Raw genomic sequence first — 70,199 nt, forward strand, 5'->3', positions numbered from 1 at the left:
CATATTTTCTTAACACGATCAAACTACACATACACACATACACACACACACACATACACACATACACACACATACACACATACACACACATACACACACACACACATTCATTCTGGTGTCAGCATCACAGTATGGTGCTCAGTATTGAGTTTTGTCTGACTTTTTCTGATTCCATGGATTATAGCCCACCAGGTTCCTCAGTCCATGCGATCCTTCAGGCAAGAATACTGGAGAGGGTTGCCATTTCCTGCTGCAGGGGCTCTTCCCAACCCAGGGATGAACCCACATCTCTTGCATCTCCTGCACTGGCAAGTGGATTCTTTACCACTAGGGCTACCTGGGAAGCCTATAGTGTTTTGCGGTAAAACCCCAAAAGAGAACTATTTTTATTACAGTTAATACCAGCTCAAGGGTACTTGTTATTACCAATATTATTTAAAATTTTTCCAGAAGCACTTGTCAAAGGAATTAAAATAGCAAAATAAGAGGTGCAAGTAGTGAAAATGAGATAATTTGTTTCTTGCTACTGCTACTACTGCTAAGTCACTTCAGTTGTGTCCGACTCTGTGCGACCCCATCCTTGGGATTCTCCAGGCAAGGACACTGGAGTGGGTTGCCATTTCCTTAATTTGTTTCTTAGCTGCAGATAATCTGATATGACTGTGCACCTGGGAAACCCTATGAGAGTTTTAAAAAATTCGTATTTAAAAGCAAAAGAAATAGGTGGCCACCCAGTAAAGAAAAAATTAACAGCTTTTTTTTTTTTTCTGTACAAACAGAACAGAGAAGGGGGGGAGCAGACTACAGCACTGTGTTCATTCGTCCCACACATTTCCTCAAAAGGCTTTTGTGCCGCGCCCCTGGGACACAGCTGCAAGAAGTCAGAGTCTTGTTCTCCAGTAAGTTGTCCTACAATTAGAGGAGATGAAACATAAACAAGCAAACACAGAAATGAACAAATAAGATGTTCAGAGCGTGGTAAGTGCCGGGAAGGAATTCAGGAGAGTGAGATGGGATCGTGGGATTCGGGAGGCTGGTGTGACACAGGGTCTGGAGGGGCTCCTCCTAAGAGGCAGGAGGAGAGAGGAATAGCTGTTCGGCAGACAGCCGGGGAGGGAAAGAGCCAGGAGAAGGGGAGGCGAGGCGCCTCGGAAGAGAACTCGGTCTTCGGGAGGTGCTGGGGAGGCAGGGGGCCAGGACGCGCGGGAGGCTGGAGCTGGTATTCAGGGCTGTAAACGAACTGCTGAAACAGTTGACACTGGCAGATTCAGAGACACTGACTGTGGGGTGGGTGGGTGGAAGAAGAATGATCTGGTTTTTTAATTTATTTTGGGGACGTCCCTGGTGGTCCAGTGGCTGAGACACTGAGCTCCCTCTGCAGGTGGCCGGAGTTCGATCCCTGGTCAGGGAACTAGATCCCACATGCCACAACTAAGACCAGGTGGAGCCAAATAAATAATAAACATTTAAAAATTTTCTTTTCACATTAAAGGGGGGTTGATTTACAATGTTGTATTAATTTCAGGTACACAGCAGGTAGATGAGGTTAAAGGTGAAGTCACACTCTTCTGGGCAAACACCTGGAGAAAACCATAATTCCAAAAAAAGACCTCAGTGTTCATTGCAGCACTATGTATAATAGTCAAGATATGCAAACAACCTGAGCGTCCACTGACAGAGGAATGGATAAAGAAGATGTGGTACATGTATACAGTGGGATACTTCTCAACCGTAAGACAGAACAAAACAGTGCCATTTGCAGAGGTGTGGATGGACCTAGACAATGTCACACAGAGTGAAGCCAGTCAGAAGAAAAAAACTAACATGTAATCTCATTTATATGTGGAATCTAGAGAAAGGGTACAGATGAACTTATTTGCAAAGGAGAAATAGAGACACAGATGTAGAGAACAAGCATATGGAGATCAAGGTGAAAGGGAGGGGGGATGAACTGGGAGACTGGAATTGACACATAGACACTAATGACATTATGTGTATTAATAAAATAGATAACTAATGGGAACCTACTGTACAGAACAGGGAACTCTACTCAATGCTCTGTGCTGACCTAAATGGGAAAGAAATCCAAAAAGGAGAGATCTATATGTGTGTGTGCATATATATAGTTATATATGTGTGTGTGCATATATATAGTTATGCATATGTGTGTGCATATATATAGTTATGCATATGTGTGTGCATACATATAGTTATGTATATGTGTGTGCATATATGTAGTTATGTATATGTGTGTGCATATATGTAGTCATGTATATGTGTATGTGCATACATATAGTTATGTATATGTGTGTGCATATATGTAGTTATATATGTGTGTGCATATATATAGTTATGCATATGTGTGTGCATATATGTAGTTATGTATATGTGTGCATATATGTAGTCATGTATATGTGTGTGTGCATATATATAGTTATATATGTGTGTGTGCATATATATAGTTATGCATATGTGTGTGCATATATATAGTTATGTATATGCGTGTGTGCATATATATAGTTATATGTGTGTGCATATATATAGTTATGCATATGTGTGTGCACACATATAGTTATGTATATGTGTGTGCATATATGTAGTTATGTATATGTGTGTGCATATATGTAGTCATGTATATGTGTGTGTGCATATATATAGTTATATATGTGTGTGTGTGCATATATATAGTTATATATGTGTGTGTGCATATATATAGTTATGCATATGTGTGTGCATACATATAGTTATGTATATGTGTGTGCATATATATAGTTATGTATATGTGTGTGTGCATACATATAGTTATGTATATGTGTGTGCATATATGTAGTCATGTATATGTGTATGTGCATACATGTAGTTATGTATATGTGTGTGTGCATATATATAGTTATATATGTGTGTGTGCATATATATAGTTATGCATATGTGTGTGCATATATGTAGTTATGTATATGTGTGTGCATATATGTAGTCACGTATATGTGTGTGTGCATATATATAGTTATATATGTGTGTGTGCATATATATAGTTATGTATATGTGTGTGCATGTATGTAGTTATGTATATGTGTGTGCATATATGTAGGCACCCTGAAAGTGGAGAATCCCAGTCGCGGACAACCACTCTTCTTCTGACAGAAACATCACTTTTGTAAAGCTTTGTCCCATCATTACTGCAACTCCCCATCCATCCTATTTCATCCTCCAGGCCCTCAGGAATTGTCCCCACCTCAGGAGGCTTAGGCATTCATGATACTTAATTTTATGGGTCAATTTGACTCAGTCAAAGGACACTGGGGAAGACTGAGGGCAGGAGGAGAAGGGGACGACAGAGGATGAGATGCTTGGACTGTACCATTGACTCAATGGATGTGGGTTTGAGCAAACTTCGGGACATGGTGAAAGACACGGAAGCCTGGCGTGCTGCAGTCCATGGGGTCACAAAGAGTAAGACACGACTGAGTGACTGAACAGCAAGGGATGTCCAGAGAGCTGGTAAAATGTTATTTCTTGATGTGTCTCTCTGAGGGTGTTCTTGGATAAGATGAACATTTGGATAATATGAACATTTGAACTGATGGACTGAATGAAGCAACTGGTCCTCCCTGATGTGAGTGGACATCATCTGATCCACTAGGGGCATGAAGACAACACAAGCTGGAGGAAGAGAGAATTCATGCTCTCTGTCTGCCTGACAGCTTGAAGTGGGACATGGGTCTTCTCTGGCCCTCGGATGGGGACTTCTGCCCCTGGCTTCCCTAGATCTCAGGTCTTGGGACTTGGACAGGAAGCAACCCCATTGGCTCTCCAGGTTTGCAGCATCCATATTTGATGAGCCAGTTCCTTATAAAAAATCTTTAGGTGTGTGTGTGTGTCCCCACTGTTTCTGTTTCTCTAGAGAATGCTGAGTCACACACCACTCCATAGCCTTGAGGCCAAATCCTCCCTACAATTTCCAACCATTCCATTCCCCTGCAGCCCTTCTACAAATCCTTGGGCAAGTGGGACCCAGAGGAAGTATTTGGCCACCCACTGGGCCTAGTTGAAAATAGAGCAAAGAACGAGAAGCCCTCCGTGCCCCAGGACCTCTGAGTCCCCCCTGACAACTGGTTTTCCAGCAGAGAGGTTATAGAAAGGAGAGATGGAATTTATTAACCGTCTCCTTGGCCTGTCTCTCCCGATTCTTGTGGGCTCCCCAGACGTCGTTAGGCGCCAGATGCCTATGCAAGCGGCCGTTTGCATGTCTGTGTTAAAGTTGACTTAATTAGGAGAGTTTACCTCGAATCGATGCTTAAATGAATTCTGTTAGTGGCACAACATTTTTGACTACTGTCTATCGCCGTGCCTCATGGCTGGAAAAGGACAGCTCTGAAGTCATGTTTACACGCATTGATGCGCAGTAGGCAAAGAAAATGGGACCGGGGTCGAGTGAACTCCTGTAGGATAAATAGAGATAAATAATTCAGATTCTCATTAGAATAGAGGCACGGGGCTGCGGTGCAGGGGAGCGCCCGCCTTTGTGTGAATTGGAATGCAGTCAGAAGCCAGAGCGTGTAACCTAGCATTAATATTAACATAAATCAGGCGCAGGAATTAGCGATACTTCTTAAGTCTTCTAGGATAACTGGATTCCTACTATATTGTTTCGTCCTCCTGGGCATTTTAGTAATCATGTAATAGAAACGTTGAGGTAGTTGAGATATTCTTTCTCTGGCTCTGTGAAAGGATTTTTTTACACAATGTCTTTGGTAGACAGTTTTGATAGAATGCATAGAACAAAAAGAAATATGCCTATTTTGGTAATATGGGTATGTTTCATTAGCTCAGCCTGGAGCGATATGACATTACATTCTAAAAGGAATACAATTAATAACAATGAGAGATTTTTAGCTCTCAGATCATAGCTGGAGGAAAGGAGCGCAGTGTCAGGGCAATTAAGAGAAGTCACTGTATTACCTTTGTCTGCACACCCTGAACACCACCCTGTCTCAATGTGTTGAATAGTTATTTCTTTAGCGTGGAATTTGTAATTTATTTTGATGTTTCCTATAATTCAGACCACCATTAGAAAAAATGATTTTTTGTCCTCTTTTTTTTTCTAAGCAGGTAAAAAAAAAATCTTTAAAAATAACAGGCTAGTGGAAATGAACATTTCTTTGGCTGGGATTGCTTCTATTTTTCTAGAAGGGAATGAGTGACTGTAAGAGAGACGCACCCAGAAACTGCTGGGGATGAAATTGAATGAGATCATCCCACTGGTGTAGCAGGCACATATTTTAAAAACGTCGGAAGCAACTCTGGTCCATGCTTTACAGAACAGCAACCCAGGAAAAGAAGCTGGACTTGGAGACCATTAGAATGATCAGCCAGGATATTATTTTATTCAGTGTTAACCTTTATGTTTTATGTTAAATGACAGTGAAGGTTCTGGAACACTATGATTCCCCAGAGTCTCCGTAGCGAACGTTTCTTTTATCTCTAAAGAGGTTTCCTTTTACTCTGCAACGTGGAAGTTGCTCCTGGCTCCCTTCACTGGTCAGTTTTAATAGGCATGTTTGTTGTTGCTGTTTAGTTGCTCAGCCGTGTCCAACTCTATGTGACCCCATGGACTGTAACCTGCTAGGCTCCTCTGTCCACGGGATTCTCCAGGTAAGAATACTGGAGTGGGTTGCCATGCCCTTCTCCAGGGGATCTTTCTGATCCAGAGATTGAACCTGAGTCACCTGTATTGGGAGGCGGACTTTTAGCGCTAAGCCACCCAAGAAGCCCTGTCACAGGCACAGCAAAAGATAAAATGGTTTGAAACTTGAAAACTCTGGTTTTTAGAAGCAGAGGATGAAGAGGCTGGTGGGAGACCTCTTGTGTGTGTCCTGTCTGCATCCAGCTTTAGGACTCCTGGGTCTGTCTGGGTGAGAGGGAGCTTGCAGGTGATAGGTGGGATGAGAGGCTGGGGAGAGAGAGACAGGGCATGCCAGAGACCCCCACCCATTAGTCCAGCTGCCCCATAATTGATCCTGATGGACTTTTTTGCCTGGCGACAGTCCACCGCCCGTCAGCAGGCATCTGGGCTCAGAGCTTCAGCCGGCAGGGATTAATGCCTGACTCCGTTTCCACTCATGAGTAATGTATTAAAATTTTGTAGCTAATAAATTCTTCATCCGAGAGGCTCCAGACGACTTCTCACTTCCACGGCGACCTGGTTAATGTAACACCAGCCTGGCCCTGGCTCCTGCCTGCGCCAGGTTCCCAAGGCTTCTGAATGCAGCCGGCAGGCCTGCCACCTCCCTCCTCCTGTGACCCCCGGTTAGCTGCTGCATATATGCAGACGCACAAGCCTCTTCAGACAATTAAATCACACCAAACTGCCCGGGGACTTGGACCTGCGAGGGCTGTGTGAGCGGGGCCCCCTCCCCTGCTAAGTATTATTGACAAATCCATCAAGGGTAGTGATGCATTGGTTTCCACCTCACCTAGAAGGACACTGGGGCAGCGGTGACATGCTGTCACCGTGGTAACTGCGGCTGAAGTGAACAGCCTGTTAGGAGAGGTGACCTCTGTTGGCAGCGAGCCTAGAGACGTCGCACTTGCCCGGCTGCCATGTCACCGGGACCCCAAGGAGCGGCCCGGCATCCCCCGATTGATTCATTAGGTCCTAAATGTATCGATCGCTCCAATTTGCGGGAATTTATTATATTGATATTGGACTGATTAACATTTTGTGCCAGACTGGTTCGATATGTGCTTGTAACAGCTTTTAATGATTAATTGACTTTTATGATTCCATCTCAGGGCTGTCAGCGAGCTGTGAACTGTAGGCAGGCCCGCTTCTGGGCTGTCTCTCAAGTGGCGCGGGGCAGTGATTGAATACCTAGGAAATTAGTGTCCTTGCTGTCTCATTTTATGAAAGATAAATGCTATGACATTTCACGCAGACCTTAATTTAGAACAGAACTAAGCAGATCATTTCGCAATTTGATCCTAAACAGGTAAATATCACAACTTGTTTAGCATTTCCCAAGTTAAGCGCACGGAAAACAAAGTGGAGCGGTCAGCGGGGAGCCAGCAGAAGGTAAAACGCGATCATATGGGCGGGACTGCGCAGCACTTTAATAATCATGTAATTTATGAGGGCTAACATCCGGGCCCATTTTTCAGCCCGGAATATACTCCTCTCATTCACTCGGCGCTCAGCCCGGGGCGTGCCGTTTGGCACTGTTTGAAAAGTTAGCATTTACCTTTCCGGCCACAGGCAGCCCTGCGTTATTGCCTGGTGAGTCGAGGAAAATACATTGACTGATTTGCCACAAAAGTAAATAGCAGAGGAAGGGATGGGCTCTCGCTTAATATGGGGAGCATCGCAAACAGCACGGGTTATGTGGTGCCTACAACAACCGTAAACATTATGAAAAGACAGCACGGGAAGATGAGAGTTTATTGTGTTCTCCAAAGACGGAGGGAGAGGGGCACGTGGGCAAGTGTGCCAGCCCACACCTTCCCGCATTCATATTTAAAGCATATTTCCTTCCTTTCATTTTAATTAAAAGACTTAAGTTAGGGAGAAACTGTCTAAACATCATGTCAAATTATTCATGTTTGTACATATAAGGAATGAAATGAAACGGTTCTCCCGCGCACAGCTCTTTTTTCTTTACCGTTCCGGATTCTTCCGTCACGTTCTGCGCCGAGGAAGGACACCTTTTTTTTTTTTTTTGATGTGCAGTTGTCAGTTGCTAATGTGTAACCCAACGTATGCATATCCATATTTTATGGCTCTCGCCTGAGAGATGCGCAAACCCAGAACGCTTTTATTTTCTCCAGCCCTCCGCTGGTGCAAAGCCTGAGAGTCACAGAGTCAGGGCCCCAGAGCCGCCAGAAACTCCAACGGGTAGGTTCGCTCATCTCTGACAGCGGCCTAGGCTACCTTCTTCCTTGACTTGTGGACCAACGACTTAATATCATTTCCACTTGTGGATGGACCTACAGCTTTGTCTTTGTTTTCGAGATTTATTGATCTGTTTAGGCTGTCCTGGGTCTTTGCTGCTGTGCAGGCTTCTCTGGCTGTGGCGAGCGGGGTCTCCTCTCTTGGGCTTCTCGTGGTGGAACACAGGCCCTAGCCTCCTGGGCTTCAGTAGCTGGGCTCCTGGGCTCAGCATGGGTGGCTCCCCGGCTCTAGAGGACAGGCCCAGTAGCTGTGGTGCACCGGCTTAGCTGCTTCACGGAGTATGGAATCTTCCCAGACTAGGGATTGAACCTGTCTCTCCTTCCTGCATTGACAGGCAGATTCTTATCCATTGCACCACTAGGGAAACTTACATTTTTTTGTTTTTGTGATTCCTTTGTCCCGGGTGGAAAGCAGAGCTTGATTGGCAGCCTGGTGTTTGTGTATCTACCTATACACACCCTCGGGCGGTCTCTGAATGGAGGTAGGTCCCCTGCGTGGTTTGAAGCATGGTCACCTCACTGTCCCCAATTCTAGGCCCCGCTTGGCACTGGTTGCCGCCGGCTACAACAGCATCTCGACTGTCTCACTCGTGCACCAAGTAGAGATGGGGCGAGAGCCTTGGAAACCCTCAACGTGCCGCTCTCCTGTTTGGAAATCGAGAAAGCAGGAACATAATTGCTTTTGTTGGAGCACAATCCTGAATAGCAAAAGACGCTTTAAACATCTGCCCTTCCTCTGATTGGCTTTACATCGTTTCTCTTTTTGGCTACTGTTCATTATTCTGCATTATATTCATTACCGAGGAGTCACATCCAAGCCAATATTTTCGTACGCTGAAGGCTGACTTGGATTCAGGGTATTTCATCGGATCCAGCCCCACACAAACCCGTAATAGACTGTGACACACCACCCAGAGATAAATTCTATAGAGAGAACTGGGTTTCATGCCCAAGGATTGGATTCTCTCCGTTGTACCAGAGACACCGGATCCCCAGGCCCGGAGGAGGGAAGTGAGTCTCTCTCTGGTTTCTCCCTTTTATTGGGAAGGGGAGAAGGAAGAACCTGACTCTGTCCTGAAGTCTCCCCTGGGTTCATGCATTGGGGTTTCCTCCACATGTGCTAATACACAGGCATACAGGCACACACGTGCGTGCGTGCTAAGTCGCTTCAGTCGTGTCCAACTCTTTTCGAGCCACTGGACTGTAGCCTGCCAAGCTCCTCTGTCTGTGGGATTCTCCAGGCAAGAATACTGGTGTGGGTTGCCATGCCCTCCTCCAGGGGATCTTCCCATCCCGGGGATTGAACCCGAGTCTCTTACATCTCCTGCATTAGTAGGCTTGTTCTTTACCACTAGCACCACCTGGGAAGCCAGGCACACACATCCATACCTCACACTCACCAACGGTGCATTGGTTCTGCCAATTCTCTGCCATCAGGGAGGGGGTGAGGTTCGTTGTTTTGGAGTCTCATTGGCATCCTAAACTCCCTAATTAGAATTCAGACTTCTTAACTTGGTTGAAACCAGTGGGTTCACCTCACCTACATTTGTCCATCAAGGAGAGTTTCCAGGAGTCTCTGAATACTCGATCACCTCTTTCCTTCCAATCACTAATTGAATAACTTTCTGTATTTATTTTATCTTCTGGTTCTGCTGTCGGATACCTGTTGCCCTATTAGCAGGAATTCAGTGAAAAATTTAACGAAAAAAAAGTGTTGATTCCCCCAAATGGATGACTGGAATTCATTCTCTCCTTATCCTGTGGTTATTAGCCTCCAAAATGCTTACCTTTTAGTCTGCATTTTAACTCAGATAGAAGAGGTACAGAAGGTGTGGGAAATAATCTTATTCTAACACTTTAGGAAAACACCCAAAAGTTCAAGTAGAAAAAAGTCAGTTTCTCATTTTCTAAAGATATTTTTTATCTGGACATTTTATTAGTAAGATCAACCTAAAGAACCACTGTGGCATGGTTTATTTAATAGTCATAAAATATGGTAACAATCTGTATTTAGATTACTTATATGTAATAGAAATTCTGGTACTGACTATTTTGCATTTTTTTCTGGCTGCCCCGTGTAATATGCAGGACTTCCCTGACCAGGGATCAAACCCATGTCCCCTGCAGTGGAAGTTCATATTCTTAACCACTAGCCCTCCAGGGAAAGTCCTCTAACTTCTTTACATTTTTGATACTAGAATTTTTATTATAGATTGAAATTTTACTTAACAATTACTGCCTTTAAAATCGGTGGTATCATACTTCACAATTGTATGAGGATTTATTATTTTATGAGTTTATTTGTATGTCTCTAATCTAAACAAGAGGAGAGAGAAGAAGACTCTTGAGAGTCCCTTTGACTGCAAGGAGATCAAACCAGAATCTGAAAAGAAATCAACCCTGAATGTTCACTGAAAGGACTGATGCTGGGAGATCCAATATTTTGGCCACCTGATGCGATAAGCTGTCTCATTGGAAGAGACCCTGATGCTGGGAAGGCTGAAAGCAAAAAGAGAAGGGGGTGACAGAGGATGAAATGGTTGGATGGCATCACCAACTCACTGGACACGAATTTGAGCGAAGTGTCCAGTCCAAAGACGAACACTCCCACAAAGATGAAGTGGGAGATAGTGGAGGACAGAGGAGCCTGGTGTGCTGTAGTCCATGGGGTTGCAAAGAGTTGGACAAGACTGAGCAATTAAACAACAATGTCAATAATGTTATCTCTTATGGCATGGTAATATATTTATACACAATGTTATATGAAATTATAAGGTTATAAGTGTTAACATATTGATTATGCTAAACATTTGTTGTGGAGGATGGTGGCTCATATGGTAGAATCTGACTGTCCCGGTGGAAATTTTGTTTCTGCCAATTAGCTCCACAGCCTGGAGACCATTTCTCAGCTTCTCTTTCTTCTTTGTGTATCCAATGTGGTTTTGCAAAAGTTTGTGTGAGGATTAAAGGAGATTAGGGGTGTACAGCCAGTGAGCAATATGTAACACACAGCACGCACTCAGTGAGTGCTAGGCGCTATTATTAAATTAATCGTTCTACAGAGAAGCATTCTCCTCTGAGTTTACCATACAGTCACATGGCTTTCATCTAATGATTTAACTTTAAAGATTGCTTTTGTACACTTCCGTAAAAGGGTTCACTTATTTTTTCTCATGAGCCTTGTGAGAGACTCAAGCCAAGAATTCCCACTTACAGGTGAAAATTCAGGTCTGTGAGTTCCACAGTCACACAGTTCATGGTGGGTGGAAGGTCCTCTTCCCCTTATCTTCACCCTGCCTTGCTGCCCCACTCCCCATTGGACCTGCATCCATCAGGGGTCAAGGACAGCGCATTTGTCCACTTCAGTCAATCTGTGTTAAGTCACTTCAGTCCTGTCCGACTCTTTCATGACCCCGTGGACTGTAGCCCGTCAGGCTCCTCTGTCATCAATGATATGGATGCCAGCCTAGGCTAGACTATTGGAGTGGGTTGCCATACCCTCCTCCAGGGGATCTTCCTGACCCAGGGGTCGAATCAGTGCCTCTTACGTTACCTCCCAAATACGGGGCCTCCAAGGGACTGGTTAGGGAGCTGGGCTGTGCTGTTCAGAATGAAATGAACAAACAAGCAATAAGGGGTCTTTTCATGAGAGCCTATGGCCATTTCAGTGAAAACCAGTGTCTGTAACATCTACAAAGACAAAGGACCCCCAGACCAAAGGCAGTTGGGGGCAGCTAGCCTTATCCCATGTGGTCCTGGAGACTCTGCCTCCCCGCACCTCCCACAGGTGTGTGAAGGAGCAGGATGCAGGGGCTCCCAGTCCTACCCCAGGGCGGCTGGATCTGCTTGTGGGCTTGGGGTTTGTTTAGGGGGAGGAGTGTGCTCACCTTTCCCCCTAAAAGTGCTGTTTCCCTGAGGGACTTTATCTAGAGCTTGACCAAAAAATCCCGGACTACCAACCCAGACTGCGGCTACTCTTCCCCGCCCATCCCTAAGCATCCCCCTCCATTCCTCCCCACCCAACCCTCAAGCATCTTCCTTCTTCCAACATTAGCTGCACTTCAGGGGCCCCTGTCTGCTGCTCTTCAGAGACAATCAGCTTGCTGAAGCTGTAGCTCCAATACTTTGGCCACCTGATGCGAAGAGTCGACTCATCGGAAAAGACCCTGATGCTGGGAAAGATTGAGGGCAGGAGGAGAAGAGGATGACAAAGGATGAGATGGTTGGATGGCATCACCAACTCAATGGACATGAATTTGAGCAAACTCCTGGAGATGGTGAAGCCTGGCTAGTTGCAGTCCATTGGGTGGCAAGGAGCCAAACATGACTTGGCAACTGAACGATAACAATCAGGACTGATGGAAACTCAAGGGTTATTATTTTTAAAAATTTCTTCTGTTCCAGTTGCCCACGTATTTTGGGTAAACAATGTGATACAGCCAGGTCACTGTGAATCTCTTCACCTGGTTCAGCTCCTTTGGATGCTATAATTTATAAGACTTTACTCTCTACCGTATGGTTGGTTATTTTCCTTAATAGACTTTCCTGAGCAGCCTTATCAGAAGCTTTCTGAAAAGTAAATTATGTCCACCAGGTCAACTGGTCTCCAGTTTTATTAATCTGGAAATTATACCTGTAATGCTTCCTGAAAATGCTTGATGCAACAGAAGCCACGAATGCAGTAATTAACATGCAACTTGATGAATTCCTGCCCAGACATCCAAACACAGGCAAAATAGCAGAGCCACGGAGACAAACAACCCGGAGTGGGAAATTCTGCCATCCTGCTCCCACCTCTGTTTATGTTACCTGCCACTTCCTATGCCCAGGGCTTCATTTAACCTCAGAGGTACAGGTTGGCCCAGTGGATAAACACATTGGAGAGAACACTTGTCCAGGTGGGGTTCTGAGCATTTTTGTAGCCACATCGGGTATGTGGTGTCAGAAACGGGCACGGCCAGGCTGAGAAGCTCCAGGGCACAGGGCTGAAGGCCAGGGCGATGCAACTGGAACAGAGTCTAGAGGGGGAGTCTAGACTAGAGGAACAGAGTCTGGGGCGGGTGCAGCTCTGACCCGCAGGCGAGCCACTGAGTGTATTCTGGCAGGTAATCGCGGGGGCAGACATTCAAGGAGGGGGTTTGGCAAATGGACAGTCAGCATCAGGAGGCCTGGGCAGCAGGGAACTTGGAGGTGGAAGACAGTGTCCAAGAGTAGGGCCGGAATGGGTACAAGGTGCTGTGTGCGGACAGTCTGGGCATCGTCGCCTCAGGACTCGGGATTTCTGGGCTGTCTGTCTCCCAGCCCTCCTGTGTTCCCATGCGGGTTAGACCCAGACCTGGCCGGGTAGGGGGACCCCCTGAATTCACTTGCTGCTTCAGCCCTGCATCTGGGGGGCGGAGTGCTGGTCCCTGTCACCCCCACACCCCCACACTTACTGCATTCTTTCCAGGTTGGGGCATGGTCTGGGCAGCACAGCACAGTCCAGAAGTTTGGGGCCAGACCAGGTCCACTTCCAGCTGGACTAAGGGCCCTGTATGATCCTAAATCAAAGACCCCCATGGCCCCAGGAACTTGCGATGAAGACAATGCGAGACAAAGCTGGGTCTCTCCAAGTGCAGTCAATGGCAAGACACTTACATCATTCCCCCCCACTTGTGTATTGAGTGTTGTGTGTGGTGGTTGTTATTTAGTCCCTAAGTAGTGTCCGACTCTTTGCGACCCCGTGGACTGTAGCCCTCTAGGCTCCTCTGTCCATGGGATTCTCCAGGCAAGAATACTGGGGTGGGTTGCCATTTCCTTCTCCACGGGGATCTTCCTGACCCAGGGGTTCAACCTGCGTCTCTTGCATCTCCTGCATTGGCAGGCTGGTCCTTCACCACAAGCGCCATCTGGGAAGCCTGGTGTTAAGATAAAGCGCAGGTAAACCTCTCAAAGAAACCTGTTCTCTCTCTTTTTTTTTTTTTAAGTTGGAGTATAATTGCTTTATAATGCTGTGTTAGTTTCTGCCGTGCAACAACCTGAATCAGTCATATGTCTACATAGATCTCCTCTTTTTTGTATTGCCTTCCCATTTAGGTCACCAGAGATTGTTGATTAGAGTTCCCTGTGTGATATAGCAGGTTCTCACTAGTTATCTATTTTATACATGGTATCAACTGTGTATATATGTATACACACATACACACATCAATACCAATCTCCCAGTTCATCTCAGCTCCCTTCTTTCCCCCTTGGTGTCCATGCATTTGTTTTCTACATCTCTGTCCCTACTTCTACTTTGCAAATAAGTTCATCTATACCACTTTTCTAGATTCCATATACATGTGTTAATATACAGTATTTGTTTTGTTCTTTCTGACCTACTTCCCTCTGTATGATAGTCTCTAGGTCCATCCACTTCTCTGCAAGTGATCTGATTTCATTCCTTTTTATGGCCAAGTAATATTCCTTTGCATATATGTACCACATAGAAGCCTGTCCTCTTCGACCTTCATCACCCACCTGCCAGCATATCAGCCTGAAGCTTGAGTCTGAGACAGCTGTGTCTTCACCACTGAGATCACTGAGAGTGCAGGTGACCTGAGGAGCTCGCGGGCTGCAGCTCCTCTAATTCAGTCCCAGATCAGGGGAAGCACCTGGGGAGGCATCTGGGTGTGAAGTGGGCTTTCCTGGTGCCCAGGGAGGTGAGTAGGCATTTTTAATGCCTCTCTCAGGGGGCCTGTCTTCACCACCGAACCTGACAGTGACAAGGTGATGGAGTCAGAACACAGGACGTATGGCTCACTTGCCTGGTCCTGAATCCTGCAGGTGCAGAGTCCGGGGTCCAGACCCCAGGAACCCCAGGGGAGGTTCAGGCTTCCTGCCCAGCCCCCGAGCCCAGGCTCACATCCTCCGTGGGTTTGCTTTGAGCGCATGTGTGGACTTGAGTCGCCTGCAGGGAAAATTTTGCTGCTTATGTGTTTCTCTTTATTCCTCAGGAAGGCTGTGTACTTCATGAACCATGTGCGTGATATGCTTTAGGCTGTGTCTAAATGATGTATTTCTCCAACCCCAAAGTGCAACATTTAGACGATTTGTACCATATTTTTGTATGTTTAGAAACAGCTGGTTGATTGACTGAATTTTTAATTTTTCACAGAAATGTTTGATGTTGGGGAGACTGTGCCTTTTAAGTCCTCAGAGGAGAGAAAAGATTTGTATAAAGTTTCTTTTTTCATAAATATTTATATTGTGATTAATGACTCTGAGCAGAAACTCCATGATGGACGAGACCATCCTGCCCCACACATCAGCTAAAGGTTCATCTTGCAGAGTCCTGGCGCCCATGCCCGCTTTGGGAGTCTGCCCCTAAATCCTTTAGATTTCAGTTGTCATCAAACCCTTCCATCCCATTTTGGAACTGGTTTTCAAATTCATCTGCGATCATTTGCTGCCATAATTTTAAATAAGTTGTCCTGAATATTCTGTCAGCTGAGCTGCAAAAAATAGTCCATTACTGTTGTCCTTGCTTTACATGTAATAGATGCCCAATATTTACTCATTAGGTCGATCAATATTGAATATGTATTAATTTTAATGTACTAAAATATTAACATATATTGTGTTACATAGTGAAATACTATTCATGTAAATTAATATATATTTAATAATATAAAATATATTAAATTGAATTGAATGCATCTCTCAAGGCAAGTAGCTATGGAAAAGTAAAATGACTCCATGATCTACAAGACTCTGAATACTGAGTATGGCATGCATGTTCAGTCGCTTCAGTTGAGCCCGACTCTTTGTGACCCCATGGACTGTAGCCCGCCAGGCTCCTCTGTCCATGGAGATTCTCCAGGCAAGAATACTAGAGTGGGTTGTGGTGCCCTCCTCCAGGAGATCTTCCCAATCCAGGACTCAAACCCAAGTCTCTCATGTCTCCTGCATTGGCAGGCAGGTTCTTTACCACTAGCGCCACCTGGGAAGTCCCCGTTGAATATGAAGTAGGTGCCCAAGGCTTCACTAAGGATCTCATTGTGATGTCCACAAAAATATAGTGGGTGGAGCCCCCCCTCTCCAGCTTCCTGGAAGGACGCTAACAGCTCAGAGCTGGGGAGGAACCCCCTCAAGTTTGCGCAGCTCACAGCTGTGGGAGTCTGCAGGTTAAACCAGCCAGTCTGCGTCCAGAGCCCACACCTTCACCCTCTTTGCTCCCTAGAACCTGCTCTCTTAACCCTCCTGTAGTCATCCCTGCCCTGCTCTGGAAATTTCCCCGGAGGCCCACCTGGCTGGAGGGAGAAGGGGAGCCAGGGCCTGGCCTCCTGTGGCCCATGGCGGGCAGGGTTCTCTCTGCCTCCCGCACCTGGCCATGGAGGGGCACACCAGACGGCCTGTCTTTACACACTCGTCAAGGCCCAGGTTTGAAATGTTGGGCTCGGAACTTCCCAGAGTCATTGAAAAGCTGACTCAGCACAGCCAGAGAAAGAAGAGAGTGAGGCCCCAGTGAGTTTAGGCAGTTGGAGCAGGTGGCACCATTTCTTTCCCCAGCTGCTTGGGGAAACAGGACCTCCTGGTTCTGGACGTGGAGTTGGGCTAATGAGGTCCCTCAGACATCTGACTGTGGCCACAGGCGGAAATGACAGAGAGTGGGTGTGAATCTTGGGCTGTGAGAGCCCCGAGCATCAGCTACCAGGAAAACATGTGCAAGGAGTACCCCTTGAAAAACAGGGGTGAACCTGACTCAGGTGAGGATAGAGGGTTCCAGCACAAACCAGCTCCTGATCACACCTATGCTGGGCCCCCCACCCCCTTGTCCTGTGTGTGACTTCCCTATGGATTCTGATGTCGGTGAATGAGAAGAGAAAAGATGACTCAATGACATAATTGCTATACATTGTTGTTGTTCAGTTGCTAAGTCGCGTCCAACTCTTTGCGACCCCATGGGCTGCAGCATGCCAGGCTTCCCTGTCCTTCACTATCTCCCAGAGTTTACTCAAACTCATGTCCATTGAGTTGGTGATGCCATCCAATCATCTCATCCTCTGTTGCCCCTTATTCCTCCTGCCCTCAGTCTTTCCCAACATGATGAGTCATCTTTTTGCATCAGGTGGCCAAAGTAAGTATTGCTATACATTAGGAGTGTCTATTCATTAGACATGTTAAACTTCTTCCTTGAACTAAAGACTTGGGAGTTTTGCAAAAATTGACAGCTAATTGAGTTTAATTGCATCTAGGTGCATTTCCTAGGCACTTGCTATGTACCCTGCATGGTGCCAGGTAGAAATAGCAAGGTGAGGAGGACTTACCTGCTGGATCATTGAACCATGGTGGTCCTTTCAGTGTGGGTCTTGGGCTCAGAATCCTGGCTCATCTTTCAGCTGAGGCCTGTGTGGGAGGGGAGGGTCCACATGCCTCAAGAAGAAAGGGTCCTGGCTTCCAAGGGACACACCCTAGGGACTATCAATGGGGACCTCCATCATGTAACATAATGCCTCTAACCTTCACCTTTCTATTTATAAAGTAATTCTTCACTTATATTATTTATTGTATAAATACCCCTTTTGCACACGCATTTGAGGAGTCAGCAAGATCATGCATGGAAAACATCAGTAGCACAGTCTGTGTTTGCTAGTAGGTGTAATTGTTGACTCCAGCCAAGAGGTGGGGGCCTCTGACCTCTTAGGCTGAGCTCCATACCTGTCAAACAGAGCGAGTCCTTGACATTTTATTTTCTAAAGATTTTTTTTTTTCACATGGGCTATTTTAAAAGTCTTTATTGAATTTGCTACAATATTCCTTCTGTTTCATGGTTTTTGTTTTTGTTTTTTGGCCGCAAGTCATGTGGGCTTTTAGTTCCCCCACCAAGGATCAAACCCATACCCCTTGCATTGGAAGGTGGAGTCTTAACCCCTGGACTGCCAGGGAAGTCCTTTGACAGCTTTTTAAAAATAATTAATTAATTAATTAATTTTAATTGGAGACTAATCACTTTATGATATTTTAGTGGTTTTTGCCATACATTCACATGAATCAGCCATGGGTGTACATGTGTCTCCCATCCTGAACCCCCCTCCTACCACCCTCCCCGTCCCATCCCTCAGGGTCATCCCAGTGCACCAGCCCTGAGCATCCTGACAGCTTATTTTTAAAGAGCATTATCAAAATTTGATGAAAGGTCACCGACGAGGACAACTGGAAACAAACATTTCAGGGCTCTGCAGCATTGATGCAGAAAGATTTTCCCCCTCTTTTCAGAGGCATCATTCGGGAAGCGCTGACTCAAAGTGTTTGGATGACACTTTCAGGAGAAAGGAGGTGGGGGGCGCTCAGCCAACAGTCGCAGGTGTTATATGGAAACCCCAAATTGGTTACTGTGACTCTCCTGAGCTCGGGGAAGGAAGTGGGTGGGTGGACGGGTGGGGAAATAGTGGCAAAACTGGGTTGGAAACCATGGGCTCCATCTGATGAATCTTAGCAAATATTCCTCTCTGTTTCCTTCCTTCTCCTGGGGGCGGGATTTGCATAAGCATTTTCTAGAGTCCAGATAACAAAACCATGCCTTGAGGGACGTTTCACTTTCTCGGCCCATAATCTAGGCCGGTCCTTTCCAAGATGCAGAAATCTTTGATCAACAACAACAAAATATGTACTCACCCTGTTCAAGAAGCTTTCCAAATCGCGGCACAAAGGAGGGGCTGATGTTCGCCCACTGCCCGCCTGGCGTCCCAGCCGCCCTTTCATCCCTTCATCCTGGAATATTTTTCTCACAGCAGAAAGTACTTAGACTTTCCTCATGGACCTTAACCCTTCGCAGAGTATTTAATGTTTGCCCCGAGGGCGTGTAGACTTGTGCCCATTCAGCACACAGAGCCGGGCTGCCCCCAGGAAGATGCAGGGGTGTGTTTATCATCAGAGAAGGTGTTTTTTCCCAAGACCAGCAATGTTTAGAGAGCAGACAGGTTACCTCTGAAAAGGATGCACTGTGACAGACAGCAAGTGCTGGCACCTCCTCAGTGTGGGGACTGCTCTGCCCTCTTAGGAAAACGGTGCTGTGTGCCAGCTACAAATTGGCACTTGCCATCTGCCTCTACGAAGATTAAATCACAAGCTGCCACGACCGCTGACCTTCAGCACCCCTGAAAGGAGTTCAGGCGGGAGATCAGGAATGAGGCACTCTGTGATCTGGGAAAAACTGGCAGAAGAGATCTTCAGATAGTTAGATGTTCTCAGGAGATTTTATGAGCCCTATTCTTGCATCTCCTCACATCTAGAAAAGCACTAAAATCCTTCACAGTGACATCCGCTCTTCAGACTAGCAATAACCTTCATGAGGTTAGCAGAAACCTTCTGCGAAAATGTGTGAATTCCAATGAATATTCAGGGTTGATTTCCTTTAGGATGGACTGGTTGGATCTCCTTGCACTTAAGGGACGCTCAAGAGTCTTCTCCAGGACCACAGGTCAAAAGCATCAGTTCTTTGGTGCTCAGCCTTCTTTAGAGTTTCTCACACCCATATGTGACGACTAGAAAAACCATAGCTTTGACTTATCTGACCTCATCAGAACCATCTTTCTGGGTGCAAAGAAGACCTGGATGCTTTTATTTACCCTTTTCTTCCTCAGCCTCACCTGGTCTCTCCGTAGATAGGATATTGGAACTAAAATGGTGTTCGTCCTGACTTTTAAGATTCCACACATTGATGGTCTGAGTAATCCCGGGAGCTCCTCCATCCTCATCTGATATCCTGTGATTGAAACACTCAGAAATCTGGCTTCAGAAACAAATTCACACTCTTTAAGTGCTTTGAGAGTTACGTCCACCTTTTCACATGATTCTTTCCTCCTCTTTTTTAAATTGGAATTTAACTTTCTTCCTCTAGGAGGGGACCAAGAAGAAATATCACAGAATGAAATGATAGCTTTGCCAAGTGTATTTAGGACAAGAATGAAGACCAGAACAACAGGTGAAAATGACAGGCAGCAGAAAGCGAGAATATTGAGTATCAGAAAATAACAACATTTAAATGTAATTCTGAACCTGGCTAGGACCTGGGGAGGACATTATCCCCCCAACAGTTTCTGAGGCAAGGCCCTCACTGAGACGAGGGGTGACCAGAGTGGCTTCTTTGTGGAAGGCAGTTCTCTCCCTTGGAGAATTGCATGGATTACCCCCTAAATGGATTAAGCAGAAGTCCTGGAGGAAGAGTGCTTGCATTTTCTGACCCGCGTGCAGTAAGAGGCCCACCCCCAGGGGCCTGGGCAACAGAAGGGCAGGATGCCCTGGTGGCTAATGCACTAGTCACACAGAAGCCCAGAAGGAGCGCCTGCCCCCCTGCCCATCGCACCCTTGGCCTTGGGGCTTTGTGAGGCAGTTTAAGACCCCGGATTAACTTTGGGCCAAGGAAGCTGCACACTGACAGGGTTGTATTTTTGCCTTCCAATTGGGCATGAACACATGTTGGTCTGTCATTAGGCAGGGCTGGGGTGGGCCGGTCTTCCTCAGTGGGAGCTTTGTGTCACGCGCTATCACTTGGAGAAGATCTGCCAGAGAAGAGTCAGAAAGGGTACCCAGCCGCTCTGGAGCTGCCGCAGCTCTTCGTTCTTGGCCCAGCTCTCTTCTCTTAGCATCTGGAAGACTCTGATGCTGGGATAGATTGAGGGCAGGAGGAGAAAAGGGACAACAGAAGATGGGATGGTTGGATGGCATCACTGACCCAATGGACATGAGTTTGAGAAAGCTCCAGGAGATGGTGAAGGGCAGGGAAGCCTGGCATGCTACAGTCCATGGGGTCGCAAAGAGTTGGACATGACTGAGCAAGTGAACAACAATAAGAAAGACTTGAAAAATATACAACCTTTCCTTCTGAAACCGTGTAAATTGCTTAGAAACCTCCCTAACCGCAGATTTTATCTGCTCTCATCACCTTCCAGCGAGTCAATAGCTACCAATTATCATGGACAATAATAAGATATCAACTTGCTTCATCATTTTCCCTAAAAGTACTGATTTTATTTCTTCTCTCATTTTCAAAGAAGGAAGAAAAAGAAGAGCAGTGTAGAGACCCAGTGGAGGGCAGGGGACAGTGACAGTCTAGAGACAGATATCCAGTGGTGAGCCATGTCAGGGGATGTCCACCTAGCACTGACCGCCCATCAGAGGCGCCCCCAAGCCCTGTGGGACCCTCCAGTGAACCCACCCAAAAAACCACCATTGTCAAAAATTTGCATCAAGCTTATTTTACTGAATTCAGGAAGATGATAGTTTTTATGGACACACTTAAGGCTGTGTCAGAAGAAAGTAGAGGCAACCAGCTGAAGCAAGTTTGAAAAAGTATAAAATATTATATTTGTAGAGATTGCACTCAGGTCTATATGTATCATGTACATTTACATGTACATATGTGAGACAGAGACAGAGACAGAAAGAGACAGGGTGCACGGAACTTCACTGTGACCATTGTATAGAGAAAAAGAGGACTGGATACGAATAAAAAAAATTATAAGTGTAATAAGCTAGATGTGAAATTAAAAGGTTATATATGAAATACATCAGATGTCCTTTATCCTCTAAGAGTCTAAAGCCGCTAAGAAATAATATTTTCACCCTGTTCATGTAGTAATTTGCTTACGATACACTGTCCTTGCCTCATTGACTTTTCAGAGTGTTTGAACGATAACCCTGAGTCTAATTCCACAATCTCCGCTCAGGGCAGAGCATAGCTTTGTATTGGTTTATCTAGTGCAGTCCCAAGCCATCCCTGCCCAGACAGAGAAACTCTGTCCAATTCCTCGGCCGTGGGAAGAGGCAGGATTTGTGCCCTCCGGCATCGCTCTGGACCACAGCGATGGCCACAGGGTTTTCAGAGGATGCAGCCAGCCAAACGCACCCTGAGGTTTAAGAGAAAAGAGGAAAACAGGGTGGAGAGGTTGTTCTTCTCTGGGTTCTGTACCCACTCCTTGGTTCAGAAGCGAGAACAGATCAGAAAGGAATGAATGGTGCGCCCAAGAAGCACGGCAGCGAGTTATGCAGACACTTCTTAGGGAAGGAAGTGATGACACTGGCAACGCATACAAGGGCGATCAGAGACCCGGGCAGGGGGCTCGGTGAGGCACGGAGTGCGCCCTGGTGCAGGCGGGAAATGTGAAGGTGCAGGGCGTGGGGGGCGGGGGACGCTGGGCTGCTGCCCCAGAGCACGGTGCCCCTCCAGCCAGGCCCACAGAGTTAATCGCTGTACAGACTGTGCTCCGTCCAAGCAGAACCTGGAAGTGGAGCCAAGGGAGCTTTCTCCTCCCGTCACGTTGGAGGGCATTGTTGCAGGATGAAAGCGAGAAGCTGGCAGGAGGAATCCTTCCATCCTCCTGGCTGGGGAGTGAACAGGTGGCCCCAAATCTGTCTATGTGGAGGGGGGCGGGGATGGAGGTGGGTGGGGAGAGGATGAATCTTAAAATATAATGTCCTGAAACTTCAGTCCCAACCTCATAAAGGAAGGAGGGGATAAGCTGCAAGGCAGTATTCTCAAAAAATTTCCACCAAAATATCACTAATGTCAGAAGAAACTGCACGTGCCTTGAGCTGAAAGGAGGGCCAGGTCCCAAGCCACCGTCACCAATCACAAAATGCATCTGAAGTCTTGGTTTGGGGTTTTAAATCACAGAATGGTTCTGTATGCTGGGTTTGATCTAAAGGTATAATTTGAAATTATCTCTCAGTTAAATGACCTGACTTGTCCCCTAAAGAATCACGTGATACTCTGATGCTCCAGGAGGACATACGGCTGGTCTTGGGACCCCGATAAATCACCTGCACCCTTGGCAGATGTGAAGTGAACCCTGGTGGCCACCAGACAGGACCCTTGATCAACACAGGGCACAGAGGCTGTGGTGGTGGGAGGAGGCCCTGTGGACAGGAAGGGACCCGTGCCTTCTCCCGGAGGATGCCCCTCACTTCCTGACCTTTGCCACAGTCTGCTCACCAAAGGCTAGGCAGTCATCTTGAAGTGTTCTGACCCAAATGTGGGGAAAACTTCCTTTTGGGGATTTCTCTTAGCCTGGCTGAGATGGGTAATGTGATTTTTTCCCCAAAAAGCATTTGAAAAAAAAATGAGAGAACAAATAGCAAATTATGTATAAGAAACACAAAAGGCCAAAGGGACTTCCCTGGCAGCCCAGTGGTTAAGACTCTGAGCTTCCACTGCAGGGGGCAAGGGTTCAATCCCTGGGCGGGGATCTAAGATCCCGCATGCCACACAGTGTGGCCAAAACCCCCAACAAACAAAAGACCAGCTTTCTCACCTCTTCTACTTGCTACTCACCTCAGATAACCACACTTCATCTCAGAGGCCGGCGAGGCTGGGCAGTCACCTGACCCCCTCGCCAGCTCACATTCCCTTCAAGGACCCCATCTCCTGGACACCTAGGGGAGAAGGACCCCAGGGGTTGGGGCCCCGATGCAAATTAAGACACACACACATGTGTTTTATGTGCTGTGTGTGTGCATGTGTGAACTGTGTGTTGTGTGTGCACTGTGTGTTGTGTGTGTGTGCACTGTGTGTGTTGTGTGTGCATGTGTGCACTGTTGTGTGTTTGTGTACTGTGTGTGTTGTGTGTGAATGTGTGTGTACTGTGTGTTGTGCGTGCATGCGTGTACTATGTGTGCATGTGTGCACTGTTGTGTGTTTGTGTACTGTGTGTGTTGTGTGTGAATGTGTGTGTTGTGTGTGAATGTGTGTGTTGTGTGTGTACTGTGTGTGTTGTGTGTGAATGTGTATATTGTGTGTATTGTGTGTGCGCTGTGTGTGTTTTATGTGTGTGGGTGTGCTGTGTGCTGTGTGTTTGTGTACTGTGTGTTGTGTGTGTGTGTTCTGTGTGTGGTGTAACACACACACAAATCATGGGACGCAGTGCAGTGAATCTTGTGCTCCAACAGAGCTCAAACCTGTCTTTTCCTCCCACCCCAGAACTCTCCCAGTCGGTAATTCGGTTGGAGAGGTCTATTTTTCTTCAGGAGATGGTAAGGATGGAGTGACTGGCAGATTAAATAATCCCAACCCTTAGACGAGACGCCAACTCCTATGTACAGCACCTGCCTCAGCCCTGTATTCTATCGAGTGTAAAAGAATGGATCCACGCACTAAATGCAGCCCTCACAGAATCTGAAGTGCAGAAGAGTTCCGGTGCAGCCTCATCAGAAAAGCAGAACGCATAATAAGAGCACCAAGCTTCCCCCAGAGCATGAGAGAGGCTGCAAACAGCTTGGTGTGATTATTTCACCATGGTCCGTACTGAGGCATAGGCAGGTAGACAATATTCATGTAACAAAATCGATGATATGTCTTAGGCTTTCTCTATACCACCAGGAAGAAATTGGCAGAGAGGGAAAAGAATCCACTTAGTTGGAAATCATTCATCCTTATTTCCAGACCAGATCTTACAAGCGAATCCAGTCTCTGAAATCGGGGTAAATCGCAGGATTTTGTTTTCACTCTGACCTTTGGAATCTGGCTCATTAAGGCTGGGTCTGTGAGCCCAGTGGACCATCCTCGTACTAAACTGACCTACTAGAAGCCAGCCAGTTCAGCTAGACAACCAGCTACTAATCAGCCAGTGTCTGGTTAATTTTCACTGCTCATGAGTTTCCACAGTTTTCAACAGCCTGCATGCAGGTGCTGAAGGGAACTTTTGCCTTTCTCTTTGTCCTGCCTGGCGGGGACAGGAAGAACAGCCTTCCGTGGGAAACACAGATGAGATTCAGTGACCGTAAGTGAGCCCCAAGGCCGTGGCCTCCCTGCCAAGCCACTGGCAGAGGGCATAGCCAGGGACTGCCCCGCTACACCAGGTACCCCTTCAGTCTCTCCGCTGGGGCTGGAACAGAATGTGGAGATGTGGGGGGCATTAGTGACATGGTGCCATCAGTGGAGATTGGGGATCGTAAAAAGAAGACACCCCAATTCCCCCACAAGTCCTGCCTGTGGTCTCCGGGTATACAGGAAGGACACTCTGCGGGGTAACCGTGTGTTGAGGATATACTTTGGCTGTCTCCCCTGGCAGGGTCATTGGAGGAAGAGCTCATCACTCAGTAAACAGAGAAGGGAGATGCTTATACTTAATAAGCCATTGCAAATGGAAAAAGCAGGCTCCTACCCAACGAGATTCTCTCTGAAAACAAATGGCTTGGATCCAAACACCACAAAGCCCTTCCAGAAGGCCTTCAGCCCCAGTAACCCCAGGACGTAATCCCCCCGCATCTTCTCTTTCACACAGAAGCAGCTTTAACAAGGGAAGAGGGAACGACTATGTGTGCATGAGTGTGGCACAGTCGTGATTTTTTTTTCTTTTGTCTTAAGTTGCGGAGCCCCTGATGGGCAGCGCATCCTTCTCTCTGGGGAGCAGCCGCTCCAACTGAAGGAGAGGGCCAGACGCAGTGACATCAGAGCCTGCACGTCAGCCTTCCCAAAGGGTGTGCTCAGCCCCCACCCTCCACAACCCCAGCATCACCACGGAGCTCTGGCCCTGCAGCAAGGCGCAGGGTTGGCCTGGAGGCAGAAGGCAAGTGGTGATCTCTGCCAACACTGGCTGCTCTGGTTTCTCTCATCTGTGTCCTGGGCCAGCCCTCCTGTTGGATAAAAGAGACAGTGTGGTTCGGTGGCCCAAGGTGGAGCGTGGGCCAGGAGCTGGGGCCTCTGACCCCGGTACCACAGTCCTTGCCACTGATTATCATATGCCCACGCTAGATATTTTCACTTAAAATGTGGGCAATAAAAATACTGACCTGTCTCCACAGCCTGTAACGTTGAAAGGAAGCGGAAAGGAGGACGGGGCACTTTCTAAATACGCCACAGAGGACTTCTAAATAAGCCTGGCTGGGTGCACCAGCGACCAGGGCCGAGCAAGGCAGCGTAAGCAGAGGTTGCCCTGCAGGGAGACAGCTCCCAGCCCGGGGTCAGGGAGGGCCAGCCGCCCCCTCCCTGTACACTAGCTATTTCTCAGCCCTCTTTCAGGAAAAAGGACTTCAGGGGTTTCTACCAGCCCCCACATGTGGCCAGAGTGAGGGACACTGGCGTCTTTTCCAAGTGGAATAAACCAAAGAATTCAGGAAGAAGACAAACACACTTTCTGTCTTCTCTCCTCTCGACTTAAGAGGTGCTGAATCTCTGGTCTCCTTCTGGAAACAAAGAAAAGAATAGGGCTCGCTCATACAATGGCCCTTCCATTTTTCCAGCTTGTGATTAGAAAGGGAGGTGATTAGGTGATTATAAATGGTGTTAGGTCTGTGTGCCCCTCTCTCTTGGCCATTTTCTCCAGATTGTACAACTGGACTCAAAAATGAAAGAGCAGAGGTTTGAAATAGTCATCAGGGTGTTTCCACTCTGCTAAAATCCACAGCCAATTTTCCTTATTAGTATTACTTCATTAGATTTGCAAGTGTGCACGTGTGCTCATTTGCCCCAGCCCTGTTCAACTCTTTGTGACCTCATGGCTTATAGCCAGCCAGGCTCCTCTGCCCATGGGATTCTCCAGGCAAGAATACTGGAGTGCCATGCCCTCTTCCAGGGTATCTTCCTGACCCAGGGATCGAACCTGTACATCCTGAGTCTTCCCATTGCAGGCAGATTCTTGTCCCCTGAGCCATTGGAGTAGGCACCACAATCGAAAAAGACTCAGCCTTAACAAGAATGAGTTCTGACACAAGATACACCAGGCACATTACATTAAGTGAAATAAACCAGTCACAAAAGGACAAATACTGTACGCTTCCACTTATACGATGGACTCAAAAGTCATCAAATTTATGGAGACAGAAAGTAAAGGTGGGTGCCAGAGGCTGGGGGAGGGGGAGTTAGTGTTTAATGGGGACAGAGTTTCAGTTTTGGACAATGACAATGTCCTGTGGGTGGTGGTGATGCTTGTACAACAGTAGGAATGTCCTTAATGCCACTAAACTGCACACTCAGAAATGGTTAAGATGGAGAATTGCATGTGTCTTTTACCAGAATAAAAACTGTTGATCTGACATCACTTTCTACTCTTACTACATACTTGGGGGGGTGGGGGTAGGGTGTGGGGGGACAGGCATTCCAGTCCCCAGGAAGGGCGGGAGAGTCCTCTCAGTCCTTCACCATCTCTGGGCCTAGACCCGAAGATCCTCTGCTTTTCCTGGGATCTAGATTCCAGCCCCTCTGGTCTCATCACCAGGGCCAAGCCAGGGGTCTCACTCAGGCTGCCCACCCCGCTTCCCGCCTCTGGCCCTTTGCTTCAAGGTATGGAGACAGGTCACCCACACTGGAAACACCCGGGCAGCCGGCAGCTGCGGGGTCTGAGGAGAGGGCGGTTTGGGCCTGACAGGCACCTCTGCTCCCTTCTCATCCTCCCTTCGAAGCTGTTCAGGGTCGCCAGCCCCTCTGTCAACTTCGAAACTCTGCGGAAATCCCCACAGGAGCGCACGGCCACCACGCGTACTGCCCACATTCGGCGGCCTCCACGGTGGCCTGGAACGCTCAGCCCACCTTACGGGGTGCTGGCTCTCTCTCCTCGGTCGCTCTCTGTGCCCGGCTTCCCGCGCCCTCTCCAAAGGCCCCTGCAGGACTCCCCACTTGTTAAGTCTTCTCCAAACGGCAGCTCCCGAGAAGCAGCCGCCCGAAGCTCCCCAGAGGCCCTGCAGGACCAAATCGCCCTCCATGAGGCAATTTTGTTTTGTAGCCGTTATCCTCTCCCATCGCCCTTCCCCCATCCCTCTGGAAGCTTCTTCGGCTGCAGACCTCTTCATCATGTGGCTGTTTCTTTCCGGAACCTGGTGCTCCCTCCGGGGACTCCTTGGTACTTTCCATCGCTGGCCAAAAGGAGAATGAGAACGCGCGAAGGGCACTAAGGCCCTATCAGGCAGGTGCGAGACGATCTTCCGCCTCCTGTGGCCTGGGGCGCACAGAAGGGAGGACAAGGCGCAGGGGACGGTCCCGAGACCGCAGACGGCCGCTGCACCCCCGGCCCCCGCCCCCGGGAAGTGGGCTTCGCGGGGCTCCGGATTGCCGAGCGAGTGTGCGGTGCGCGCGCCGGAGGCGGCGTCCGGCCGGCGAGGGAGGAGGCGGGGAGCGCCCGCCCGGGGCCGCGCGGCCAGTCCCCACCTCCGCTCGGCCTCAGCTGCGGCTGCTCCCGTTAGATGGCGCTCGAGGCTTTCCGACCGCTCGCGAAGGTGCGCCCGGCCGGGCACACAAAGCCCCGCGGGCCGGGGGCGGACGCAGCCAGCCAGCGAGGGCGCGCGAGGCCGGGCCCCCGCGGCCGCACGCAGGGCCCCGGGCGCGGGCGGGGCGCTCCCGCGGGGACCTCGGGGCGCCGGCCTCAGCGTCCACCCCTTCAACCCTCCGCCCACTCGGGCTCGGCCCCGGGGCCCGACTGCATTTCCGGGAGAGAAGCCGCGAGGCCGGCGCGGGCCTCGGGGCGCGGGGCGCGCGAGTGGGAGCTGGGGTCCAGACACTAGCCCCCAGATCGCCCAGGCCCGCTGCTCCCGGACAGGCCGGCCGGCTCTCCGTGAGTCCGGCCTCTGCTTCGCGGGGCAGCAGGCAGGTGCGGGGCTGGTGGTTATTGGAACCGTCCGCTGAAATTGTGGTTCGAGAAGAGGTTTAATAAACTTCGTGCGTGCGCATCTCCAACAGCTCCGGGCAAACTTTCTTACTGCCCCCGGTGCCGGTGGATCCCGGGGAGGGAGCTCCAACAGCCTCCTTAAAAAAAAAAGAAGCAAGCCCCGGGGACTGGCGCGTTAGATGTTTCGGCCAATGTCTAAGTAACTGTAGGGGGGATCGGGGAGCGAGCTTTCTTTCCGCCAAGTTCAGCTCTCCTTCCACCCCCTCCAAGAAAAGTGACTCGATCGCGCTCTCCCATCGCTTAGGCCCCTCCTCGTGTCTCCTGAGCGAGCCCCGCCGTGGAGAGGGGTGCATTTCTCGGAGTCGGAACGCGCAGCGCCGAGACCGCCTTTGTGCCTGCCCTTGGCTGTGAACTTTCCCGCGCGGCGGGTTCTCCTTTAAGAAAATAGCGATCTCCATGAATATTTAATGCAGCGCGAGGGCCGTCCAGGCGGAGGGGAGCCCCGCGCCCGGGTCCCCACGGCCGCGACGGGGACCGGGGGCCAGGGGCGCGAGCCCAGCCGGGTAGCGAGGCCCGGCGCGTTCATTTCCATAAGAAAGCCGGCGGCGCGGTCGGAGAGAGGATCTGGCCCCCGGCCGCCCTCCCCTGGGGACCCGGTTTTCTGCTAGAAGCGGGCTCGGGAGCTCAGAGTCCCAAGTGTGCGCTCTGGTCTTTGATGCTATCGACAAAGTGTGGTTTCAGATGTTGCCCCGGCTGAAGCCGGTTTCCTGTCTGTGTGTGGAGTGGATGGAAGGACCGCGACGGGTGAGTCCAAAGCTGCAGGCCCGCGGACGGAGGTGGGGGCGGCGCCTGGCGGAGGAAGTTCTGCGGCCCGCAGGGTTCTGAGAAGGGGACCAGGTGGAGACCTAGACCCCCGCACAGAGGAGCGTGTTGGGGGTGGTGGTGGAGGTGGGTGATGAGGGACGAGGGGTCGCGAAGCCCCGCGCCCAGGCGGCCGCTGGTGGGAAGGTCTGGCGCGCCTCGCCGCCGGGTCCCTCTGCAAAGACCCGGGCAACTTTCCCTCGCCGCCGCTGACCCTCTTCCTGCGAAGGAATAAAGTGAACTTGCTCAGATCCCCGATTTTGCTGGCGGTTCAGTTGTTTCTGCTTTGGTATTGAGTTTGTTTCTGCCTTTCAGTATTAACAGCCATGTGTCCTCAATTCTCTAGTGTGTGTGTATATTTATATATTCTGTAGTGTGTGTGTATGAAACCTCCTAGGTACTTTATGATATATACATATATAATACATATATTCTATAGTGTGTATATATATGTATTCTTTTGGTGTGTATATATTCTATAATGTGTGTGTATATATGTATTTTATTGTGTATATATATTCTACAATGTGTGTATATGTATATTCTATAGTGTGTGTATATATATACATATATCTATAAAACACACATATATATGAAATCTCCTAGGTACTTGATGATCTCATCTGGATAAATTAAAACCCAGATCTGTAATGTTTATTCTTAGTTTACAAAAGGCAGGAAAAAAAATGTGTGAGACACATGTCTGCAAATATATCACAAGTACTTTCCTTCTGCCTGAAAAAGTTGCTGCAAATTCTCCTTTGCTGATCCTGGACCACTTCTACTTCTGGGGGAAACTAAATCTGGTCACCAATAAAGCACCCATCCGATCAAGCAATTAAATACCAATTATGACTACTAATGACTGTATACTAATGACTGGAGTTGAGGACTCCAAACCCAGCTCCAGGTAATCAAGCCGTTTCAAAATTCTGCTACATCAGATCTTTACAGCACGCCACCCCAGTAAAGGAGGTAAGAAGACAGATGATGTTCCCAAAGAGTTCTCCAGGAGGTAGACATTGGTCAGAGTCAAATTTATTTCTTTCTGTAAACTCGATGTTTACTCCTGGTAGATAACGAAGTCTTCATTTCTGGCCGAATGAAGTGATGCAAAGTGTAATTGATCGTGGTGTTTATTTGGTGAGGATGCAGAATTGGGGGGCAGGCTAGGAGGGGAGGGTGCGTTCTCTCTCCAGTTACTCTGGTAAATGCTGAGAGCCCTGGACGATTTTAAGAAACAAGTGTTTTAAATTTTCAGCTGGGGTCATGGATATCAAGATGGCTGGGAGTTGAAGAAATGAGGGATGGTGAACTCAGGGGGCAAAGGAGAAATAAGGAACTTGGTCCAGGTTTCAATTTTTCTTTTTGCTCATGGATTCGCATGGTTTTAGCCTGAGTGACTGTTCAAATGAAAAGTTGAGTGAGAGTCATCTGCTTGGTGAAAAAGCTACTGGGGCTGAGGATTGTTCACCAGCCTCCTTGCCTCTTTATTGGCACCCCTTTCTTATCCCAAATGGAAATCCATGCTCAGTTCTGGTATGGGAGGATGAGGCATGGATGGAGGGAGGGAGGGAACATATTGCTGTTGGGAATCCATAGTGAGAGGACAGGGCAGCTTGCAGGGGCCCTGACCAGCCACCATGAGGCAGGCAGGCTCAGCAAGGGGGCAGTTGGAAGTGTCCCTCCCCTCTGCTCCTTGCCAAGAGTTCAGCCCTTCCAGCCAGCCTGTTGGGACTCTGGGAGAGTTGGGGCAGTGAATGTGTTAAGGACATCTCCCCAGCTCTTTGCTGGCTCCCGGTGAAAGCCAAAGCAGCAGCATACACCTGGTTCTGATGTCTTTACCAGGGTGGTATAATGCCCAGGCTGCACGCAGAAACCTGAGCTGCTCTTGACCAGCAGACTCCTCAGCTAAGGAGCATAAATGTGGGGATGGTTTGAGAGTGCCTGGCCGCCCCTGCTCTCCCTGTGAAGCATGTGACTCCACCCCATTCTATTCTGTTAGAGTTAATTGCCCTGCAGTGAGGATATCTCACACCTCAGCCTAGGAATACAGCAGAGAAAGGATCCCCCACAGGTAACTGGATGGTGCGGGTCAGCTTGGACAACTGACGGGTCCCCAAACCATATCTGAATGAAGTGGGCCTGTGGCATGCCTCGCTGGGGGCTCCTTTTGCCCGGCTCAGGCTGTCAGCCACTCCCATGAGACCCTGTGGTTCCAAGGAGAGCTGCAACCACCTCTGGGAGTGGGCAGGTGATCCCAGAGGCAGACCTTAACAGGACAGCTCCCCTGTCAACAACTTATTCCTTGCTGACCCTGAGAATCCCAGGGAAGAGGGGGCTAGAGGCTGGCATACAGCTCCCAGAAGCCGGGCAGTGTGGGCCCTGCCTACCACAGGGCCTGGCAGCGGGTAGCGAAGCAGGCCAGGGCTGGGGCAAAGGGCTCAGGAAATCTGCTGTTTCCTTTGCTGGGGTCGGCTGCACACAGTCCGAAACGGCAAATATCTGTGAAGAGAGGCATGAGTGGAGGCTGGAGCTGGCCCTGTGTCCTGCCAGGTCCCAGGGCTCCATGCTGGAAGAAAGCTCCCCCAAAGGTGGCCTGGGCAGATTCCAGAGGCCATTTGGTCCTACCCCCACCCCCATCACTCCCACCTTACCTCACAGAAGGCCGGCATCATCTAGGTCTGAGAGAACTTGCTTTCCCAGGAAACCTGGTGGTGGGGGATTCTGGTGAGAGTTGGAGGCAAGTTTATTCACTTAGAGATTGTTTCAAAAGTGACATAGAAAGAGGACAGTAAACACGTTACTCACATAGGGCTCCTTTGGTGTCAGAAAGCTGCCCCCCCCCCCCATAAGCCTCCACTAAACGACCCAAACACATGGTTCAAGATAGGTTAGCCGGGGGGAAGGGGTTTGCTCTGTCTCCTCCACCCAAGTCAATACAGTTGAATTTTGTTCTTGAAAAGAAAACAGTGCGGGAAACTTTCCCCCTCCAGACCCACCTAAGTTTCATCAAGGTTTCTTGTCAGCTACTATAACCCACTCCCATCTCCTTTTCCTTTCTTGTTTGTGGCTGAAAGTTGCATTTGAGGAGGGTTTATACAAATGTTGTTCATGTCAGCAAGCCTCCCCTTCGTCTCCTCTCTCACCCATCCCCCTGGGTGGAATGGAAGCTGGAAACCACACACACATAGAAAACATTCTCTGTAAAATTTTCTGCTATTCTTCCCGACTAGAGGAGTTGACAAGACGTAGACACATTAAGTTGCAGAAAATACAGTGGACTGATCAGCCAAAATGCATCTCATTTGCACTTGTATGTAGCCAGGGGTAGGAGCTGGTGTCACTCACTGCCTCCAGCCCTCTCGCCATGCTGGGCTGACTGGCTGGAATTTCCGAGCAGGCCCCACTGCAGGGGCCGTTTGTGGGGTCGCAGCCCCAGCCCAGCCTAGGCCAGCGGGAGGAGGTGAGGGTGGTTTGAGGCATCTGGAGGCCTGGCCTGAGGGCTGCAGCCAACTCTGGCAGGCTCTCTGCTCTGGGCGGTTTGGGGGCTGGGAGGCCTGGAAGGATGGGTGCTGGCCACAGGGGTGCTCAGGTCGGCAACCATTGCCAGTGAAGAGATGGCCACTGACCACATATCCACATATTACATCCCCTCCCACCTCTCTCCCAAGGTTCTGCCTTCATCACCCACTCTGTGCTCCCACGGGTGCAGGGACGCCTCTGCCCGCGGTGGGTACTTCCACCTGCTTCTGTGTCCTCAACTGGGACCCTGAGCTTTTTGCTCTTTTCCTGCCTGTCTCATTCTAAGCCCCCCGAGTTCCCAGGGAAGCCAGTGGGGACAGTTAGGGTGAAGTCACAGAACTTTGAGGTATTCCCGCTCCCCAGCCACCCACCCACCCACTCTCCAGTGCTGCCTTGAACTGTTCCAGACCCTGGGGCTAGGGCACAGGTTGGCATCCCGTGTGTTCTGCCACCCCCACCCCCAGCAGCTGGAGGCCCAGGCCGCGCTGGGGTGCAGGGTCACCGCCAGGGCTCTGCATGGCCAGGTCAGGCCTCAGGAAAGGCAACCTGCCTCCGCGAGTGCCCCAAGAGCATGTCCTGGAGGTGTCCTTTCCACAGTGTCCCGCTGGCTTCCCTTGCAAGGCCCTGGGGACTCACCCTCAGAGTTCCCAGCTCCAGTGCTCCGTCTGGCCCGGCAGGGAGGCGTGCCGGGCCTCGCCGCCTGGCATCCAGGCACCCCTAGGCCCCACCACAGCCCAGCACCTTCCCAGGACAACCAGGTGCTTGCTCAACAAGACCAGCGCTCGCCCGCCCGCCCGGGGATCAGCCCGAGGTGGCCTGCAGGAAGGAGCACAGGGCCGAGGTGGAGAATCCGTGCAGCGGGCCCCGCACCACGTACAGCCCCGGCACGTCCACAGAGCCCCAGGGACAATCAAGGGACTCCTGTCTCAGGAGCTGGGGACACGCCTGGAAGGTGTGCAATCCTCTGGCGATCCCTGGTGCTACTTTGGCACAAATCCTTTGTTACAGCTTCGGCAGCCTGCTTGCTTGTCAGCGGCTCCCACTCCTGGGCCCACCACCTCCACCTCCCCCTGCTCCCTCCTGCAGAGAGGGCCGGGTGCAGGGGAGCTGCCGGATCAACTGTCCTGCTCCACATCCCCCCCTGCCAAGTGCTGGTCCCCCGGGGGGTACGTCTCCCCTTGGTGCTTGGGGCAAATGAGCACGGTTTGCACCACCTTCGCCTTTGGGGCGAGGTTCTCCCAGAAAAACAGGCTTTTTGAATGTGACCTCGGGCGGCAGCAGGCCACCTCCCGCTGCTGGTGAAAGAGCTGCTCTCCTGCCCCAGGCCAAGGTGACCGGGTGCGCACCGCAGGGCCAAGGGCAGGGGGTAACCTGCTCTCCCACAGTCAGGATTTGAGGATTCTGACCAAAAGGGCGGGGTAAGGATAACACAGCTGGGACCTAGTTTGGCTCCTAAGGGCTCCAGGGCCGCCAGGGCCTGGTGTTCCTAGGTAGGAAGGTTCTCCTCCAGCTCCCAGATTAGGCAAGAGTTCTCTTTAGCCAGAATACAGCTAGAGGCAGGGTGTTTAAAGGATGCTCCAGCACAGGCACAGAGGAGGTACAAGCTATGACTATTTCCATGCACATGGGTTTGCATGCATAGTCGTACGTGGTCACACTTTTCCCATCTCTCACAGTTTTTCCATTTAATCTGTCTTCATTCCTTTTTTCTAGGCCTTTCTGCCTACACATAGTCACCTGGGTGAGGGCCTATCCCCACAGAAAGTTCTGTGTGTTATGTAACACATGCACACAGGGATTCCTTTGGTTACCAATTTGCTTCAGTCAGCCAGCACTTGGCTTTCTGGCTGGGATGGGGGGTGATGTAAATAAAGGTGGAGACTTCGTTCCCTGGGGGGCTTCCCAGCCTCCCCCTGCCGCCCCCCACCCAACCCCTACCCTTGAAGCCCCAGTTCAGGTCCAGGGACAAAAGGGTAGGTAACTGATCCGTCTTTGGTCTCTCTCTTCACTTCCACCCACCTTGCCTACAGACCTGCAGGCCTTCCTTTTTGATAAACAGAGGACAGCCTATGAATTCAGGTACACAGGTAGGAAGTGCTGAGCTGTGAGGCACTTCCCACCATTGAAAATCAGAACTCCCATTTTAGGTGTGGGCTGCAGGCTTGAGCCTTGAGTCTCCACCACCTCCTCTCCCCTCACTGGACCTAAGGCTATTTGCTTAGCCTCCCTCTCTCATTAAAATAGTTCCTGGAAGAGCTAAAGACATCAGGTTCGAAGCATTTTAAAGCCCTGTTGGGAAAAAATCTTGTAGGGGTATAAAACACAATCAGTAGGATAGCCTGAGCAAGTTTGAAAGATTTTTTTCCCCAAATGTTAATGAAAAATTGTTTCTAGGTGGTGTTTAGTTCACGGATTGTTGTAACCTATACAGCCTCAAACCCAAGTTCGTAAGATGTTTGTTTTCATATTAGTTTCTGGGTGATACTGTACTTTGTAATTAGACCTAATTTATTTTTCATTTTAAACTCTGCTAGAGAGTTTTCAACCTTGGAAACAGGAATGAAGAATAGACTGTCTCCCTCCGAGACTGTCACAGGGGCAGAGTGGAAGGACCCCTTACACCTCCAAGTTGGCCTGCTTAAACCTGGGTGGACTGAGGGTGGCAGGTGTGCGCACCTAATATTTCAGTGCAAGTATCTCTTCTATTTCAGTCTGCAGTGTTCCAGTCAACTAAATGGACTTGCCTTCAGCCAGGAGGGAGCCAGTTCTGCAGGACAGAACTAATATTGGATCTCCCAGGAAGCTCTTCATCAAAACAGCCCTTGTCCTTTTGTTTTTGTTTCTGAATTAAAAAGATGCGTTTGCCTTCCTCTCAGTATTCATCCCCTTATTTTGTAGCTACAATGAAAAGTGGAAATCAGTTCTTGTTCTTTATGTCCTCTGTGAATGTCTCATTTGGGGGGCCTCAGGAAGCTCCAAAACTACCTGTGCTTCTGACGTTTATTCACTACTCCCTGGGTCGCCCGGAGACTCACACTGGGTTCTTCCTCCCCTTGGGTATCACCTCTCTCCTGAAGGATGCTCCTCTCCCAGTTCGCTGGGGAAGGAGCTCTCTTAGAGAAAGCATCCCCAATTAATGAAGACTAGACACAGCTCTCCAAGGAAATGACACTGGCTTACACCAGGGATAAGAAAACTGAGAACCAGCACCATCCCCAGGTATGACTCTGGTCAGGAAGGATCGAGGGCAGCAGGCACATTGCCACAGACATTTCTAAAACTCTGGCAACTAAGTGAGGTTTACAGTCAGATTTTGCTATATTCTCAGCCAGCTCAAGTTATTTAAAGTTTAGTTTTGTTCACAAGCACACGCATGCACACACACCTCCAACTAGGGTTAAGTTACCAGTGCAGTTTCACTGGGCAACTCTGGTGACAGAAACCACTGCCAACAAACTTAATTTTCTGAAGAGTAAAAAACGCATACACACAAAGGCCTCCCCATGTCTTTTAAATGATATTTTATACTATTTAACATCTCTACAGACAGGAATTGGCCCAGACTCTATTGCTTCTTTTCCTAGGAACAGGTAAACTAACCATTCTTCCTCCCCTCCCCAGACCCAGATATTTTTAAAAGCTAAAATTTCTCTTTCCAAAGGCAGGAGAAGGAACAAATTCCATTAATGAATTACGTACAAGGAATGTGGCTTGTCGAGGGCAATTATATTTGTAAATAAATGGCTTCCTGTTTATTATGTACGTTTTCCTGAGGACTCTGATGCCTCTGGGCACTTAATATAGCAAATATTCAACTTTTGGTTTAATTTCTACTTTTCAAAAATATTCATTAGAAAGAAATCGGGTTAAATTGAGGCAGCTGTGATCCTGCAGGGTCCAGGTTGACCAAGGAAAAGTGATCTCTCAGTTCTCACTTTCGCTAAAGTGCGATGGGGAGGGGGGATAGCTCCCTGGGAATGCTGCTGGAATTAATATGGGGAGTTTCACTTTTGCCCACCCCGCTCCCCGGTCGCCCCCCATCTTTTTAGAGCTGACCACTGCCTCCTGCGGCAGCTTCAGAGGCGAAGGCGGCGCGATCCTCCTGGCTGGCGGCCTGGACACCCATCCGCCGCCCAGCATCCCCTGTTTCCCGGCACCGCGCTCGCCCACCGCCCGTTCTGGGTCGCCGCGCTGGCCCGGGACCCTCCGCCCCGGGAGGGGGCCGCGACGCGGCTGACCCCAGCCTTCGTGGAGCGCTCGCCTTCCCCACTCCCGGCCAGGCCTGAAGGCCCAAACTCTACCAAGCGCTGGCCTCCCGCCCAGCATCCTGCGCCCCGGGACCGCCCCGCTGACCTCTGCTCCCCCTCCTTCCTCGGACTGCAGCCCGGGGCTGGACCCTGTGCATCCCCTCCGTATGAGACACCCTTCGGGAAGGGACACACCGTGCCTACAATGGAAATCCCAGGCCTTGGTCTCCGGCGCAGGCCCAGTCCTTGGAGACCCGGGGTTCAGCTGCATCTTTACTTTTCCTCCAGGGCCCTTGGGCACGGGGACTGGAGAGGGTCGGTCAGCAGGCCCTGCGCTCAGCCCTCTCAGCTCCACGGTCACCGAATTCTGGGCAGAAGAGGCCGGGCCCAGAAGGGAAAATCCGCAAACCTGTAGGACAGGGATTCAGACCTTCCTTTCCATCCTGTGCTTTCCCAGACGAGGTGTCCAGGCTCCCAGAGCCTGAGCCACGTTGAGCTCAGAAGCCCCCCAGCCCTCCCAGGAAACTTCCCCAAGTTCGTATTTCTCTTGGTCCTCAAGTTCTCAGGTTTTCGCCAGCTACTGGTTTTGTCGGTTGCTCGGCCAACTGTCCTTCGTCTCAAGGGCTCCTGAGGCCCGAGTTGGTCCAGAATTACGATATTAATTGTTATTATCTGGCTGGGGACGGAGCGCAGCATCAGAGGATGGGGCTAGGGAGAGAGCAGAAATGTTGCTGAAGTGGGATATTTCGACCTGTTTCCAAAAGTTTCAGATGACAATGATCAGTAACCCCGATAGACAACTCCATTAAAAAAAAAAAAAAAGAATTTACTACTGCTCTTGAAAAGCCGTTATTTTTTACATCGCTTTTAGGAAGATAGATGAACAAAACATCGCGTTTCAAGCCATTTTGATCTGTAATTAAATGGCAGGATCGGTTTGTATTCTCCTACGGCTTTTACAGAAGTTGCAGTGATCCAAAGTCGGGCTGCTGTGTCAGAGTGGCATTTTTATTAATGAGAATACAAAAAGCTTGCATATTCTTAGCCCTGCTTGAATTTAGTTGCTAAGCAACCGGTGTATGGTAATTCATCCGCGAAATTTAAATCTTTGAGAAAGGATCGTGCGTTTTGCTGAATGGTCGCCACGAGGAAAACAGCTTGTGGGACTGTCCGCAGCTGTTACGGCCGGACCGCCGCGCAGAGCCGGGCCGGGCAGGGTCGGGCCACCCCCCGCCGCACGAGCGCCCCCGCCCCACCCGGGCGCCGGGCCCCCGCGCTGCGTTCCCGGGGGACTCTGGGCGTCTGAAGCCCGAGGCCTTGGGCCGGGCATCACCCTCCTGCGCTCCTCGGAGCCCCACCTCCACCTGAGGCCGGTCCTAGATCCCAGGGTGGAGAGGCCGGGTGGCCGCCGCGCAGCCCCCTCCCCGCGGCCGCACCCCGGGGCCCGCGGCCCGCGCACACCCCGCCGCCGCGGCGCTGCCAGTTGCCCTCTTCCCAGACCCCTCTGAGGTCACTTCCAGAAGGACTCTTCCTCGAGGAAGCCCCGACTCAGAAAGAACGCGGCCCGGAGCCCTCCAGAAGGCCAGGCGGCCGCCGCCGGCCGGCAGTGACATCACTGGTTCCTGCTCGCCACGCTCGCGCCCACATTTTAGGAGACAGGAACAAACACGGATGTGAAATCAAGAATGAAAGAGAGAGTAATCTAATTAATAGGCCATGAGCCAGGCTAACAAAATCAAAGAATCTTATTACACAAGTAGCCCTCTCGCTATCTCCGCCGCCCCCGCCCCCACCGTCTCTTCCAGCCTCCGCACTGCTTCCTCTCCTAGTCTGGAAAGTTCTGGAGGCAAACCCAGAGCCCCCCGATTTCCTCGGAACGGCCGCCCTGAGCAACTGAGATGACCAAGCCACCGAGAGAACTTGGACAGCTGAGGGATGCCCCCCACACTTCCTACAAGTATCACTCTCACAACGCAACAACAACAACGCCGGCTACAACCACCAACACCATCACCACACCTGTACTGAGACTTGGGGAGAGAGAGCCTGCACTAAAAAACACTTTAAGAGGATCTATTTACAAAACAAAACACATAACAAAATTCCTTTTTCTACGTCACCTTGCTTCTGATCACCGGGAACTTAGAGCTTTTAACTTTCCTTCAATGTCCTTCCCCACCACAGGCGCCTAAGCACAGCCAGGTACTAGGTTTTATCACTGAAACATCGCATCTGTTCTAATAGGTCCAGTCAGCCACGTGCAATTCATGAAAGAACTGGATTCTCTCATTTCTATCCTTCTGCCTTGAAAAAAACCAGGTCCACCTCCTAAATAATTAATTTCAAGTCTGCATCCAGTGCCAATACTTGTTGCATGCATTTTAGAGTTTGATTAATTACCCTGGAACTTGGGCAAACTAAACTCCATGTGGAGAGAATGTTTCTTCCTTCAATTTAGTCCTGAGAGCTACAAGTTATTGATGGATCTCACTCTATTTACATACAAATTGGTGCAAATATGCCCATCTCTTAAAATGCATTTTGTATAAATATATAAAAGTGTCATTTTTGATTTAGCTTGAAGAGGTTGATCATTTATTATAAAAATAAACGAATAAATACAACAATATATTGTTGCTTCCAACAGGATAAATACTTTACAAATATATAATTTAAAAAACAAATTTAATTGTTAAAATTATTTAAAATATTACACTTATCGATAAAACTATCAATAGCATATACTGCATTTAATATTAGAACCGATTATTCTCTGAATGTTGAAAACCATTCATACAAAACAGATTATGAGCATGGTGATGAGCAAACACTGTGAGCTACAGGAAAGCAGAGGGAATCTCTAAGATCAATAATGAATAGTTCTGTTTTGGAACAAAGAAGTAGTCCTTGGGTAAGTACTTAAAGCAAAAAAAAAAAAAAGGCAAAGCAACAACAGCAAAGTGACTATTTTAAATACACCTTGAATGATTTATCGCCCATACTTGCAGGGGAAGATGGCTGGGTGAATGAGATGGCTGTGGCTTGGACAACTGATCAGAAACCACAGGAGACTGCAAACTATAAATGGGCCTAGCTCAGGATTAGCCAGATTGATGGAACAGAACTTTGTCACTCCTCCGGGTTGGAAGGGGAGGTGGGGGTGGGTTGAAATGGAGGAAACAAACGGACACTTGACGAAGCACAAGACACTTGCGCTACAAAGGAACACAATGACCAAATTCATTAAAAAGATCTGGTGATATATAACAATGTTTTCATTATTTACATGTGTAACAATATAAGCCTTAGCACAAAACTGATCAGTTGTATCTGCCCTCTTTTGTTTTCCAACCATGAATTTCATTTTGTAAATACATTCAAAAGGTTGATTTTTTTAAAAAAAAATATGGAGTGCAAGCATGAGCTCACTTTAAAAAAATACAAAATAATGAAATAAAATGGACTATCATTCCCAGCTTCTCTGAATTCTTCTACCTCTACATCAGAGCTTCTTCCAAAGTAAACAGCAATGGTTACTTTTTAATAGAAAACAGTGTGAAATCCAATGTTAGTTCTTTTGTTGTCAGCCAAATCAAGTAAGCAAATGCCTCCTAACCTTTGAAATAGACCCATTCTCTGTCTGATCAACCACTACCAGTCCTGAAGGGAAAATAGGATTTCACCTCATGGGCCAGCAGCCTCCACCCAATATAAACAACCACACCCAATCCTCAGCTTTCCAATAAGGCCTTCTGTGCTTGCCCCTGCACACAGACCCTCAAAAATTGATGAAGTTTGTGCCCCCCCGCCCACGTCTCCCCCAGGTTGTAAATCTGCTGGGCACAGAGATTACAATAGCAAGAGAAATAGGAACCGAGAAGGCAAAGGAAAGTAAATTGTGGTTTCTTGTTTTCATTTTTTCCTTGCCCTCTGTTTAATAAATATGGCCTTTTTCAGATTTCACAAATCAAAATGATTGTGATTTTTAGTACGATTTGGTGTTTAAAATAATGCAACCCAATACACGGCCATCTGGCTGGGCTTGATTTATGAAAGTGACACAGGGTCTGTCTGGAAGAAATAACTATTCCTTGTTGCTCACACAGTTTTCTGTTTTTTTTTTTTTTTAAACTCGTGCATCGATGTTACAGGGAGACGGAGTAGATGAGAGAAGAAGAAAAAAGTGAGTGACAGCTCAATGAGATTAGGGGGAAATTAATCTATACAAATCACTGCTTTATCACCCCCAAATACTTGTTTTTAAAAGTACGCTACAAAAGGACTCAACAGAGACTTCTTCCTCTTGTTACTTACAACCTGAGGCATTACACTTTCATTTTCCCATGTTGTAAATATTGATATGTTAACTTGATAAATGTGACCGCTTGGCAGGATGTATCTAGAGAATGAGCAGGAAGTGAAAACCCCCAGCACCAGTGAAGAAAGTATAGAATCATACTGGGCAAAGGCCAAAACACAGAAATCTAGACTCTGAAGTCTAAGCTGGTACTCACACTGAGGGTAATGCAGTGTGGACCATAATCAGGATGTTAGAGCAATATTCTTCCATTATAAGAAAAACAAAGCAAAACCCTCCCCAAACGGCTTAATAATTTATAATTAATTACATATAGTTATTCATGGGAAGTAAGTTATACAAAAATATTTCATCAACTTGTAAGCTATTCTTCACAACTGTTAGTCTTCAGAAAAAAGAGGAAAGAGATGTAGTAATATGGTGGGGCGGTGGGGCGGGGGGGAGGAAATGAGTGGAAAAAGAAAGGCTAAACTTTGGTGGTATGGGGCAGACTCTGTATTAACCATTAATAACCAATTGACACATTTTTTACTGGGGATGTAGTCCAGCATTCTGCTAAAGATGGTAAAAGACACAGGTATCTCTGGGCAAAAGGACTAGCATTTAGACAATTTCACCTAAAAAAAAAACCAAACAAACACTAAAAACACTCACTAAAATTAAGTGAGGGGGGAATATTGTGAAATTAACAGGCTAACAAGGAGGGACTACTATGTCAATGACTATCTGTTTCTGTCATCGTCTTTTATTCTAGATTTGCAAATATGCCTTAGGTGGAACAGACTCTGCTCCCTCAGCGCTATCCCTTAAGGAGTTGCATTAGTAAAAAAATATTTTCTAAAGGACTTTTTCTTTCCCACACAGTGTTTATGCATCAGACACAGACTATTTCATTCTAACAAATTTATTTTCTCGATCAGCTCTTACGGAATCACTACTCAAATTAAATTACAATCAAATAATCACATCAAAAGATACCCTTATTACCTAGCAACTGTCCATATTTTCATTTCATTTTGATTTGTGCTCGTCTGAAAAAAACACGTAATACAAGATCTGGGGAAAAATAAATTACCGTTTTGCAGCAGTTCATAAGTATTCTGAATAAAATATTAAAAGAAGTCATTTAATGAAAATATAAAGCAAATATTTTTAGATCAACAACGGATCTAACAATTCTCTATTGCCGTCTTTTGAAAAGTCTGTTTATTAAAACCTACCAAAAACACTGCATGGAAACGGCAGTATTATATCAGCACGTCCACAGCGCCCACTCAATCAGAGTCGGCGGCGGGTGAAGGCGGGAGTCCGGACAAGTGCTGTCTCTCTAAATCCCTCCATCTGAGTCAGTCCAGAAATAAAAAATAAAAAATATTAATAAAAAAAATATTAGCGGTGGCATCTTTAGGCGTCGTCCACCGGAGCGGCAGCAGATAAGGCCGGAGTTGGTGGCCAGGCCTCGCTTGGCGGCCAGTCCGCCCGGCCGGGCCGGGATGCGCCGGGGCCTCTCTCACTGGCCGGTGGGCATCTCCTGCTCCCTCGCCCGTCCCTGTCCCTCTGCTCTCTCTTGATACTTTTCTTTCCAAGGTTACTTTGACGATAGGTATTGTTTTTCTTTTGGCTTTACTATCAGTTTGTTAATTTCAGAAGCTGTGAATACATGTGTGTGTGTATATATATATATATATATATATATATTTCTTGTCTTCTGTAGAGTGTTCTTTTTTTTCGCCTTCCCATTTCATAGTCAATTTGTTTGTCCCCAAATGACTTTAATATGGACAAGAATCACGGGGTCCGGGAGCACAGAGTCACCCCTGATTAAACCCGGTGCCCCTGCAGGCCTTCAGGTCGCTCTCAGGAAACAAAGTTACGGTGGATCTCTCCAGGCTGGAGGGGGCCCTTTGGAGAGAGGGGTGGAAGGGAAGGGTATGCTTTAAAAAAAAAAAAAAATTTTTTTTTTTTTTTTAAGAGGAGAGGACGAGGCAGGTGCCAAGTGCTATCCACCGTCGCCGTGTAGGACTTCTCAGGGTGGGAAAAACCTCGAGAGTGCAGTTTTGGTGCGCTTGGCATCTCCACCCTTCTTTAAAAAGAAAACCAAGAAAACGAAACACCACCACAGTAGAAAGAGACCTCAGGATCGCCCTTTTTTCTCTCGGTTTTGTCATCTACGTGTATATAAAACTGTCAGGGCATTCGTAGGCTTTGTTTGCTTGCTTCGCCCCTCCTTCCTTGGACTTCAAACAGCGTCTCCTCGGTGCGCCCCTCTCCGTTCCCCCGAGAGCGGGCAGGCCTGTCTTTGGGCGGAGGGGAGGGCGGCCCGGCCCGGCCCGGCCGGGCGCAGCGGGGGCGGCGGGGGTGACAGCGGCGGCGCCCGGGCCTTCACTGCACGCTTGTCTGCAGCCCGTGGTGCGGCGGCGGCGTGTCGGCGCTCACCGGGCCCACCTGCGAGTACACGTCGTCGGGCGTCTGCTGCTGGATCCCGGGCGGCGTCATGCGCTTCTCCTTCTGCCTCCGGTTGCAAAACCACACCCGCACCACCTCCTTCTCGAGCTGCAGGCTGTCGGCCAGGTTTGTGATCTCCTGCGCAGAGGGCTTGGGGCACTTGAGGAAGTGGCTCTCCAGTGCGCCCTTGACGCTCACCTCGATGGAGGTCCGCTTCTTGCGCTTGCGGCCCTGTGCCGCTATCTTGTCGATGCTCGTGGGGCTGCCGGTACTCGAGTCCGCCTCCTCCAGCCACTTGTTGAGCAGCGGTTTGAGCTTGCACATGTTCTTGAAGCTCAGCTGCAGGGCCTCGAAGCGGCAGATGGTAGTCTGCGAGAACACGTTGCCATACAGGGTGCCCAGTGCCAGCCCCACGTCGGCCTGCGTGAAGCCCAGCTTGATGCGCCGCTGCTTGAACTGCTTGGCGAACTGCTCCAGGTCGTCGGACGTCGGCGTGTCCTCGTCCGAGTGCGGGTCGTGGCTGTTGAGTCCGGGCCCCGCGCCGCCGCCGCCGCCGTGGTGGGGGGGCCCCTGCGCGTGGTGCGGGTGCGGCGGGTGCGGGTGCGCGTGGTGGTGGTGGTGGTGATGGTGCTCGGCCAACTCGGGCGTGTCCCCGCGCACCAGCCCCGGGTGCACCAGGCTCTGCGCGCCACCGCCGCCCGCGCCGCCCGCGCCGCCGCCGCCGCCCGGGCCCGGGGGGCGCGCTCAGCATGCCGTTCACCGTGAAGCCCCCAGGCTGCGAGTAAAGCAGACTCTGCGGCGGTGGCTGCTGGCCGCCGGCCATGGACGGGAGATGCGCGGCGGCGGCGGCGGCAGCGGCGGCGGCGGCGGCGGCGGCAGCGGCCCCCCAGCCCCCGGGGTGGCCCTGGTGCGGCGGCGGCGGCGGCGGCCCGAGGTGCGGGGGCCCGCGGTGGTGCAGGGCGGTGCCCGCGTGCAGGTCCTCGCGCCCCGCGCCGCCCTTCACGTCGGGGCCCTGCGGCGGCGGCGGCGGCGGCGGCTGCTGGGGGCTGCCGGCCATGCCCACGGCGCTGCCAGACCACGGCGAGCTGGCCTCCACGGCGGCGGCGGCTGCTGCCGCGGCGGCGGCGGCGGCGTGGGGCAGCGCGGTGACCCACTGGTGCGCGTGGCTCAGCATATGGCCACCGTTGCTGGCGGCCATGGCCCCCTGCATGAAGTCGCTCTGCACCATCTTGACGGAGGCCGGGTCCCCTCGGTAGGCGCCCGAGGTCACGGCCGCGCTGCCCGGCTGCATGCCGCCCCCGCCGCCCCCAGCCCCGCCGCCCCCTCCCCCAGCCCCGCCGCCCCCGCCGCCGCCGGCCCCCGCCGCGTCCGAGTGGACGATGGAGCCGGCCGCTAGCAAGCTGTTCCCCGGCAGGTAGGGGTTAGAAGCCGCCGTGGCCATGCCGCTCCGCTCCCGCCACCCCACCGCCGCCACCGCCGCCGCCGCCGCCGCGCCCCCCCGCCTCCCGCCGCCTCCCCCCGCTCCGCCCCCGCCCCCGCCCCGGGCCCCCGCCGGCCCCGCCGCCGCCGCCGCCGCCGCCGCCGCGGCCGCCGGGTGCAGCTGCAAGGCCGCTGGGCAGGGCGCGGGGGTCGTTGGCCGGCCTTGGTCAGCAGCCGCCGCGGCAGGAGCCGCGCTCCGGGGAGGGGGGCTCGCTTCTCGGCGGGGCGCGCTCCGTGGCCGCCCCCCTTAGGGGGGGTCGTGGCCGCCCCCCAGCCCCGGCGCGAGCGGCTCGCTCCAGCGGGGCCCTCCGGGAGGGGCGCGGGCCTGCGCCGGGGCTCTTCGGGCCGGGCGCACCGACCGGCGGTCCTCCTCCTCCGGTCCTCGGGCGAGCGCGGACTCTGCCCGGGGCGCAGGGCCCGGTCCACCTGCTAAGTGGCGACTTCACGGGAGGCAACAAAGAAAAGAAGCCGCTCCTTTCTGCTGGACCACAGCACGGACGATCGGCCGCTCCTCGCCGCCTCCTGGGGAACGCCCTTCGCTCGTCTCCCCTTGGAGGAGGAAAACTTTTTTTGTCCTTGAAGGCGTGGTGGTGCTGGCCGCTCGCGTGCCGAGCGGAGACGCGGGCTCCCGCTCTCCCCCTCCGGTCCTCTCGGCTCGACTTTGCTCTGTCCTAGGAAAACTTCTCGCGCTGGTGCATTGCTCTGAAGTTGCTATTGCCGGAGCTCTCGGTTGCCTCTGAAACAAGAGTCCTCTTTCATTCTCCTCACGACAGTCACAGTCTGATGGGACATCTTTCCTTTTGGGCAGAGAGTAGGAGGCAAATATAACAAGGAAAAGGCTGCACAGGCGAAAACACGAGGTCGCGTTTCTCTGTTACCTTGCTGCTGACGGTTGGGGTTGGTGTTTTATTTTTTTCCCAGCAGAGGTCTGGAGGAGGATGAGGAGGAAGAAGAAGAAGAAGAGTGCATTGGTGGAGGTGGAGGTGTGTGTGTGCATATAGGGGATCCTTGATACACAACCAACTCCAGTGGGCACGACGCACGGCGCGGAGGCTGCACCGACGGCGCGCGCGCTGGCCGTGCCGGAGCGGAGTTGCCGGGGGAGCTCGCCGTGCGCCCCGGTTCGCGCGCTCTCCCTCGCTCCTTCCCTCTCCCTCCCTCTCTCTCTCTCTCTTTCTCCCTCTCTCGCCCGCCGGCTCGGCTCCGATCTGACAGTCCTCTCTCTGTCCCTCCCTCTCCGAGTGGGGACTGTCGAATGTTTACCCTCCGCCGCGAGCGCGCACCCACCACCACACTTTCCCAAACACAAGGAAGTCGAGCACCGGGGCCCCCGCTGATTGGCTACCCGCTGGGTGACTGGCAGCCCCGGAATGACTGGCTCAGGACGCGCGGCCCCCCTTCCGGCGGTTCCGATTGGTTGCTTTTTAATTTAGGCAGAGCGTCGTAGAAGCTGGAAATCTGTCGTTCCCCCTCCCTTACCCTCCCCAAGCCACCTCCCTCCCGCTCGCCACTTTCTCCTCCCCGCCCCTCCCCCGCCGCCCCCTCCGCCACATCTTAACTCTTAGTGTCCGGCCGAGACGTTGGCCATCCCTCCTGGGCTCTGGGCAGCGCGATAGGTCTGGGAAGGCGGGGGGGTGGGGGGGGGTGGGGAGAAGAAAAGGGAGAGACGGCGGGGGTGAGGTAGGGGGGCCAGGCAGGGGAGGGAGGGAGTCACAAGGAGATCGTAGAGGGAAAAATCGCGAAAAATAGCAACCTCCACAGTCCACCTGGCACTGCGTTGTGCCGCCCTCCCCTTCCCCCACCGCATCCCGGAGATTGGTACCGCGCGCGGCAAGGACGCGCCATTCACGCTAATACCTATAGGCAGCCGTGTCCCCAGCGGTTTCAAAGTTCCCTTCTCCCTCCTCTGGCCGTCTCCCGTCCCTACCGAGGCGGGGGTGGGAAGAGGGAGCTCGCGGCGCCGAAAGCCCGGGTCGCAGCCACGCTCCTTGGAAATCAGCCACCGCGACTTTCCGCAGCCGCTTCGCGCCGGCGGCGGCGGCCCCCTTTGTTTAAGGTCTCGGATGCCATCGCCTGGGAGACCGGCAGTCCGGGACCGGCGCGGGGCCCGCGCGTGCGAGACGGACCGCAGCCCGCCGCGCGCTCCCCACCCCCGCCTCTCCTCCCCCGCCCCTCCGCCGGGATTCCTGCGAGGAGCGCGCGTGCCCTTGCGAGTCGGGGGTGCCCACGGGCGGCGGAGAGATCGGCCGACCTTCCCCCCTAGACACACCGTAAGTGTGTCCCCCCACCCGCCCCGAGGCGTCGGGAAGCCTGCCGCAGCGGGAGCGGCCTAGGGGAGCGGGCCGCCAGCCGCACCCTCCACCGCTCACATCGGGCGCGGGTGCGGGTGTGCGTTTCTTTATTTCGGTGCGGTGGCTTTTAGTGGTATTTCGCCTGGGCTCACTATTCTTAGGCACGGTGGGGGCTTTCTCTGTTTCTCCGGCCTCGGATGGTCTGCTGCGCGGCTGGGGCTGGCGGCGGGGAGCGCGATCGCAGTCTAGACCGGCGGAAAGAGTTAAGGGGGCCGGGAGGAGGGGAGCGCGCGGGGTGGGCGGGAGGAGCGGGGGTGGGGGACGCGGCCGAGCGGAAACGCTGCACAGAGGAGCCTCAGCGAACCAAGAAAAAAGAGAAAGTGGCAACGAAAACAAGGGCAAATTGAACCCTCCTCGGGGATTTCCAGTGAACTAACCCGACTCGGACATTCAATAAATACATCGTCCCTAATGAGTGTGCGTGCGCGTGCACCCCGCACCCGGCCGCCCTGGACGCAGACGTTGAGCTGCTGGGGTGCTGGGGGCTGCCCTTCTCCGGCGAATAATTCCTCTGCCGCGCGCAGTTAGTTGCGGGGAGGGGGGTGGTGCTCGGTTAGGTCTGGAGCTCCCCAGCTTAGCCGCAGCCTTGAAACCCTTGCGAGGTCTCGTGATGAATGGTGGGCGCGGAGCACTTGTGTGTGATATGGTCCCTCTCCTGCGTGCAGGGGGAGAGATGCCCTCCTAGGTGGGTTTTAGGGGATCCATTATTGCAAAGGTATAGATCTGAAGGGCAGCGGTAACCAAACCCCAGACAGAACGGATTTTTACCTCCGCGTGCCCTTAAGGTTCCCTTTCCTATTTATGTATGCGTGTATGTATATATGGAAGATGGAACACAGATTTCATTCAATAAATCTAAGATCTCCAGGTGCAGGCGTTTGAATAGTCGGTGCCAGCACCCCGTGTTTTCCTTTCCTGCCGATTTTGCTTGGATCCGACTCAAAATCCGAGAGAGTCTCGTGGTTTTGTTTACACTGAATGGGGAGGGTAGGAACAGAGCCACGGGGCCCCTTTCATTAATATACAGTGAGGATTTTGTCTAAATTACCGCTATGAATTTCACAGTACACGCTTTCAAAAGCAGTCTCAGGTGGCCTGATGAAACGGGAGAGCGCCTCCGCAAACACATCCACTTCTTTCTTTTCAAGGAGGGTGTGTGCGCGTACGGGAAGCCCCCCAAAACGCCGTGCTCCTCGAAATCAGAAATGCGCTTCTGTTGCGAGCTGGGTCCCCTCGGTCCTCCGCCTCCGCGTACTTAGTTCTCCAGTCGCTCCCCAGCCCCACCCATCCGCCCCCTCCCTCTGCCGAGTGTGATTGTTTTGTCTGGAAAAAAAAAAAATCCAAAGTATATAACAAGGGGAGAACAGTTAGTGCTGACTTTCATTTGCATACATTTTCATATATTTTGGTGAAAATAATAGACGAGTGGAGAGCCGGGCTTAGAGGAGTCAGAGGAAAGAGAAGACTGAGGAGGTACCGCTTCTGGGGAGTCGAGAATATGTCTTTTCCCCCCACCAGTCACCTTATTTATTTTTTTAAAATAAAACTTCTTCCTTTATTTTAAAATGTAATCCTGGAAGTTTGCTCGGTAAGTGTTTTTCATTTTCTTTCCCTGCGTTCTCGTTTCTGCCCCTCCTTTTTCGTTTTCGGTAGGCTCTCGTAGGCTTGGGGGCTTATTTTCAGGGCTTGGGACGAGAGAGGGCTCACGGGCAGCTGTTTTGAAGGAAGGAAGAGGAACAGTCTTCGGGGGAGAGTTCAAAAACCCAGCCCTCCGAAAATATTACATAAAAGGTGGACTCCTTCCAGGGATCGCCACCCCAAGGCACTTTACTTTTTTTTTCCTGGGGAGGAGGAGGAGAGTGCTATTAATTTTAATTGTTGATTGTTAGGGAAATAGGAAGGCCCCAGAAAAGAAGTGATGATGAAGCACGCAGTAGTATACATATTTCTTGCTTTTGAATTTCTCCCCCCCCCCCCCACCAGAGAATCTGAACTAGAGGGGAAGAAGCCCCTTTTCTGTAGCTGATGCTGAGGTGTGGAACTACGTGTGCCTGCCTGGGATTGGGGTGGGGGACTCCTGCTGGGAGAAGAGGGGTGGAGTGAGAAGGGGGGGGGGGCTTGGCAAAGGGAGGGCAGAGAGGTGGAGAAGAAGGAGCAGGGGAGGAAGAACAGGCAGGAAGTCGGTGCCCCCTTGGTTATCGCCGCGTCTGGCGAGCAGGCGGCAAACTGCAGCCTTTCCACTCGGTAGTGAAAGTCCATCAGAAAGAGGGTGATCAATCAAAACTAACCAGGACACCCTACACTTTATTCCCAAAGGAGGCTGGAGCTTTAGTGGTTTACTGTGTTTGCTATTCTTGACAGCTGCCCTTGCTTCCCCCCACCCCACCCCCTTGCCTCTGGTCCCTGGCTTTTAGTAAAAATGAAGGGTACAGTTACTTGCTAGTTGCAGATAATTAGAGAAAATTGGATGGTGGAATAAGCTAGGCCAAGTCCAAGCCCGTGTGAGCACCTTACTTTAGTGAAATGGGCTGGAGAGGATGCTAAAGATTCTTGGTTTTGTTCTTTTTAGAGGAAGTCGAGCCTCTGGAGTGGTGACGGTGGTGGGGTAGCAGCATCAAATAGCTGGAATATGATTGCACTTTTGTCTCCAGAACACCTTGCAATTGGAAATTTGTAATTTCTCTGGAAACAGTTGATGCCAAATCCATGAAATGGTTTGTCAGGAGGGAGGAAGAGGTTTCAGTTGGGGAGGGGTAAGGATCGCCAGTTTTCCACTCCCTGTTTGCGTGCTTGGCAGCGTCGCTTTTGACTGAGGTTAACTCTCTGTGCTCCATTGGACCAGATGCCATATAGAGCTGCTCCCTGAAGATCATTTGTTTCCTTGATGGGGAACATTTCTGAGCAGAGCATATTGGTTGCCATAGAGAGAGAAAGAAAAGGAAGAACACTGGCCACATTAAGCTATATGTTTGTGCACTGGGCTTTAGATAAAAGGACCGTGGCTCAGCCAAAGAGAAGAAGCCAAGCTAGAGATTTCTAGCGCCACCAAAACTAGCTTTATTTTGTTTTGGACTTTTACAGTTGAAACATATAAGCTAATTTTACTGGTTGTTGTTAATTTTATATGACACGGTTTACTGAACAAAATAAACTTTGGAAGTGCTCGGGAGTCGAAGTCTTGACTTGTCAGCAGGGGGCGCGCTGACTCGTCTTAGCAGGTACGCTGTAAAATGTAGCTGTTTTCAAAAGCTAAACTAGCCAAATGCACAAATGGTCCCTACCTTTCTATGCATATTCACAACCAGGAGCGAGTTCACTGCATAACACAGGGCCTTAAAATAGGGGGACAATGACTGCCCCATCTCCCACTCAGCCCCATCTGTGAAATGGCCTGGGAAAGGAAAACCGGCTTAAAACAGTATTCCTCCATGTCTTTCTGTGAAGAGGATATAAGTATGGAAAACAGAGTTGGGCAGTGAAAGCCGAAACGCTGTGCAAAATTCTTAGGGGTATGCGGTAACCTACTCCATAGGTTACCTTTCAGGTTGTATCTTTGGGGAAACAGTCAAGAAGAGAAAGATGTAGTCTAAAGGTATTATCTATTAAACAGTCAACAGTCTTCAACTTGAGGCAGGCTTTGACTTCTAAATAAAACCCCAGCTCCTGGAGACTTAGTCCAGGCTTCCTGGATCTCTTTTACTCCATGCGGTATATAAAGGCACCTTTAAATCTTGGCACCTCCTCTGATTGTGGCAAGATTCTGAATTTATCCTTGAAAGGGCTTGTTAGGGAAAAGCAAATATGAAATAGCCGACGGTAAGAGGTCACTGTGGGCTTGAAACTTTTTAGCACAATACGACTTAATGCAGTTGCAGAAAAGTTTTCACAGAACTCAGGGTTTCCGCCTTAGAGATTTTTAGATACAGCCAAGGAAGACTGAACTTTATTGTGGTGAAGGATGAAAAGATTCAAGGAAAGCTTCCTAAAATAGTGAAGGGCAAATGCTACCCGGTTCTGAGGAATTAGTCAGTTTGTCACTAACAGTTTTCCCAAGGAGATTTGGAAAGCTTGACTCAGAAAGGGGAGCTGTGAGTGACTGGAAGTGAGAAACTGGTTTCCACGGTTCAGCAGCTCCGGGCACCTGTGTGTCGCGGAGCCTGGAGGAAGGGCCCTGGGCTGGGGGCTCTGCAGGAGGGGGAAAGACACCTTATTCTTTCGAACTTGACTCTAAGCCAGCCAGCATCCAGCCAGAAGTTTTCCTTTGAAACTAACTTGCGAAAGTCAAGGTTTGGATGTAAGTGGTATTTCATCTAGGAGGGTTGGAGATTATGTGAGTAACATATGCAAGGGAGCACTTTGAAAAAGATTTTAATTCCAGGATTTTTATCCGCCAGCTCTCACATTTAGAGTCAGGAAATGTACAGGCAGGTTTGTGCAAATAGCACAAAGTAGAAAATGGAAGAAACGTGTAATCTGAACCCAAACATTGCTTTTTCTTCAGCTCTCTGGACATTTCAGACAAAAGATTTCTGGGGGTGATCCACAGGCACTAGACCAGTGAGTGCTTCAAAGCTCTAGGTTACTTTGCATGCCCTGAGCTGCTGAATGCATTTTTTAAATTACTAAGGAAAAAGGCAAGTTTTCTACTTAGCCGGGCATTTTGCAAAACAATGGTTAAGGACTCTACATATCTGGAGTGTGATTTTCGGTATCACTTTTCACGGGATCTGGGATCGTTCCTATCTTGGCTGCTGCGTACGTTCCTTTTTTGCAAAGTTACTTTTTAAAAAAGCCTGTAAGAAAAGAAAAGCTTGTTTCTCATGATATCTGCATTCTTAAGGTTATCTAAAGTAAAGGAAATAGAAAATAATAATTCTGGGTAAAGCAACAAGTTAATTCGAGAACTGACATATTATAGAGACGGTGTTAACATTCCGTAACGATTTGGAGGTGAAAACAATCAAGATGGATATGAATTAAGATCCAAAGAGCCGGGCCAAGCTACAGACTTTTAATTATTGGGGATGGTGAATTTGCTTTTGCCAAATGAGAGAATGAAGAACACTACCTGGGTCAAGTGTACAAAATACAAAGTGGGTATTTACTCGTTTGCTCCCATTTGAGAGCAATAAAGTGCTTCTTCGGATACCGTGGCAGTGTAGAAGCACACTGCCATTAGCATTTACAAATTAAAACGTTCTATACACTCTCTACCCACACTGTGTGCTGTATACAAAGGGAAGGGTTCTTCAACAGTAGCTTTTGGGTGAAGACAGCATTTGTCGCCTGGCTTGGCGGTGGGTGAGTTATTTCTCCGTCTTGCTAAGTTTTTGGAAGCGTCCCAATGGCTCCCCCTCGTTCTTCTTCGTATCACTTTGATAATGACTGATCTGATCCGTAGGAAAGGAGCAAGCACTTGGTTTTCTTAGATGGGCTGGAAGGAGCAATGATCAAGTCAGACACGTGCTCTCTCACCCTAAAGCAAGCAGCTTTACTTCTGATGCCTATAGGAAAGCTTTAAACTACAGACTATCACAGATTGTGGGACCTAAGTTAAGAAGGCGTGATAAGTTGGCAATTGAGTGTATGCTTTAAAAACAGCCCATTCCCCACAGTTTGCCCATGGTAGCTGCATTTATGCACCTGACAAGTCTGGTAATGAAAGCTACCAATCGCTACGGAAGCCGTGGCTGACACGACATGATGGACTATTCTGGCCTGTCCCCCTTCAACCCCCGCCCCCACAATGTTCTTAGAATTTAAATTCGAAGGGCTAGGTAACTGAGGGCCCAGCTGATGGACTGGAATGACGATGATGATATATTAACAAAAACATGTGGGTAGGTCTAGCTAGAAAAATATCCCAAGGTCAACTTGGTGTTTTTCTGTCTGTGTTTTGAAAAACAAAATATTAACTCGGCTTTGTCAGGGGAGTGGTTGGATTCCGCCCCCCCACCCAAGCTTGTGGCCTTAACAGAAATAATTCCCTTTCTTGAGGACACCCTTGGCTCAGAACCCCCCAAATTCCCTATACAACTTCTCCTGAGTTGGAACTAGGTAGTCCCCTGATGGATGAGTCTTTGTGGCACACTAGGAAACAATTCTTACACTTGGGTGCCTCTGGGTGGTTTTTTTGTGTGTGTGTGTTTTTTAATTTGATTTTTTGACACTTGAACTTAGCTATTGTCTGAGGAGCTGGGTGCAGATCACAGCTCATCAGGCTGGAGGCTGCTCTTTTGGGCATTTTCCCCAAATGCTGCTTCTGTAGCATGTTCTCTCCTGTGAATATGAAAACTCCCACTTCACTGCCCTGCTCCCTTCCTACCCTGGACCACCAGCCCTAGGGGGTCTTCAAGAAAGGTCGGCTGTTTTGTTCACTTTTAGAATACAGTTCCAGTCCTCATTGGTATCTGTTATTTCAGATCTCCTAGGTTTGCAGCAATATCATTTCAGCACTGAAATATCTGGCAAAGAGACTTTGGCAGTAGAACTTGCTCACCGTAGCTTCATGCAAACTGGGGCTGGTTAGTCCCCAGTTAAAAGTTTTGTGTCTGCTTACAGTTTTGAAGGCCCACCTCCTCCCCCCAGATTCTGAGGTAGGGAGCTTGGTTGCCCAGTAGAGCCTAAGGGGAGGATCCCAAGCTTACAGTGCTGCTGGTCAGACGTCAGATTTTAATTTAATATTATATCAGAGTGCAGAAAACCTCTGGAAGTCAAGACATGTATTGTCCAAATGGCTTAGGCTGTGTTCCTTTTATTTGAAATTCACATCGCAGAAATGAAACAAGTAAAAATTCACTTGGAAAAACAGTGACTACTAAAATCTCCTAAACCTGAAAAACTCTAGGATGTCAGCGCTGGGATCTGGCAAGCGACTCCTTTCCAGGGTTAGGAAGCCAGACTGGGGCGTTCCCTAGGAAGGTTCGCCTTGGGGGCCTCTCTTCCCCTGCCCGCCTCCTGCTGTGATGTGCGACCCTGCGAAGCCGCTTTTCTGGCAAGGGCAGCGGTTTGTGGGGTTCCCAAGGCCGAGCTCCGCTTCCTTAGACTGCATTTTATTTTATTGAGAGCACCGTTTGCATAATAAAATGAAGGGGACCCACTACTCGCCTTGTCTCCATAAACACTGTCCTCAAGGACTTTGAGACTGTTATCTGAACACCCAGAGCGGTCTTCAGAAGTCGAATTAGCCTTCCTTTTCTAGGGAAAAAGAAAAATGGAAAGCGATTAAAAGCAAAAGGGCCGGGAAGAAAGAGTAGGGTAGAAGAGTGGGTGGGGGAGAAAGCGGGAGGGACGGAGAAGAGCCGGTCCAGCAGCACTGGGGGGAGGGCGACCAGAGCGGGTGCGGGATGGAGAGCAGGGAAACGCTGAGTCACCCTAACCGGCCACCGGGGACACCGCGGCGACCTGCCGCAGCCCGGGGAGGGCTGGGCATCTCCTTAGAGGCCTCCTTCCCGCCGCCGCCGCCGCCGCCGGAGCCTGGCCGTGGAGCTCGGCGCCGCCGGCCCGCCTTTGTCACCGGCTCGGTGCGCGGCCGCGAGCTCCCGCGGTGGGCTTTGTTCTGGCGGAGCAGGGTAGGACCCCTCGCCCCGCCGCGCCCCCGCCCTCCGCGAGCTGGGGACGGTGGGGGTGGGGACCGGGCGCCGGGGACGGGGACACGAGGAGCGTCGGCGGGCGCCTCGGAGCCCACGATTTCTTCCTGCGCTCTCTCGTAATTGAGCTGTTCTTCGGGGCGGGGGCCGGGCGGCGCCGGAGGAAGGGGAGCGGGAAGGGGGCGCCCGCTCTCGGCCAGCCGCAGCGGCGAGCGCAGGTCCCCGCGCATCCGCATTGTGTGCGTGTGTGCATGGCCGGAGGGGTGCGGGCGTCTTTGGGGAGGGGAGCCGCTGAGGCTCGGCCCCGGGTTCCAGGTTTCTGGCAGCGGCGGGGCGCCTCGGGTCGGCGCCTGGTTCTCCCCTAAGATCTGCTCTCGAAGTGCTTGCGGGCCGCGCGTGGGCGCTGTGGACGCACCCTGGGTCCAGGGGCTGCCCACGCGGAGCGCGCAGATTCCCCGGTCGCCGAGGCCTGTGGCTGGGGACAAAGAGGCAGACGGTCGGAGCGAGCGGAGGGCGGGCGCGCACAGGATCCAGGCGCGCGCCCATCGAGGGTACCTCTCCAGGAGCCCCCGCGCCTCGGAGCCCCGGGGCTTTGCGTCTGGAAAGTTCGCCCCTCGCAGAGCCCGCTCCCTCGTCTCACCCTTGCACTTAGCAAACGGCGTGGGATCGCGTGTTACCTTCTTCCTAGCCGCCCCCGAAGGTGTGGGCCAGATTGCAAGAGTTGCTGCTGTTATTGTTTGTCAAACAGGCCCTTTCTCCTGGGAGAGGGGCGAGGGGCATGTGGCGGATCCTGGGCCAGGATTACATTAATCAAAGCATTATTTCCCCAGAGAAGCCCAGCACAAATGAGAGTAAATCCTAATAAAATTGGATCGCGGAGAAATGGTACGCTTTAAGTAATCTGGGCCGTCTGATAACAATCTCACATTTATAAGATGTGGGTGGGTCTTTAAAAAAAAAAATCTGCACACCTCTGGCCTTGGCTGCTGGGTCCAGATCGGGACGGGGGACAGTCCTCACCCCGAGCTCAGCTGAACATCTGGAGTGAGAAAGGGACGTGGGCAGCCCTGGAGTTCGAGGTTCCGCTCCGAAGGCACTCTCGGCCCGAGTGCCCGCCCGGAGCATCTGCAGGGGCCCTGGACCTCCCCCCATCCCCGTGCCCTGCGAGGACGCGGCTCCGTTCCTCTGGGATCGTGACCCCGCTGTCGGTTTCCAGCGACGCCGCAGGGTGCGCGTTTCCCGCGGGTCGCGGCGCGGAGCCCACCAGGCGGTCGGCGGGACTGCCAGTTTTCTCCGGCTCCCGGTCCAAGGCCCGCCGGGCCAGGGAAGGGGGTGACTGTCGGGGACGCCGGGGGTGCTGCTGGTTGGCGACGCTTCTGGTGCTTTCCGGTTGTCCCAGCCTGGCAGCAGGCTCGCGCTTCTTCCGCCTCCGTCCTCCGTGTGGTAGAAAACTTTCCGAAGCCCCCGCGCGGCCAAGCCGGAGAGACGAGCTCCCCTTCCCACCCCGAGCTCCGAGCAGGCAGGTGGAGCCCACCGGCTAGGAGGCGGGCTCCCCGGCAGCGCCCATGCCCCCTCCTGCCGCGGGACCCGACCGAGAGCGGGCTAGGCGGTGACAAGTGTGAGAGCGCCGTCACCAGCCCGTGGGCGAGCACCAGCCTCCCGGCTCCGCGCACCTTCCGGGGACGCGGGGCCGAGCCTGCTTCGGCGCCTGCCACCCGGCCCCTCCTCCGCGCCCGAGGCCAAGGCCCCGCGAGCGGCGCCCCCTGCAGGCCGGCGCCGGACGAGCCCGGGAGGCCCGGCCGCGTGGGGTTCACGCGCTGCCCACGGCCGCGCCGGGCCCGGCGGCCGCGGAGGGTGAGAGGGCAGGAGGACGGCGGCGGGTGCGCCCGGCCGCTCTTCCCCGGCCCTTCCTCCCGGCTCCCAGCCCCTCTACGGTCGGCGCCTGGCAACCCCCACTGGAACCCGCGGCCCAGCGCCTTGTTCCCGGCCCGCTGGGTCCGGAGTCCAGAGAGCATCGCTGTCCCCTCGCGCGGCAGTGCCCGGCACCTGGGGGCCTCCCTGCGGAGGAGAGCGGCTCGGAGCGGCGTGCGGGCGGGTGTGCGTGCGTGCGAGGGATCGGTTTGTGTGTCTGGGTATGTGTGTGTGTGAGTGCGGTGTGCGTGATCGGTATGTGTGTGCGCCCGTGTGTGCGTGTGCGGGGTGTGTGTCCGGGTGTGTGTGTCAGGGTCTGTATGTGTGGGTGCGTGATCGGTGTGTGTGTCGGGGGTGTGTGCAGCGTGTGTGTGCGCGGTGGGGGTGTGTGCGCTCGTGCGGAGTGTGTGTCCGGGTCAGTAGGTGTGTGCGCCGCATGCGTGATCGGTGTGTGTGTATGTGTGTGTCTGTGCGCGCGACGTGTGCGTTGGGGGTGTGTGCGCGCGTGTGCGCGCTTGCGGGCTGTGCGTGTGCGCGGGCGGCGTGCGTGGGCGTGCGGTGCGCGCGCAGGGCAGGGCAGGGCAGGAGGTGGTGAAGAATGCGCCGGTGCAGCCTGGAGATGTATATCTGCCACCTAGAGCTCCCCCGCCCCCACGCAGGTGTCTCCACCCTCGCCTTCATCCCTTCTGAGACCCGAGAGATCCCTCTTGGGGTCCCGGGATGTTCACGGATCCCCGGACTCACGTGAGCCGGGGGAGCCCAAAAGGGACAGTGTTCGCTGAGAAATGCGGCCGAGATCCTTCCCAGGCTCCCGCTTGCCCTTGAGACTGGATTTCAGGGGCTTGGGTATCTGCTTCCTCTCGGGTCTTGGCCTTGAAGAGGGCTTGCGTGGAGGTTGTTTTTATGTTTGGAAGCATAGAGTAAAAGTAGGAACCAGCTGAAAAATCACTTTTTAAGCCGGCCAGTTTCCTGGCTCCTTTCTAGTGATGGGAAAATTTTTTTTTGGGGGGGGGTGAGGAGTGAAGACACCCACACCTTTTCAGTTCTGAAATAATGACTCCCCCTTCCTCCAGTCTCTGATTTCCATAATTTCATACAAAACAGGGCTGTCAGTTATCTCCTATTAGAAAAGAGAAAAGCAGACTAATAGAAGAAAACTTGGGCCAAATGAAATTCCTCCTACTTACGACGTTAACCAGCCCCATCCAGATTGTTCAACTCTCAAGGGAGAGCGCAAGGCAGGAAGAATTCAGAAAAAGGCTAAATATTTCTCTCCATCATTGAGAATATGAACCCAGTTGCCCGATTGTGTTTTTGATAACATGACTTTCAGAGGATCCTAAAAATAAACTTTATAAATACTTTTAGTGTCCTCTTTGTGTCCTAATGTTTGCATCTAAGGATTTTCAATAATTTGGGAATACTGGTGGTATATATTTTTTGTTTCTTGGATTTAGGTGGACATTAGGTGGTTTAACGCTCAGCGGCAATTCATTGTAAGACCTCCTGTTCTGGAGAAAGTCCCTAAGTAAAATTTGCACACACTTACCTCCAAAGACTCTCACCTACCAGTAGCGTCATACTATTTTGTCACTCCTTTTTATAAGATATTGTATAGACAGCTAAATTTTAGTAAAGAATGTTAATAGTAAGATGTCAGTGTTTAACTAGATGAACTTTGTTTTTTGGAATCAACGTTTAGCTTTTCTTTGAATTATTTATCAAGATGTTTGCCCATAGGCCTTCCTAAGAGAAGGACAAGGTAGGGGGTGGGCAACCACTAATTTATTTAAAGCATATGTAGACGTAAGATTAAAAAACTAGCCTTTTGGAAAACAGTAATAACTAAACCATGTCTATAAACACCCACCTTGGGGACTGTGAAAAAAGGAAACCTAATTACTCTCATAGAAAACAGCCTCAGTGAACAGTTAACTAAAATATTGTATGGCAGTCCCCCGAAAGCTCCTCCTCCCCTTCAGTATAAGACCCTTTGGTAATATACACATATTTATACATGATGTAAATATACATATGCACAAGGGTAGATGTTTATGTACATAACATAACAAAATATATACATACCCCAACTGAATACATTTGCATATAACATGCCCATGTGTAATATACCAAACTTCTATGGTTAACAATACATTCTATCACAGATAGTCCTAAAATAAAAGAAAGAGCAAATCTTATCCCTATTGAAAACAAATTTAAAATTTCTTTTGAAATCTGAATTGTGCCAGCCCTAGATGACACCATAAGAGTCAGTAGAAAAAAATCCATGCACTATATTAATATTTTCAGCATGCTCCCTTTTAAAATACTACAAACAACTCATTTTACATAAATAAAAAAGGCATCATACTTAAGAATTTAAAATATATACATTCTATCTAAATTCAGGTACTTTTCATCTTTTCCCCCCTGCAAATGAAATGCTATTGTCTTATGACAAAAATTAAATTCGGCATGCAGTGAAAAAGAACATTAGTTTTATTTTTCATTCTGCTGTAAAGAAAACATTTTTAAAGTAGTTTAATTCTGTAGCCCTTTCTATCATTAAAAGACTTTCACTAGTCTAGTGATAATTCGAAATGGGAAAGCAAGTTGGAGGCACATATTTATCCTTGAGATGATTTTTGTAATATGGGATGGCATGTTGCTTATTTGCTTCTTTTTAGATATTGTTTTGAATTTTTGTATTTTCAAAGACTTTTTTTTTATTAAAATGAATACATTGGCAAGACTCCAAGTGCTCCTTCACACTGAGCAAATGTAAAGAAACATTATACATTAATGTTATGGTTGAAGAGTTATTTGTTCTCATTGATAAAAAGAATCAGAATGATAAAGTTTTGAAATTTTCTTGAAGACCATGATAGAAGGAGCTCTTTCATGTGGGTTATTTTTACTGACATTACAAATTATTTTATCAGCTTTTCTATGTTTATGTAAATGTGTTTTTCTTTACTGAAAATATATATACGGTGTTTATGATGGCATTTATTCCCACATGTAATTTATTGCTTGTTTATTTCAGAGTATTTCAAAGATTGATGCCTCATCCGTGGCATCTAAATATTAGTGATGAGCTTGTGAAAATAAAAAAATCAGTTTAGCCCAAGTGCTATTTTGAGGTTTGTTTTTTAATCTGTTAAAATTTGAAGTTAAAATGATGGAAATACCATAAATGAAAAAAAATTTTTTAAAGAGTATTCTTGAAAAAAGTAAAAGAATTTTACTCTAGATGGGGTTTTAAATCAACTGTAAGTGTAAGTTAGGCTTTTATTTTAGAAAGATTTCTACATGATAGTGTGGTTTGGTAGGAAAAGACACATGCTATATAATGATCTAAAATTGAACAATGTGTATTCAAAAATTTGGATAAAGAGTCATTCACTCCAAAAGTGTAAAAGCATCTTTTCTGTCGAGTTAATTAATGAAGTGAGTAAAGCACTGTTTTAGTAAGCTCAAGTTACACATATAGAAAGATTTGTAAGAATAAATACTTTGGTGTTCTGTGGCCGGAAAGCAGACAGAACTATAACATAGCAAATACAACTCCCCAGAAGGTAGGCATCCAAGATGCAATTTTTAAAAAATTTGTCAGTTACAGCAAAGAAGGAAAATAGCTTATTAACTCAGGGCAACTATAAAATGTTGACAGATATTAAGTTTCATAGCCAACCAGGCTCTTAGAAAACTGCTTGGATATTGGTGGAGACCAACTTATTCTGTGAAAGCAGTTTTCGAAGTGAATTATTTTCTTAATAGTCTCATACTGAAACTCCAGCTTCATGGACTAGCCATCTTCTTCCTCCCTCTCCGCCTTTCCTTTCCCTCTCCCCCACTTTGCTTTTTTTTAAGTCTGTGAGCAGTTGGGTGAGTCTGCTTTAGTGAGGTTCTGAGAGGCCTCTGCGGGGAGGGGGGGTTCAGGTACTCAGCCTCACTGTTTAGACAGCATCAGTGATACACGTTGAGGTGAGGTGCATCTATGCTTTCTCAAAACCTTATTCTCTTTCCTCATCCAACTGCTCTCATCTTTTAAAGAGAGAACTAGGCAATGTCTACCAAAGGCAAAATAAGTGAGATAATTTAACTAATTATTTGAAGAATTCAGGCATTGCTGCATACCCTTCTGCCTAGCTATTAAAAAAAAAAAAGAGTGAAATTTGAACAGTCTAGACTGGCTATCTATAGTGATTAAATTTGTAAGCTAGCAACAGATTCTAGAAGATCTTGCCTAATTCTTCATTGTACTGATTAGGAGTGATAGAACACACCTGAGTGGACCTCAAGGTGAGATAGTTACTAGATAAATAAATAAAAAGAGAGGAGGGGCCTGACTTACCAGGTTGGGTGGAGTGCATTGATGGAAGTTATTAGATAATTGTTCACCTTTCTACTTAGCCCCGTGAGAGGAGACACACACATGTATTATAAAATACATTAAATTAATGTTAAATAGCCCAACTGGGATTGCTGAAGTTATTTACATTTAGCAGTGGATTAAAATGTTAGCATTATACATTTAATGAATTAGAATCCTGTATGCTTGGACTTGGAAACATGTGCTGAGCACATTTTCAAGGGTCTTGTAGGGAGGACAATTTTCTCAGTGTAATTTTAATTCAAAGGTGCAGTTTCTTTACCCTTATGTGAGGGACAAAAATATGGCAGGACAATATTGTACATTGTAGGTGGTAATTAGGCCCATAGACTATTTTAAAGTAGTCTTTGGTAAAGTAGGATAAGGTTGAGCATGATTTGGGTTCAGCTTAAAGAACATTAGTAAATCTTAATGATGGGCAATGTTTAAAAAGATTTCTAGTGGCAAGTATTATTTTAAAAACAACACCTAGAATTTGTATTCATAAACTTTGCTTTCTTTCTCAAACGTTTCTGGAAAATTACGGAGCTACTTTTTTTTGCATTCATCTCATTAAACTACTGAAGTATTATTATTCTAACACATAAAGCTACTCCAAGAACAAATAATGTGTGCTAGGCGGAAAAAAATATCACTGATTTCGTATTTGCTATAATGTCAGGATGGAGTGGCTAGGTGAAAACTATGGGCAAGTAATACTTAATATTTATTTATAAAGTTGTTTCATTACACAAATAGAAATTGTTTATTAATGTTAATCCTAGAAAAAGTGTGATCATCTTTTGAAATTTTTCATGTTTCCTATTTCTAGATGCACATAAAAATAAGGAAATACTTAGAGCGTTAGTGTTTGCTTGCACAAAAATTAAGCATCTAGAAAAATTTAATGAATTAATGAAGGAGATGTAGCAACTGGACAGTTAAACCCGAGGCGTACTTGTGCTATTTCCAGTTACTAGTCATCCTACCCTTTTTTTTTCCCCTTGAGCCTCCCAAAACTTACACAACGTGGAATTGTTGCAGAATCACTAATTAGTCTTTACCGCAGACCCCTTTCAATACAATGATGCCATCCACCAAAGATTTATGGCAAAACAAGATAACAGACTTATTATTAGGAAGTTCTCCTGTCATAAGAATTTACAAGATTTTTTTGGGAAATAATACCTCTAGGGATGGCTCTTTTGCTTCTTTCTTTTCTCGTTTTAGAGCCAGGGCCTAATTCTCCACGTTGGCCATTGATCACGGTGCAGGCTGCTGAGAGGTAGCCATGTAATTTCTTTATCTTTCACCTGCAAATTACACACATTATTTTGCAGCTCAAAATAAGCATTCCCAACGAGCTGCATTCAGTAAATGTCTTTCACAGCATTAGTACAGAACTGAGGTACAAAAGAATATTAATCTAATACATTCCAAAATTCAAATACTTGTGATTAATAAGCATTATTATCTATAAATAAGGCCCTAATGATACTTTGGCAGTGTTGTAAACACAAGAATCAGAGGCAATTATTGTCATTATTGTTCGGCAAGTACTTCCCATGAATACCAAGCGGGTATCGCTGTCCAGCTCCTTGGCAAGTAAGGTTCCCATAAAGAAACAGCTGTTGGCCAATCAGGACTGGCTACTATTTACTGCCCTTAACCCAAAATGCGGGGTCCTTAAAGAAAGGAAAAGGAAAAAAAAAAAAAAAACCCAAGACATCCAAAGAGTTTTGACGCGATTAAAAAATAAATACCCTTTCTAATAAATATAAAAGCATCTTGAAAATAGTGCTATTGTGAAACTCTGACTTTGGTGAGTTGGATACATTAGCCACCATTGTGTTCGCCGGAAGGAAAGGTCTCATTTGTGAGGCACTAGGCCCAGGGTGGTGGACTGCCCTGGAAGCAAAATCAGTGGACAACAAAACATAAATGCAGAAACACGAATTATCCTTTTTTTTTTTTTAACCTTCCTCAGGTTGCACAGAGCTTACCCCTGTCTATTAAACAGCATCACCCCACCAGACCTAGCTGTCACATGTGTGTGTGTGCGTGTGTGTGTGGTGAGAGTGGGGGACCCCTTGTTGTACAAGTAAAGCAAATTTCTCATGCTCATAGGAAACGGCACAGTTTCCCACATGCTGTCTGCCCTCTGGGTCTCAGCAGGCAATGCTGGACCAGCTTGGGCTGTGTGCACGAACTACTTCTAGCTTGCAGTCTCAGTCAATTCAACAGCATTGGTTAGCAGCTAAACTGGTTTTTCTGAGAGGGGCAAAAAGTTTCATATAGATTTTCCTAAGGGATACACGCATTAAGCATCAAATATAGAGTTGTCTATTTTTAAATTTTCTTTTGCCAAGCCTTATGCTTTAAAGATGTGAAAGGTACCCAGTAAGGGTTGGAAGGCATTGAGTTGGCTCCCCAGGGCATTGGAGAAACCCAGGAGTGTTGGGGTGGCAGTGGGCAGGGGATGCCAGGAAGGAACCCTTGTTGGCTGCCCAATGGTGGACGGACGTGGTCTTCGGGGAGCGCACTGAAGCGGGGTGAGGTTTTAGAGTATAGACTCCCCCACACCCAACCTGACAGACCCCTCGCTGCCATCACCTCAAGGGGGATGGAGTTTTCCCCTCTTGTTCTCAGGGAACTGAGACAGCAGTAGGAATGCCATTGTTCTCCCCCTTTTTCTGGGCCATGGAGAGTGACCACCTCTGAGATGTCCCTCTGACTCCCTCTGAAAATATTCTTGCCACCCGTGGCCTTGGCTTTGTCATGGAAGCGAGGTACCCATGCTTGCAGAGCCACAGCTGGTGGGAGACGATGGATTCTAACCCAGGCCTTGGGCACCTTCTTCCCTCTCTTCCATTTTGAACTCCTGTGCATGGCCTGGAGGGTGGATGGTCCACCAGGATTCAGCAGCGTGTGCTTAATCTCTGAGTTAGGGAAGATGAGAGGAAAGTCAAATCTTTTCTCATTTCCAAGCATAAAGACTCAAAAGAGAATTTCCATGACAACAACAGCAGCAGTAATAATAATGACCACATTTTACCATGGGCTTACCACGTACCCAGTATTGAAACACGCATCTTGTGTGCGTTGTCCTGGTTAAGCCTTTAAACACCCCGTGAAGTGCAACGTGTATCCCAGTTTGACAGGTGAGCCAGCTGAGGCTTCCAGGGGCTGAGTCACCTGCTGAATGTCCTAAGTGGTGGTACCCAGGTCTGCACTTCAGTCACCTGTCTTGGAGACATTGTGTTTTTTTTTTATCAGTGATGCTTTACTGCTTTGCAAATTCTGAGACCCTGCTGCATTCTTTTTGAAGATCCCCAGCTGTCCCCCCCCCCCAATTTAGGGCCATCTCTGTGCTTGCAAAGCAGCCTTGTGACCATTGTGACTGCAGCACCCCCAAGAGTCTTGCATCACAATCAGGATGCTCACGACCTCTGTGTGCACCAGTACCAGCCAGCCGTCTCCCAGCCCTCCATGATTGTGAGAGCAGAATAAGGCTCCACAAAGCTCTGTGGATTAAGCAGAAATGAGTATTGCGATTTAGGTTGGATGCTCCATTTATACTGAGGTGTAACAAGTTAAAGGGCCTCAGAAGGTGCATAAGTGTGTGTCTATAAACGTTGCGCAGAATAGACAACAGTGGTGTGTCTGTTGCTCTGTATCCGGGCACCCAGGGGAGGAGGCTGACCTGCGGATGAGAAGCATCGTCTCTAGGCGTCTCTGCTTTCCAGGCTGATGGAGGAGCTGGTGGGTTGGTTCCTCTCCTCTCTGTGCTCCGCTCGCAAACACCCTCGTAGGGAGCGTGTGGGTGCCTCGCAGCCACAGGCTGAGCCCCTGTCTTTAACCTTCTCACTGGTCCCAGCATCATTCAGAGACAATGGAGCTTTTCTAGGCAACCCAGGGATCAATCAGCGAGGCTGGACTGTGTGCCCCTCGGGGAGTGCCTTGAATCTGGGCCACGGAGCAGAGTGTGCAAGCCTGATTCCCAGCGAGAGGGAAAAGATGGGGTTTCGTTTGGGGCCCGAGAGGAAAGAGATTCGGCTGTGGAGCCCTGAGAAACACCAGTGCTCCACGAGAGACCAAGACACCAACGCTGAAAAAACCTCCGTAATGATTTCATTCTAAATGAAATCTTCCTTGCCGCCACTGGTCCCCAAAGGGCGAAATGTTATTTGTAAAGGTCAAAGTGAAAAGGTTACTTGGCTTTCAGAAAATGACTTTCACCAAATAATTAATTAGTTATTAGTTAATTAATATGCTGCCTCATTCCAAGAAAGAATTAAAAGCAGTTTATAAAAAATATGTGACAGAGGAAACTAATTTGGGGAAAATGAGCCAGGCGAAGTCAGCATATATATACCTGTGCACACCCTCAAATGCTCACTCTGCTTAGAGATGTTAGAAAGTCACATAAATTACAAGAGATAGGGTTTGCTTTCTCCCCAGCAAAGAGAGAGAAAAATAATAAAAAGAGTTTTACAATAAGGATCTATCTGTGTTAACTTTTATTTAAAAAAGCACTCTTTTTGAGATGGACAGTCAATTACATATGCCTTGAATGTATTTCTTTAACATCTTTGATATAATATTTAACCTCCAAGAAAATGTTCTGAAAAGAATTCACTATTATATCTTTTGTTTTAAAAGTAGAAAAAGCTAATCTTGAGTCCATTAGAATTTTATATTGGAGGAATAGTGTTATGATATTCTTTGACAGTTTTTAATCCTAGCACTTGGCACTCACGTCCTATATTTACTTCCCATAAGATAATTTGACAGTTTGCGGCATATAGATCACGTCTGCTTCTTCCCAGTAAGTCACAGGAAATCAATAAGTGATATATGTTTTACTGTTCCTTCTATTTTTTGTTTGGGTAGTCAAGAAGCAGATTGTATAAAGAGTTCAGCAAGGTTCCTTATATTTAAGAGTATAGAAATTCATGCACGAAGCCGCAAGTAGGTTACTGATGTGGTTGCCGCATGTCACCCTTCTGGTCTCAGTTTCTCGTCTCTTAAATCAGGGGATGGGATTTAGTTGATCTCTGAGCTGCCTTCTAGTCATAAAATTCTGTGTTTTGAATTTTCTGTCATCTAGAGAATCCATTAATGTACGCATGATTTTTAAATATCTAGTTATATTTCAATTGGTAAAGAACTTGCAGGGAAAGGAGATTACAGGGCATGCTATTATGCAGTGTAAATCAATAAAATGAGAATGTATCCATTGACAACATTTGTATTTTCACCTATTACAGAGCTGTGCCATCTCTTTGAATACAATACACTTTTATGCCCCATTAAAGCATGCCTGACATAGCTTTCAACTACTTGCAAATGCTGAGAAGTTGAAAAACATAACATTTACAAAAGATACATCTGGTGCATATTTATATAACTTGGAATAAGGAATCATTTAAATACTGCTGAGCCATCTCCATATTAGGAGAAACGATATTCCAGGTCCATATGTGAAATCGCTAGTAAAATACGTGTAGGTTTAAATTTCTCTTACGCATTTTTTTTTTATTTAACACACGCTAGAAGTATGGAAATATTGATTAGGGCTTAATTCAATTGGAATTTCTTTCCCCCTGAATTTTATAGATTGCATCATTAACTCTAGTTTCTGTTCTAGAAGAGATTAGTTTTGAAAATAGTGTTTTCTACTTAGGAGACTTGCTTCCTTGGTTATGTTAGTTCTTAAATCGGGGACCATGGGCCCGGTAACATTCAGAGGTAAACTTCAGGGGCTCTGTGACGCTCCTGAGTTGACATTCAAACACTAGGAAGTGTAGATAAGCAGATAACTTTCCCCCCGAAAGAGATCTAACTTACGTCTGTATCTCAGAGAGGCTAATTGTCCTGGTAGAGTGGAAAGACTTGAAATCATAAGAAATACTTGGGGTTACCCCTTACTAGTCATTGAACCCACCTCCTGCAGGACCTATCTGTGAAGCAAAAGGATTGTAGTAGGTAACCTCAGATGCCCCGTCCAGCACCTGCATTTTCCAGCTAGAAACTTACCTCCATCTATCTACGTGCTTAAGCCACCAATGCCCTCAGCATTTGTTCTACCCACTGCATCCATTTTTAGGTTGCTCTTGTGGAGTTTCCGCATGAGGCTAGGCTGAGGAGCAAGCAGGGTTGCGTACATAGCAAGTTGAGGGGGAAAAAAAGCACACCTAAAAATTGTACAGTTCTTCTAGAATGCCATGTGGCACAGCATATGAAATATAACTTTTACCCTCCAGCTCACACACACACACACTTTAATTAATGTTATGGGCTGTGCTTTAAACTGAGAGAAGTGAGAAAACCAAGGTTAAGGATGCTCTCTTCTTCACTGTGTAGAAGGAAGAAAGAGACAGCTATGTAAATGAAGGCTTTCGCATCTCCTTGTCAATTTCTTATCTGTTGTCAGTTTGAATGATTTTTAAATCAGAAGAATGCTGAAGATCTGTTTTCCCATCAGTTTTCGAGCCCAAGGAATTTGGAGCTGAAGTTCTGAGCCAGGAAACAGTCCTGTTTTGAATTCAGAGGCTCTATTGCTGAGCGCAGATGCCAGGCTAATGATAAATTCCAAGAGGTTCGGCTTGATATTTCAACCCCAAGGTCAGAGAGAATTCCTTCCTTGGAGTTGGGCAAATGAAGAAAGCCAGGGTGGCCGGGGCCTGTCCAGTGGTTACCCTGGGAGAGGAGCACAGCGCCAGGCTGCAGGGACATGGTCAGCCAGGCGAGACGGACCTTTTCTAAGTAGAATATTGTGGTAATGGGCACTCCTGGCCTCAGGAAATACAGTAACTCTCAATTTCTATATATTTCACATGATGTAGCTCTGACATCCGCAAGGCTTTCTAAAATTTTCACTTTATAGTTAGTTATGGCGGTGTCATAGAGCCCCAACCTCTGAAGCTGACATGATCTATTGTGCAAAAATTCTTAATTTGAAAGGTGTTTATTGGACAGATTCTCTCAGATTTAGTTATTAATGAACCCTTGAGATGGATCATGCCGGGGTGGGCTAACTCTACACACATGCCGCAAACCAGATTCCAACCTCAGAGGCCGGCACCCACTCTACCTTTCTTTCCTCTCATTCCCCACATACTTTTCTATATTGCAGATTTATTAAAAACTCATTCAGTACAACAGAGGTGATAACTTTTTCTGAGTTCAAGCCCCCACGGAGACAGTTTTTTCTGGGGGAGGGTCTTCTATGGAGATGTCGGTGGTCACGAACTTCATACCAATTCTGACAGATCATATACATCATGACGTGTCCTGATGACACTAGGAAATCTGAGAACATAGGGATTTATTTATTATTAATTCTTCTTTCTAACGGCTGACAGAACTTTTCATGACCAACTGAAATGATCAAAAAAGAGACGTGATTAAGTATTGAAATATCACAGACCAAATTTTGATGAGGAAAGAAACAAAACTGTATTTTTTCCCCTAAAAGACCATAACTGTAATGTTCCAAAGCCTTGTCCAGAGAAGAACTACCTCTTACACTGAATGTTCCCTGAAGCAACTGAGTTATGAACCTGCTTCTTCCCGTTGTTCACCTTGATGGAAAGAAACTCCGGTTTAGCCTGTGTTTCAGGCAACCCCAGGAAAGGGCAGGTCTGAGACAATTTGGGTAATGATGCCACGTTCTCATCTTTGGAAGGAAGTGAAGCAGAAGACTGCCAACACTCAGCGGCATTTGTCTACATTAGAGGAGATCTGAGTGACCAAGTTTTGTACCCTGAAGCTCCGTATCTGGCTGCCTCTGATTCTCCCTCCCCACCCCTCCTACTCATCCCCAGGGAAGAACAGCCACTCTGGGCTTTAAATGACATTTGAGCTTTCTACCTCAGAATATTCTCAGGGGAAACTCTCTGTGTACATGGATAAACCAACCAAAATAAAATTGAATGGCATGCCGTGGTGATTTAGGCTTAGGTGAACCATCACCCCCTCCATCAACAATGTATCTGTTTATTCATAGGCGTTAATGCTATTTGACTTCCAAGAAGAACTGAAATAAATTATGTCCAGAGCACCTTAGAAGAAATACCCTTACAGGATGAAAGTATGACAGTGACTTCCTAGTTGCCCTCTGCAGAAGATCATTAAGACATCCCAGGAAATGGAAGGTGATGGAGAATAAACCAATGAAAAAAGATCTCTGCCACTCCTGCCAGGCACCTTATCCAGACTTTCCTAAGTCCTTTCCCTAAGGCTTGGGTGGTTCCTCCATACTTAAGTACATTCCTTATTCGGATTTGGAAACCTCATTTGTCCATCACGGTAATTTGGGGGCTGGATAGCACGATTCAGAACTGGGGGTAGAGTTCCACCTGGGAGAAGTTATGCATTGGCACAGGTGGGAACTGAGACCCCCCTGCTTGGTTTCTAGTCTGGGGTCTGTGCCTAGGGAACATTTTCTTCTGTCTCTTGAACTTCTGTATTTATTTATTTATTTATGTGAATTCCAGAGCAGTTTTGCTGAGTAAATATGAAACAGGCATCGGGATGGAGAGAAAAATCAGCTGCTCAGCTCCCTCTCTGCTCTCCAGTGCAGTCACTGACG

General features: G+C 49.1%; 3 protein-coding genes and 1 long non-coding RNA gene across 5 annotated transcripts; 1 reads left to right on the plus strand and 3 right to left on the minus strand.

Annotated features, from left to right (window-relative positions):
- Positions 1–6,949: 6,949 nt before the first annotated feature.
- On the minus strand, positions 6,950–18,719 carry LOC122702961. Its single transcript, XR_006343380.1, has 4 exons — positions 18,583–18,719; positions 17,235–17,313; positions 9,485–9,615; positions 6,950–8,589 (listed from the first exon to the last, which is right to left on the minus strand). It is a non-coding gene; the product is annotated as an uncharacterized LOC122702961 (long non-coding RNA).
- Positions 18,720–27,186: 8,467 nt separating this feature from the next.
- LOC122703147 (translation initiation factor IF-2-like) lies at positions 27,187–35,758 on the plus strand. Its single transcript, XM_043917203.1, has 3 exons — positions 27,187–27,740; positions 27,808–29,306; positions 35,600–35,758. The coding sequence occupies exons 1-2, from the start codon at positions 27,187–27,189 to the stop codon at positions 28,517–28,519; spliced, it is 1,266 nt and encodes a 421-aa protein (XP_043773138.1). The 3' UTR covers positions 28,520–29,306; positions 35,600–35,758.
- Positions 35,759–43,686: 7,928 nt separating this feature from the next.
- Positions 43,687–47,636, minus strand: POU3F3 (POU class 3 homeobox 3). Its single transcript, XM_043918491.1, is given in 2 exon segments — positions 43,687–44,615; positions 44,617–47,636. Coding segments are annotated over 2 exon segments (1,503 nt in total). The 5' UTR covers positions 45,340–47,636; the 3' UTR covers positions 43,687–43,835.
- A 4,823-nt stretch (positions 47,637–52,459) lies between these two features.
- LOC122703919 (translation initiation factor IF-2-like) lies at positions 52,460–56,521 on the minus strand. 2 transcript variants are annotated; one of them, XR_006343655.1, is made up of 5 exons: positions 56,289–56,521; positions 55,108–55,792; positions 54,836–54,925; positions 52,947–53,162; positions 52,460–52,521 (listed from the first exon to the last, which is right to left on the minus strand). XR_006343655.1 is itself a non-coding variant. In XM_043918492.1 (4 exons), the coding sequence occupies exons 1-4, from the start codon at positions 56,467–56,469 to the stop codon at positions 53,099–53,101; spliced, it is 1,020 nt and encodes a 339-aa protein (XP_043774427.1). In that variant the 5' UTR covers positions 56,470–56,521; the 3' UTR covers positions 52,541–53,098. The 2 variants fall into 2 exon arrangements, 1 of the variants encoding a protein (XP_043774427.1); XM_043918492.1 differs by lacking the exon at positions 52,460–52,521 and having other exon boundaries at positions 52,541–53,162.
- Positions 56,522–70,199: the final 13,678 nt, after the last annotated feature.

Source organism: Cervus elaphus, chromosome 11 (assembly GCF_910594005.1).
Source record: "Cervus elaphus chromosome 11, mCerEla1.1, whole genome shotgun sequence".
Classification (NCBI taxonomy): Eukaryota; Metazoa; Chordata; class Mammalia; order Artiodactyla; family Cervidae; genus Cervus; species Cervus elaphus.

What these genes read in the sequence shown, in the direction of transcription:
- LOC122703147 (XM_043917203.1), top strand. Translation starts at nt 27,187, where the DNA reads ATGGAGACAGGTCACCCACACTGGAAACACCCGGGCAGCCGGCAGCTG. An exon ending in CTCCCTCCGGGGACTCCTTG is followed by an intron (nt 27,741 to 27,807) that starts GTACTTTCCATC and finishes CCTATCAGGCAG; the next exon opens with GTGCGAGACGATCTTCCGCC.
- LOC122703919 (XM_043918492.1), bottom strand. Translation starts at nt 56,469, where the DNA reads ATGGGGGGAGGTCCAGGGCCCCTGCAGATGCTCCGGGCGGGCACTCGG. An exon ending in CCCAGCAGCCAAGGCCAGAG is followed by an intron (nt 55,793 to 56,288) that starts GTGTGCAGATTT and finishes CTTTGTCCCCAG; the next exon opens with CCACAGGCCTCGGCGACCGG. An exon ending in CGCGGTGTCCCCGGTGGCCG is followed by an intron (nt 54,926 to 55,107) that starts GTTAGGGTGACT and finishes CTTTTTCCCTAG; the next exon opens with AAAAGGAAGGCTAATTCGAC.